The 72,089-nt window shown below is 43.5% G+C and overlaps 2 protein-coding genes across 2 annotated transcripts; one reads left to right on the top strand and one right to left on the bottom strand.

Moving 5' to 3' along the window:
• The first annotated feature begins 11,687 nt into the window (after nucleotides 1-11,687).
• On the top strand, nucleotides 11,688-58,351 carry LOC147605974 (secretory carrier-associated membrane protein 1-like). The gene is made up of 13 exons (XM_086792331.1): nucleotides 11,688-11,888; nucleotides 12,466-12,522; nucleotides 39,175-39,240; nucleotides 39,388-39,450; nucleotides 44,183-44,216; nucleotides 44,345-44,467; nucleotides 56,673-56,741; nucleotides 56,959-57,052; nucleotides 57,133-57,178; nucleotides 57,297-57,364; nucleotides 57,618-57,666; nucleotides 57,806-57,871; nucleotides 57,949-58,351. The coding sequence occupies exons 1-13, from the start codon at nucleotides 11,838-11,840 to the stop codon at nucleotides 58,033-58,035; spliced, it is 873 nt and encodes a 290-aa protein (XP_086648457.1). The 5' UTR covers nucleotides 11,688-11,837; the 3' UTR covers nucleotides 58,036-58,351.
• On the bottom strand, nucleotides 25,610-28,448 carry LOC147605975 (uncharacterized). The gene is made up of 4 exons (XM_086792545.1): nucleotides 27,281-28,448; nucleotides 26,771-27,210; nucleotides 26,525-26,686; nucleotides 25,610-26,390 (listed from the first exon to the last, which is right to left on the bottom strand). The coding sequence occupies exons 1-4, from the start codon at nucleotides 28,446-28,448 to the stop codon at nucleotides 25,968-25,970; spliced, it is 2,193 nt and encodes a 730-aa protein (XP_086648671.1). The 3' UTR covers nucleotides 25,610-25,967.
• Nucleotides 58,352-72,089: the final 13,738 nt, after the last annotated feature.

Consider the following 72,089-nt stretch of genomic DNA (forward strand, 5'->3'; position numbering starts at 1 on the left):
AGGTGGATTTTGGAGTGGATTTAGTGACCTAGACCTCTGGTCTTAAGGCAAAGTCCAAATGAACAAATCTTAGTGTGATCATCAATCCTTTCCATGGATTTGCAAACTTGTTAATTGAACTTTTCCAAGTAAGGCAAAGTCCAAATGAACAAATCTTTGTGTGATTATCAATTGTTTCCATGGATTTGCAAACTTCTTGATCAAACTTTTCTAAGTATTGAATGTGCCAACTCCATTTTTATCAAATTTAATCATTAGCTTTTAAGATGTGGATTGGCTTGGTCCTACTCTTTCCAAGGTTCTAGGTGCCATATGCTTGGCAAACCTTCTAGCCATCTTGTCTACATATGCGCTTGCCAATGGAATGTAAGGAAATGGGTTTGGAGTTTTAAGCCTCATGGGTTTGGAGTTTTAAGCCCAATGATGGTGTTGTAAAGACTGAGACTCAACCCATTTGTTGTTGACGAGCATTCCTAACTCAATTTTAATGCCAAAATTTTTAAAAAGTGTGGCGTCTAGTGATGCTTGTATAGTTTCGACTAGGTTGAACCTCGATGATGGTCTTTATCCTGTACGTAAATGTGGGGCCTTGTGGGACCATGGTGCCTCTCTTGTTGCCAGGCATTCATCTAAATCTATGCTCATTTGTTCATTTCTTCCCAAGATTCCTAGCTTGAGGTAGACTTAATGGAAGATTGCCTTCTTAGGTGGGAAGCACTCTATTGAGTATCATCGGTGTTGTCTTCAATTAATGCTACCAAAGGCTAGATGGGTTTGAAGATGCATGGTCTGATCGACCAGATTTTCTATTTCCAACAATTCTCCTAGACCAAAGTTGTAATTTACATCAATGGTATTTCTCAAGTGAATAGGCTTTTTGCACTCCTTGGGTGGTTTTATTGGTAACCAGATAACTAGATTAGAGGGTTATGACGATAGATTTAAGATTAGACCACTCACATGGGTTTAAATTGAATGAGTAAAGTGTTACTGTGCCTGAGTTATGAATTTGTGCATAAAAATGTTATTTCTCTCATTTTTTGGATGAAATTTGATCATTCGAGTTTGGTAGGCTCGCACAATTTTGAGTTACTAGAAAGCTCATGTGATTTGGGTGGGCTAGGCTCACGTGAGGTTGTTGAGCTAGGCTCACACAGTTTTGGGAAGATGTAGACGCACACGAGTCTGACTTACTTGATTCGACTTTCCAGACTCACGCGATTTTGGGACTCATGAAAGTTTGACTTACTTGTATAGTTTTAAAGATGTAGACTCACATGAGTCTTACTTGACTCGACTTACTTGGTAGACTCACATGAGTCTATGTTAGGATCTTTATGACACTTGGAGAAGAATTCTAGTTCTCAAACACAAAAGTTAGAGCAAACTATAGACTAGGAACAAATTAAAATCATTAACCTTACATAATAAAATAAACAAGAGAGCATGAAAATAAGAAAGAGATCACCGTTCGACACAGGATTGGGTTGAATCTCCCCTAGATGAGTGTGGCCCGTCGTATTACTCATCCATATTTACATGTATTAAAGCTTTCTTTTCAAAAAGATAACTCCAAAAAATAAAGCATAAGTACTTTTGAGTCTTTGAGCATCAAAGCTCTTGCAAAAATATAGCAACCCTATAAAGTCTTGGGCCTACTAAAGGTATGTACAAAGGTTTGAGGCCTTAGCCTTATAAAAATATTAATGCCAAAAAATGAAACCATAATAGGTACTCACAGGTCTTCCCAAATATCTCATTGTGGTCCAACGAATGTTCCAGACGCGATTAGCAAATAATCTGCTACTCAATCATCGCCTTCATCCAAAATAATATTATTCAACGTACAAATCCAATTAAATACATTAATCTTGATTATATCATACCAACACACATAACTAATTAAACACATTAATCCTTGAAAATGATATAAATAAAAGGCGCATCCAAAATAAAATATCCCTGAGATAAAATAATAGGCGTACCCATAGAGGTTATTACTAAAACAGTTTGACTTACTTGACTCGCGTGATTTTTGTTCCTTGACTCATACAAGTTTGACCTACTTGGCTTATATGAGTTTGGTGAGGTAGGCTCAAGTTGTTTAGTTATCATGTGGCAAGTCGAGCGTTGTTCCTCCAACAAGGTTGGTGTACAATTATTAGATCAAGGATTAGACCTTTAGTGCTCATAATTAGAAAGGACGAGAATTTTCCTAAAATGTAGGTGAGGCCTTATAAGTTTTCATGGCAGTGTATGATATTAGATCCAAATACCACGATGTTAACCTAAGCTCATGTCGAGTTTTTGACCAAGTTCATGTCGAGTTTTTGACCAAGCTCACGTCACATCTATGTAGACTCATGACATGTCTATGTGTAGACATGTCTATGTAGACTCATGACATGTCTATGTGTAGAGGCTCATGTCACATTTGTGTAAGCTCACATCACATTTAAATTTTACAGGACTGTGGGATCACATGAGCAACCACAATTTTAGGCTTGGTTTTTCTTATTTTCCCCTTAGTCTAAGAATCTGGCAGTTGACTTTGTTGTGTTATCCTCTGGAGAGCATGGGCTTCTACCCACTTGGTGCCATAATTTGTGGCTACTACCAGGATATATTTGTGCCCGGTGAAGTGAGCTGGGGGGTTTAAACGGGACTATAAAGTCGAGGCCCCATTTCTGGAATGGTTCTAGAGGTAGGATTGGGTTGTGTGGCATCATGTCTCTATCGGTTGGCTGGCTGAGACGTGGGCATACGTCACACTGCTTGGCCCACCATTCGTAGGCATCACCGAGTACAATCGGCCCCACTAGACTTGCTTTGAGAATTTTCCTCTCGGTTACTTCTTCGGCAAAGTGTCCTCCACTAATTCCTTGATGAGATTCCTTGAGGACAACTTCCTATTCATGTGGCAGAATGCACCGCTGGAGGATTTGATTTATCCCCCTTTTTGTATAATTGTCCGGCTATGACTTGGAAGTGCTGGTTGTGGACCGCTTCCGCTAGTCTCTGGGAAGATTCTCCTCCAGCAGACCTGTGGCAACAAATGGTAGCATCTGATCATACCAAGGATTTGGGAGTTGGGATAACTACTGTAGTTGTGAACAGTTCTGGTAGGTCATCTGCTAGTCCGCTTGAGGCTTCTCCGAACTCTAGTCGGGATAGATAATCCGCTATTATATGATTTGCGCCCCTGGTGTGTCCACTATTGTAAACTCGAACTCTTGGAGTATTAGCATCCATCGTGCTAGTTTACCTGTTAAACTTTGCTTATCCACTAGATATAGTAAGGTGGAGTGATCCACATGAAAGGTGAACTTATTACCCAGTCCCAAAACTTGGTGACAGAGTAGATCATTCCAAGGGCTTCCCTGTGTGTGGTGGAGTAGTTTCTCTCAGCATCAAAGAGTCTTCGATTGGCATATTAGACTGGTTGGAACCATTTCTTCTCGGAACATTGCCAATGGCCACATTAGAGGCATCCACGAAGATGTGAAAGGGAAATTCCCAGTTCAATGCTTGCACAATAGGTGCTTTGGACAACATGAGTTTAAGATGCCGGAATGCGATGTCGCATTCGCTGGTCCATTGGAAATCTATCTACCGACAGCACTTTGATTTACGTCATCTATTGGTTCAAAGGAACGGCTACGTGAGCCAAATATCGGAGCATACGGCTGTGCCATCTAACCTGTCCCAAAAATCTTCTGAGTTCTTTCCCATTTGTTGGAATTGGAGCTTTCCAAATGACCTCTACCTTGGCTGGGTCGACAACAATTCCTTCCTTGGAGACAATGTGTCCCATAAGCATACTGCTTTGGACGGCAAATGCACACTTAGATGGATTCAGGCTTAATCTAGAGACTCTGCACTTGGCAAGGTACAACTGCAGGTGCATCAAATGTTTAGATGATTTCCCGAAAACACTGAAATCATCAATGAAGGTGGTCAAAAAATCAATAAAAATTTCCTAGACCATGCGCTCAAATGTTGCGGGAGTATTCTTGAGCCCAAAGGTCATGATGTTAGATGCAAAGGCTCCCCATTATGTGATGAAAGCAGTTTTTTATTGATCTTCCGGAGCCATTTTGACTTGATTATATCCACTAAACCCATCCAGGAAGGAGTACATCTCATGACCAGCTAGAACATCAAGCAAGGAATCTGTGAACGCTAAAGGAAAAGGATCTGAGATGGTTGCGGCATATTCAATTTCCAGTAATCCACCTAGACCCACAACTTCTGATTTTTCTTTGGGACAATCACTTTTGGGGACAACCAGGTTGCCTGATTAATCGAATAGATGAATCTAACTTAAAGTAGCTCGTCCAGTTCTTCTTTCACCCTTTTGGCATAGTTGGGACTCATCCAGTACCTCTGTTACCAGATAGGGATGGCATCCTCCTTTAGATTGATCAGGTGTTGGTAGAACCTTGGACCAATCCCTTTCATGTCAATGTAGCTCCATGCAAACACATCCTTGAAGGATGTGAGCAACATCTGGACTTCCTCCCAGAACTCAACATCCAGTCTGGCACTGACCTGGACCTGCCATCATCGACCAAAGCCTCATGAAAATCTTCAGCTTCTTCTGGGCTCTGCCCTGTGCTTTTTAGATCAAACCGATCCTTGGTGACTTCATCCTTGTGCGAAGGGCCTGGGCGGTATCTGTCCATTATCTGGACTACATCAACCTCGAACAAGCTGACCAGGTTTGCATTTTGCCAGAGATACTCATCCTCCTCATCGAGGTCTAATCCTTCCAGCATGTTGACTCCCTCAGCTGCTTTCGGTCGAGACGATTTCTCCACCTTCTGCCTACTGGCGACCACAAAGATCCTTAATTTCTTCTTTCCACACCGGATAGGGATCATATCCGCATCCCAATCCTGCTTTATTCGCACCTACCGGAGCCAAGGTTTGGGTAAGCACCTTTGATATCTTCCATCTGGAGTGCTATTTGGAAGTTAAATTTGGATACTTCCTGTGTGAGCTTGCGGATGAATTCGAGTGGCTACACTCACCCCGTTGATCTACCATCTTGATAGCGAACAGTGCACGTTCCCTTTTGCTCAATATGCGAGCATGCGACATGTTACATCTGATAGGATGTTGACTAAGGAACCGCCATCCAATAGAACTTATACTATATCCACTTCGGCCAACTTGACCTGGATCATTGGGATGGCTTCATTATAAACCGAGGCATCCCTTGGTGGGGTATCCTTTAACCGCGCTTCTTTGGCCTGCTACTTTTTCACCCAATCAGACACTTTGGCCTGGATTTTACGTTGTTCCTGCCAGGTGACCTCGTGCTGCTTCCCCTTCTTATCTGAGGTCGGTTTGGTCGCTGCCTCTAGAGGCTTGGGTTACTTGGATCTTGTCACCGCCATGGCTGATGATTCGGCTTGCTGTGTTGTCGGCCAGGTTATTGCTTGCTCATCTAGAGCTTGGATTTCTACAACATTTACGGCTGGTGGGCCGGATACTGAGGCCTAGGTGCCCCGACTTTTGCCCTATGCTTTCTCCATATGTCACAATCCGACTTCCGGTGGCCTTCTTGCCCATGGCAATAAAAGAATGTGAAGGTAGTCCTTGGGGCACCGGCACCTTCTCGAAGAGGGAAATTTCCACGTGGGAGGAACTGAGGTCTATGGTACGGATCTAACGGAGCCATTGGTTGTTTGGGAAGGTTGGATGGTGGCCACCATGGGAGATGCGATCACCGATTGTGGAGGGGCTCTCCTACGTTGTAGCGAGCAAGCTTCAGTTATATGTGTTGCCATTCTGCAAATGGCACACCAGAGTTCATTTAAGCCGCATTCGTTGTTGTTGGCTCTGTTTCCATGATTGCGACACCTTGCACATCAAGTGTTTGATCGGACGGTAGAAGTGGACTTCACGCCTTCCATGGTCATCTGAGCCATGACTGTAGCCATTTCCTTGGATGTATTTCATGCCTTCTTGCTCTTTGATCGTGCTTGCGATCTTCCTCCTCCTCCTCTGAGTCCTCACTTGCTGTGGAATAATCGAAATCATCCTCCTCATTTGAAGATACAGATGAGTACTTTTTGGACTTCCTTTTACTCTTAGACTTGCCTTTGCCTTCTTTGACATAGCCTACCAGTACACACTCGGCTCTGAGGGCTGAGTCAATGAGCTGCTCTAGAGTAATTATAGTTAGGTTTGCACCAGCGGAGTGCTTGAGTTATTTGCTGAGACCCTTCATGAAGTTTCTTCCATTGGTCGATTGGTTGCATCTAGCCAACAGAGAAGCTTCTGGAATTTGGCAGCATAATCTTTGACAGTGAGGTTCTTTTGGTTCATCCTGCATAGCCTATCCAACACATGCACGGAGGTCTTATCTTCCCTGCAGCATTGAAGGAAGGCATCACATATGGTATCATAAGTAGGAAAATGGTTGTACTCATACTGAGCAACCCAAAGAGCAGCACCCTTGTGAAGTGTTGGGACAAACGCGGTCTTTTTGAGGTGTTGGTCCACTGGGTTGAGTACATTCACATGCCATATGTTGCCAAACAGCAGGATGTGAGTATCCGCATCCAGAACTTTGGGTACTTCGCGGCGGTGACTGCTGGTTGCTACATGATGTTGGAGTTGAGGGGGCATGACTATGGGGGTGGTGGTGTGGTGGAGGGCGTATAAACAGTGGTGGGGGTGAGGTAGTGGGGGTGAGGTAGTAGGGGTGACGGGCTCTTCTTCTAATTGAGAGTCTGGTTGTTCTAGTTCAGAAACGATGAGGTGCTCTTCAGGGCTAGCAAACCGAAAATATCGAGCTTGGTTTCATGCCAAGTAGCGTCGTTCACGTGCTGTCATGAAAAATGGGTTTGAAAACAAAGAGAGGAGATTCAAACAAAGAGAGGTGAGGTGCTCTTTAGGGCTAGCAAACCGAAAATACCGAGCTTGGTTGCATGCCAAGTAGCGTCGTTCACGTGCTGTCATGAAAAATGGGTTTGAAAGCACCGTCGGCGGTGCTGGCATGTAGGGTGGCTGCCCGATGGCTCTTGCCCACGGCACATGTTGGCTAACGACCAACAGTAGAGTATAACTTATAATTGCACAAATTAAAATAATAAACCTTAATAAAAATAAATAAATAAACAAAGATAGATGGAGAATATAGTAGAGATCACCATCGACACAAGATTAGGTTGAATCTCCCCTGGATGAGTGTAGTCCTTGTACCACTCACCTATATTTATATGTATTGGAAAAATCTTGCTTTTCAAAAAGATAAGCCCTTGTACAACTCACCTATATTTATATGTATTAAAAAAAGCTCGCTTTTCAAAAGATAACTTCCAAAGACAAAGCACAAGCTCTTTTGAGTTTTTGAGTGTAAAATCTCTACAAAAATATAGCAAGCTATAATTATAAAAGTCTTGGACCTACCAAAAGTTTAAAGGACTATTTGATATGTACAAAGGTATGAGGCCTTAGCCTTACAAAAATATTAATGCCTAAATATGAAACCATAAAAGGTTTCACATGTCTTCTAAAATATCTCATAGTGGTCCACCAACACATGTTCCACCCATAATTAACACATAATCCACCACTTAATCATCACCTACATCTAAAATAATATTAGTTAATGCACACAATTAGTTAAACACATTAATCCTGACCATATCATACCAGCGCACACTGTTGATTAAACACATTAATCTTGGTAAATGATATAAATAAAAGGCACATCCAAAATAAAATAATGGGCATTCCCATAGATGTTATGACTAACACATTAAATCCCTAGGATCAAATAAAGGAAGTAGTACATGACCAAAGAGTTTGAAGGATTGTGTTGACATCAAAGTATTCTAGGCAATATACCATATTTTACACTCCGTGACACAATGGGATACAAGACAATAAAATCAATAAGCATGGTAGGGAAATGCTAAATGAAGCAAGTCAAATCACGACTAGGTAGAAGCAATTAATACATCGATTCATCTCAGGAATTCACAAAAGGTCCTACAAAAGGCCTTATCAACCTCACTCTAAAAGAAGCATGTATAAATAGAAAACTTAATGTGTCTTTTTTTTTTTGGTTATATGAGGAGGACATTAGATGCTAAAAATAAAAAAAGAAGCATATTCATTGCTCGAGGCGAATGTTACAAATTGTATAATCTAGATTAAAGGTTTGGTTCTAGAGATGATGTATTTTTTAGTAGAATGGGTGGTATAAACTAGCCTCAACTTTGTATCATGAAAACCCAGATGCAAGTCAAGATGAAGGTATAGTAAATTACAATCAAGAAGAGTCACCAAGAAAGACTACAATGACCTCTCAAAGCCTCACTTTTTGTGCTTCATCTCAAAGTTAAGCCATGGCACATACAAGAGCACATATAGGAGATGAAATTAGTTTAACCCCACCAACACTTAGAAGCAATACAAGGGTAGAATTCACTCTTCAAAGGTTCACTTATGGAAGCCCATTATGGAGTCTCAAACATACGAAGAAGCATGTAGTAGTTAAAAAGAATGGATGAAGAATGTAGAGCCCTTGTGAGTAACATTACTTGGGAACTTGCTGATTTTCCCCAAGATTAAAAAGTTATTGGATGTAAATGGGAATGGTCACCTCTCTTGAAGCAATACATTCATCCATGGCATTGTAGATGATGTCACATGAAACCCCTACCTCTAAGAAGGATCTATTAAAGAAGTGATGTGCCTTGAGTCTTATAATGCCCTCTATATGTAGTACATGTAGGTTGATGGGAACTTGGTTAAGTTCATAAATCTTGATGTGGCTTTCTCTTGTCCATGCATTGAGAGAGAGAGAGAGAGAGAGAGAGAGAGAGTCTCCTCTCCATCACTTCTCCATGTTCAAAGTATAGTGATGCAAGTCTTTGATCTACACAAGACTATCTACACTGCTTTCATTGTCTTAAATAAAATCCATAAAGAGATTTTAATCTCTAATTTCTAAGCAAAGTCTTTGTTAATGGTTTATAAGCAAAGTCTTTGTTTTATTTATGTTAATGGTTTATCTTTGATTGTTTATTTTAATGGACTAAATGCCTTAATGCATTATAGCACACACAATGAAGTGTAGTAAACACCAACATTCAAACAAATAGTGGATTAAATAATTTCAACCATATTAAAAATCACACTTATAAGGCAAGCCACCAAAAGGCTAAGCTACATCCCTCCATAGGTAAAATACAACACAGTTTCATAAACACAACAACAATACCTCTTTACTTTTAAGCTTATTGAAAATACAATACCTCCACTTATTCTTCTTTTTTTTATAAACTTCTTAAAAATCATTTTTCGCTTATGTTTTTTTACCATAGCTTTTTTAATATATCTTTACTTGATTTTATAATGATATTATGAATTTCATCTACACTTGTTAATATATTTATGTAACAAGAAATTTAAAAATGATCAAAGGATATTACACAATGTGGCAATGTGGGGGGCTCCCAAAATGGCACCACGTGCATGGTGATTTGATGTTATAATACGGTGTAACTAATGAAAATCCAAGAAGATTATGTCATGTGGCATGGTGGGACTATGGCATTATGTGCCATGGTGGGGTCTATTGTGTGATGCTCTTAGCTTCAATACATGAATATACATTTTAAGGGTTGTCTTATTTCCTTTATATCTTGCGGGGGGTTAAGCTTTCACCTACTCCAACATGAGAAATTCATAAATAACTTTCACCTACTCCAACATGAGAAATAACTATAAAGGATTCAATGCGCTTGTTGTTTAGCTACATTTACCCATAAAGATGTTAGGCTTATGATGGTCAAGTGTAGCACACCATTTTATTTTATTTTTGAAAAAGAACCATTGAATCTTTGGGCATGTTTGGTTACTTCTAGGTGTTTCTTAAACTTTTTGGAAAAAATTATATTGGCAAATACTATGATATAGCCCATTGCACCACTTCCATGGTGTGCAAGCTTGTGGACCCTATCAAGAGTTGGGTATAATACATATGTAGCTTACCTTATACTACGCTACCTAAGTCAACTACATGACCACCTTCTTGATGGCTTATGAGTTATGACATCGACATCTTTAATGGCCCACTTATTTGATTGCTATGATGGGGATGCTTTACTTTGTGTGGAACCTATTTCAATAAATAACTCACCATGTTTGATGGCTTATGAGTTATGACATCGACATCTTTAATGGCCCACTTATTTTATTGCTATGATGGGGATGCTTTAATTTGTGTGGAACCTATTTCAATAAATAACTCACCATGTTTGATCATGAATTGCATTTATTTTCATCATTTATGTGTAAATTTATGTATCCTCTTCCTTCTTTATTAATTTTATCGAACAACTATACTAAGCCCACATTTGCATTGATGCTTAAACCATGATATTTTGGTTGGATTGTGACAAATGAGTGGTGATGATTGTATTTTTTTTGCTTGGCTAGTCAAGTTACCTACTCATAGCTTCTTATTCACCTTAGTAGTTATGTCTAGTAAAGTGAATGAGATTAACTCTCTTTTGACTCAATATGTTTGATTCTTTGGGATTTACTTAAGTGGTATTACTCTTAGTCTATATTCTTGACATCCTATTCAATAGGTTGCCTAGACTAGGGGAGTTTTGTTTAGAACACCTCATGTACACATATGCACGCATAAATGTGTCATGCGCATGCACGCACGCATGCACGCGCGCGCGCGCACACACACACACACACAACATTGGGATTGCAAGAAATAATTACCATGCATATAAATATACAAATCCAAACTATAAACAAGATACTTGATTAAAAAATAAAAACGAAAGAACAAGACAAAAGCATTGAGTACAGTCCCCCCCCCAACATGAGTGGTCCCGTTTCCCTCATAATGGGTATTTAAATATTGTATTTCTAAATTCGACCTTTGGAGCAAATAATAGCTTAAACATCCAAAGTTGGTCTTTGCTCTTATAAAAATAGCCTTAGTGCCTTATGCAGTATCTTTACAATAAATAGATTGATTTTCTACACATCTAAGATGTACTAACCATGGAATTTAAATTACCATTACAAAATCTAGTGCATATACTTCCCATTCACAGCTACATTGGCTAATTTTGCATTCCTCCCTGCCCATTTACTATCACAAAATTCAAGCTTGTTTTTCTTGCAGCCAATAGCTCATCATCTAGTGCATATACTTCCCATGAGATAAGTAGCTCATATTAGCTACATTGGCTAATTTTGCATTCCTCCATGATGCGATTAGTAGCTAATAGCTACATTGGCTAATTTTGCATTCCTCCATATGCGATCGAGCTGTAAACTTTGTATACTCAGCTTAACATACAGTATGTACAAATTAATAGTCTTTAACGAAGGTGGTGTATTATTTTAGAATTTCAACTATTGGAAGTTTTAAGAAACGTACCCAAAGTGCCTCCTGGGCTATAGCTTAGCAGTAGCGCGTGTGCCTCCTTACCTCTTAAGAATCTACTCCAAGTGTTGAGCACCCTTTCTCTCGATACAAAAACTGGACCAAGGCTCTAGAGCTCAACATTAGAATTGAGATGGTGTAAGAGAGATGTTAAAATTAATTAAAAAGATTTTCATGAGCTCTTAAAGCTTTTAAGGGTGAAAGATCCCATGTTGGGACGTACCCACAAACCATAGATAATAATTAACTGGTCTCATATCTAAAGGAAATGTACGAGGAGTAGTGGAAAGGAAGTTTGAAGTGGAGCTTGTTCAATCCAGCGCTTTTTGCTAAGGCAACAACACAGAGAGAGCTGAAACCCTAATTTTGGCACAGATTTGAGCTCTGCCGCGAAGCCATGGCTTACGACGCCAACCCTTTCGATGAAGAAGAAGTGAATCCCTTCGCGGTACGCTAATCGACCCTCGATTGCATTCTTAAGTCAGAAGCCATGCGTTTTGGCAAGTGATTCACCTTGTTTCTCTGCGGCTCCATGAGGGCAAGTTTTTTGGGTCGGGTCTTGGCATGCGATTCACCATGTTTTTTGAGTTTCACCTTAGCTCGTGTTCTGGCATGTGAATCAGCCTGCATTTTGAGGTTTCATGGCAGTCAGGTCAGAAGGCATGTGATTAGGTTTCATGAGGGTAAGTGTTTAGGTCTGATCGTATGTGTTTTGGCATGCGATCCACCACTTTGATCTGAGCTCGTGTTCTGATGTGAATCAGAAGGAATTTGTTTTGACATCTTTCTGCAGTCCCCTGAGGGTGGGTTTAGGCCCGAAGGCATTTGTTTTGGCACGTGTTTTAGCATGTTTTTCTGTGGTTTCACAAGGGTAAATTTTTGGGTCTGAAGGAAAGTGTTTTGGTATGTGATTAACTATGTTTTGTAGTTTCTTGAGGGTCCAGGAAGACTACTGTTGGTGCTTGTCTTGCCATGTAGCGAAGTCTTTGTTAATGGTTGTTCTCTTCCTGTTCTGTATTTGCCAGGATTCTGGACATATGTCAGGACAACCACGTTATGCTGGTGGAGCTTTCTTCAATCCGGTTGTTATCAGTGTGCAATTCTCCCAAAATTTTATGATTAATTTGCAAATCTTGCTTTTAAAAAAATTTGTCTCGTAAATGTTTTTAATTACTTTTTTAAACACTTGCCTGATGTTTATCAACTGCCAATTCTTAAAAGTAGAGGCTTGCAATTTTCTATATTTTTGAAAGCAAAGCGAATACTCTGCATGCCCTCCTTGGGGTGAGGAGCCTGCTGGTTTGGAGTGTGATCTGGGTGCAACATGATTATGTGAAATGTTTGAAGAACAACACCCCAAATTTTCTTTCCGGATTTTGGTCTGAAAAATGTGCTGTCTAAGCCTTGTTTCACTTATGCCAATGTCAGATTATTTGGCAGAAGCGATAATAAAAGCTGCTGTATGGATCCCTAAAAGGGGGAATGATTCTTAGAGCTGGCCCACTTTGGGCCCTTTTACATGCTCATCCCTGTCCGGGCCTTGGACGACTGGTTGGGGCTGCTTTAGGGCTGTTCAAAGCTCTCCAAACAGGCCCAAACTTGCACATTGCCGTCCTATGCCCAAACTTTTCCCAGTCTGTGCCTCTCATAGGCCATTGTTTCTGTCTAGTGCCTTTATCACCTACACTACCGTAGTGCATCCCTCCGGGCCAGTTCACTCAATGGTCCTGTCTCTTTATACAATTAGGCATACAATGGCTTATAACTCTCTTGTATACTGCCTCAGTACAATGACACATGCATTGGAGACCTAATGTGACATAAATTGTGCCATTGGCTGGGAGCTAGTGTGCATGTAACATAGGTTTTTGTTTTGAAGTAGAACGGTTTTTTCCGAAGGTATGCCTTCTAGATCTTTCTCTAGCCATTCCATCAAGGTCAGTTTAGTCCCACTGCGAGGTTTTCTTGCCTAAGCAGTGAACAACTCTTTGTTTTTGGGAGGCTGGGAGCTGTTACCAGGTTTGGACTGAATTCCCAGCATTACTGGTTATGATGCAGATTCATATGGATTTGGTTGAGTTTTGGTGAGACACTGTGGGACTTGTGCCTTTGTCTAACCCAACGTTCAGTATATGGGTAGGTTTCGGTGAGACGTTGTGGGACTTGCGCGTATGTCTAGCTAACCCAACATTCAGGACTTGGTTGGATTTTGGTGAGACACCATGGGATGCCTTTAAGGGAGTCGGCCAGCTCTCAAGAGGCCCACGATTCCATCATTTTTTCTTTCCCCACCTTGAAGAGCTGTATGACTAGAGAACCAAAGTGCTGCTCTGCTGAATATCAAAAATGCAGAGCGCCCAAGAGCATCGCCAACAGTGCGGAAGAGGACGGACAGAAGAGGCCTACCCTGGCCGAAGGGTCTCCCCACCCCCAAATCCTGGTTATCCACTATAAGTGGGGGATGAGGTGTCAGAATGCGCAGCGAAAGACTAACGCATGTAGGAGACGTATCACCATTGAGCACCACGAACACCCCCAACGGGCACTACAGCATCCCTCCACCGGGCTCCCATCTCCTGGTGAGCTGCCTCCCAAAACACCGGCCAGAGGAGATGATTATGACAAGGTGCCACTCTAGCCTATATATGGCTCTTCAACTTCCCATGCTTCCACTTATGGGATAATCTGAGGCACCTTCTAGCCATAGATCACACGCTCGAAATTGCCAACATTCCAACATGAGGGAGACCATGGGGCGGAATGCAGGGCCATGAAGACCAGAACCCACCATGTGGGATATTGGCTGCCATGTGGTAGTGTAGGAGAGGAAGGCGATGAAATCCAATGCCAACACCCCCCCAGAATGAGACGCCCGAACGAAGCCGAGCAGGCTTTGATACCATATGAGAAACGTGGAGAGCTGCCGAGGAGCACCATCAACAGTGTAGAAGAGGATAGATGGAAGAGGCCTAGCCTGGCCGAAGGGTCTCACCACCCCCAAATCCCAGTTATCCACTATAAGTGGGGGATGAGGGAGACCACGGGGCGGAATGCCCCTTATAGAAGGGCCGTGAAGACCGGAACCCACCATGTGGGATATTGGCTGCCACGTGGTAGCCAAGGAGAGGAAGGCGACGAAATCCAATGCCAGCACTGAATGGCCATCTCTACGCTGTCACCAATTGGCCGACCATTTGGTCCATCTCCAGTTTTTGTCTTGTTCACTTGAGGCCAGGCCGGTGTCTCATGTGAAGAGGCCAGTATTTTTTGCTTGTATGACCTGGACTGTGTTCTATCCATGGGATTGTCACGCCATGGAAGAGCCAGTATTTATGCCGTGTCTTACCTATGGGACTGTCACTCCATAGGGAGACTCGTGCCTGGAATTGTGTCTTATCTATGGGACTGTCACTCCATAGGAAGACCAGGATTTATGTTTTACGTCGTGTCATTTTTGTGCCCGACAGATATTTTGTACTTTGTTCCATTAACGGGAGATATGTCCATGATACTATTTGCACATGCACTCATGTTTTGCACATTTGAAACTGTTTTCGCATGACTTGTATTTTTGTGTTTGCCTGTTTGACGTGTCACTCACTGAGCGGGGACCTGCCAGTGAGTCGTGAAGTTTGCTCTGTCTTCTGACGAGTTTTGTTGCATGTGAACAGGTGGTAAGTGTATTGCACATGTTCGTTTAATAGTTTATTTTCTAACCTTTCATTTTATAAGCTTGTATGTTCACATTCACTTAAAAGTGGGCACCCCCTTTGGGCACCCACTTAGGGGCCAAGGTGGGGAGCCACATGTGTGTGTGTGGGGGTGGGTGCATGGTCACCTACCCACACCACCATGAAGCTGGCCGCCCACATGTAAACGTGGGGAGCCAGCCAATTCTAATCGTTTACTCCACTCCAACCTTACAAGAAAGGAGCCACCACCTCTATCGTAGAGAGAAAGAAAGCGACAATCATCTGGTCCGCTTCAGGTTGTGCGCTTGTTCACCGACAGGCTGCCCCCTCTTGCAAGCGGGTGCTCCTCTCACAGTAGGCGACTGTGGCTTATGTACGTGGCTGTGTTCTGCATACTGGCGCCTCCTCCACTTCAGAACTGCTGCGCCTCCTCCTCTCATCAGGTTGCGCTTCTGCAACCCCTCTGCTGGCGGCTGTACCCTCTATTGGCGGTTGTACCCTCTACTGGTGGCTGCACTGGTTATCCTGTGGGCTGCCCACGTGTCAAATCCCCACGGATCCCCTCGTGATTGATCTTGGTTCGAAACTCGAATCCTGCAAACAAACGAACAAAACAAACAAGCAAGGGGGGTGCAGGCCTGACTCACCTCCCAACCATGACAGTCGTGGGCAAGCCCACAGTCTTGGCTGTCCCCACCGAGCCATGAGCTGAGCTAACTAGGTTGACGTACCGACCAATCTCCTCCTCGCGACGTCCCATACCGCCACGAAGCTCGCGGGCCACGAGACTGCTGCCGGCCTCGGCTGCGTAAAGCAGGTGCACATCTGCACTAGATCCAGGCTCCAAGACCATAGAGCTCTCACAAACTCGCGAGACTCTCTATAATACAATAACTAACCTTGGCCACCCTTTTATAGGCTCTTGGCCGGTCATCGGGCGTCCACACTTGGGTACCCGCCCGTCCATACTTGGGTGCCCGCCCGTTAGTATTTCCCTAACTCAGCTCATCAATCAGCCTGCCTAGTTCCAAGCTTCCCCAAGCCTCGAAACTAGTCTTGCATGCGTATAGCACACGGTAGATACACACTGTGCACATGACATACTCCCCTTCCTCTAAGAGCTCACTCCTGAGCTCACTAAAAAGTCAGGGTAATCTCTTTGAAGAGTAGTCAATGTCTCCCATGTAGCGTCCTCCTCAACACGATCCTTCCACTTGATCTTGTATTCCGTGATAAGCGTATTATGCAATCTTCGTTCACAAAATCCAAGAATCTTTTCAGGTTCGTGCAGAACAAATGTCATGTCCTCGACATCTATAATTTCTTGAGGAGTAACTAACTGATCTGCTCCACCCAATACTTCCTTAAGTCTACTGACATGAAATACAGGATGAACTTTCACATGAGAAGGCAAATCCAATTCATATGCAACTGAACCAATTCGTCGTGTAATACGAAATGGTCCACAGTATCTAGGGGATAATTTCGGAGATCTACCTGTCCGTAAAGTCTCAAAATCTTTCGGAACTCGCAAATACTCCATCGTTCCTTCAGAGAACTCTCTAGGTGAACGATGTCTATTAGAATAAAATCTGTCTCGGTCTTGAGCACTTCTAATAGATTCCTTTGCAACTTGCAACATTTCCTGCATATCTTGCAAAAAATTACGTGCTGCATCATGCTGAAGTCCTGAGAATCCTACTGTAACAGGTGATCTTGGTTGAAAACCATACATAAGCATGAAAGGACTAAAACCTGTACTACTCGTATGCTTAGTACTGTTATATGCAAATTCTAACATAGGAAGATAATCCTCCCATGAACTCTGTCTTTTGGATACATATGCTCGAAGCATATCCTCCAAAATCTGATTCACTCTTTCAGTCTGGCCATCAGATTGAGGATGATCAGAGGAACTCAAATTGAAAGTTGTTTCGAACTTCTCAAAACAAGTTTCCAAAAATCACTCGTAAACTTAGAGTCCCTATCACTGACTATGTCCTGCGGTAACCCGTACAGTCTAAATAATTGCTCAATAAACTGCCGAGCTAATTGCGTAGCTGTAATAGTCTTCCGGGTCGGTAAAAATCTAGCCATTTTTGTCAAGCGATCTACCACAACCCAAATAGAATCATGGCCTTCATGTGTTCTTGGTAACCCGGTAATAAAATCCATAGAAATACTTTCCCATTTATTACCTGGGATTTGCAAAGGATGCAACAACCCAGCCTGTCTAATGCGTTCAGCTTTATTTGCCTGACAAATCTGACATTTGAGAACATAATCTTCTACATACCCTTTTATCTTTGGCCAATAAAAAGTGTGTTTTACTAATGATAGTGTCCTGTGTACCCCAGGGTGTCCAGCAGAAGGGGCGTCGTGACACTCCTTAAGAATCTTGGACCTAATGTCCGGGATCTGTGGTACACAAATTTTGTCATTACGGAATAGCAAACCATTCCGAATCATCCACTGGCCTCCTGCAGCCTGAATAGTAGACTGCTCAGTCATCGAGTCTTGGTCAATCAATGAGCTCCCGTCTTGGATCTTCTGCCAAAATGGACCAAAATAACTATTAGTCCTGCAAAGCCCTCTCAATGACTGAAATAAGTCAGCAGAAATCTCGGTGAACGACAAAGAATTCACCTCTCTAATCCGACTAAGCGCATCTGCAATACTATTCATGGACCCTTCCCGATAACGGATCTCAAAATCAAAATCTTGCATTAACTCTGCCCAACGAGCTTTCCTGCCTCTCAAATCATCCGCATCACACACATACTTGATTGACTGATGATCAGTCAATACCACAAACTTGGAGCCATATAAATAATGGCTCCAAACCTTGAGAGCATGAATCACAGCATAAAGCTCCTTCTTAAGGGTTGGCCAACGAGATTGAGTGTCGTCTAGCTTTTTACTTTCAAAAGCAACCGGTGACCATCCTGAAATAAAGCAGCCCCGATAGCATAGTCAATGGCATCAGTTTCAAGAATATAAGGCCGACTAGGATTAGGTAATACTAAGATAGGTGCTTCCTTGACTTTTATCTTTCAAAAGTCTGAAGGCCATATCCAAATCGTTATTCCAAGTGATAGGCTGATTTGACTTACGTCCACGACCTTTCAATAAGTCGGTCATCGGTAGTGTGAGCTGAGAGTACTCCCGTACAGATTTTCGAAGAAAAACAACAAAACCGAGAAAAGAACGAAGTTGTTTCACTGTTCGTGGTATAGGCCAGTCCAAAATCTTCTGAACTCGGTCATAGTCAATGCTCAATCCATCTCTAGTGATCTTGTGTCCCAAGTAAATGATGTTGGTCATAAAGAACTCACATTTACTTAACTTAGCATATAGTCGATTCTGTCTTAAAATAGATAAGACAATTGTGAGTTGCCTGACATGATCCTCGAGAGTACGACTATATATCAAAATATCATCCAGGAACACCACCACAAATTTTCCCAAATGTTCACGAAAAAGATCGTTTATCATTTGCTGGAAAGTGGTTGGAAACTCGTAATAGCCATACCTAGTCCAAAAGGCGGTTCTTTCGACATGCCTTTCATGAATACGTATCTAGTGATAGCCAGTACGTAAATCTGTCTTGGTGAAATATTTCGCTCCTGCTAACCGGTCAATCAGGTCATCTGATCTAGGGAGAGGATAACGGTTCTTAATGGTCAGCTTGTTCAATCTCTTGTAATCTATACACATTCTCCAAGTATTGTCCTTCTTTCTCCTAAGCAACACAGGTGCACCCCAAGGTGATTTACTTGGACGGATCTGACCCATCATCAAATAATCTTCGAGTTGTTTAGCCAACTCATCTTCCTCAGCTTGGCTCATCCTGTAAGGTGGAATACTGACAGGATGAGCACCAGGGATCAAGTCAATACGATGATCTACTACCCGTTCAGGTGGTAAACCCGATGGCAGTTCCTTAGGAAATACATCTTGAAACGAATCAAGTATCTTCTGTAATTCTTTGCTTTCAAATACACTTAATTCATTCACATCCATGGAAGGGATGAGAAAAGAAGAAAGTGGAATCAATACACAATGGAAAGCGGTATACAAAGAAGAATCCATTATATTTCCAAAATCAATTGTATTTACAAGAGGTCCCTGAGAGGGATGGGTACAATCACCTAAAATACTATACTTGGTGTCCCTATGCTGAAAAGAAAAAATATGACTAGACCAATCTATCTGGACGTCAAGAGTCTTAAACCACTCAATTCTTAATAACAAGTCTACATTTTCCAGATGCATAACATAGCATTCCAGAGTATCTTTGTAGTCCTGAATCTGGATTGGAAGCATCTCCACCTTGTGATCCCAAACTTGCTTTCCCGCAGGTAGGCGTACCTCATAAGTATGGTCGCTGAGTGTCGTATCAAGACTCAATTTCTGCACAAGTTTGTAGTTAACAAAGTTATGCGAACTGCCAGGGTCTAAAAGAATGTGAATCTTATGGCCATTCACTTTTCCATAAACTCGGAGAAGATCATGTAAGCCAAATACTTTAGAATTGAACAGACAATCAGAACAAGTGCTAGGGCGAGAAAGTACAGTAATTGATGTACTTGTTAGAGACAACTGGTTAGATGCCTTTGGCTTGGGTCCTGCGTTTGTCTTGGTACCCTTTTGCTTCGGGCACTCGTTACGCATGTGTCCTTTTTCTTCGCAGATAAAACAACGTCCTTCCTTCTTGAGCTTTAAAGCCCTAAGGAGTCGTTTCTTCTTCGCTGGTGTCGAACTTGAATTCTTCGAAGGTTGGTCCGAAGACTTTTCTTCTGACGTGTTAGCCATAGGTGCGGAGAACTTTCTTTTATGCTTGTTCCCCTGCTCGGTAACGGGTTTCGACTTGGAAGAGACCATCGTATCATCATAGATACAAGCTGAATGAATGGCCTCGTCCAATGTTTTACATTTGTTATTTTTAACCTGTAATCGGTACGAGTCTGGTAAACCAGCTACGAAAAACCCCAAAAGAGTAGTGGGATCCATCTTTGTAGCTTTCATCTGCAAGTCACGAAACTTCTGGAGGTAGACCTCATAAGTGAGGTGCTGCGGGTCATAGTCAAAGCTGAAAACCGAGCAACAACATCGTAATCATCCTCTTTCTTGAGGAATTCTTTCTTGAAAACGTCTTCAAATTGTGCCCAAGTCGTTGGCTTAGGGTTGAGTTCCTTCCACCAAAGCAAAGCTTTGCCGGACAGGAAACCTGCTACTAATTGGATCTTCTTTCCGTCATCATATGGATGAAACTGAAAGTGAACTTGCCACTTATGTAGCCAAGTGTCCACGATCTCCTTGGTGCATTGCTTTTGCTCGCCCCCGAACGGTTCCGGAGTAATATTGGGGCCTAAAGCTGAAGCCAAGGTATCCATACCCGAGAAAGTAGAGAGGGTAGTGGTCAATAGAGCGATGGAGTTCTGCAAAGCTTGCATCTGGGCTGCGATTTGTGCCTGACGTTCCGTCGAAGAAGCTTCGAGAGCTACTTTGAACTCTTGGAAATCTGATTTTGACACAAAATCGTCAAAAAGATCGGCATCGGTACCTTCCGTAGCTGGCAAGCCTTCGCGTTCCACAAGGGGCTCCAACTCTGATTCTTGGGTCGACATCGTGAAGAGGGGACGTGGAGAGAAAATTCGATCTTTGCACAACAAAAGTGCGAGCGAACTTGAGAGCTTGAGAGCTTGAAAACTTGAGAACTGGAGAGATGTGTGGCAAGAAGCCCACTTGAGGGCAAAGGTTTCCCAAAAGCCAAAAAATCTCCAAAAGCTAGGCTTAGCTTTTGCTTTGCTTTTGTGTTTTTTTTTCTTGACTAATATATATATATATATATATATATATATATATATATATATATATATATATATTCTATTGTCTTAAAAAAAATAAAACATCTTGGAAACCTTAGAGGAGGACGCTTTTAAAACTTAAAAATTTTAAACTTAAAAAAAAATGAAAGCTTAAAAAAAAACGTGCTTTCCTTGTTTTTTTTAATTTTTTCCTCCTCCTGGAATAGCCCGCCGGTGTGCTGCTGCTGACGTCTGTGCTTTCTTGCGCCAACATGCGCCTGCGCGCCTGTATGGACTGGGCATCGTGGCATAAGCGCCGGCCTGGCCTGGCCTAGGCGCTGGCCTGCCTGTTGTGGGCGTGGGCCTGCCTGGCGTGAGCGTTGGCCTGCCTGGCGTGAGCGTTGGCCTGCCTGGCGTAAGCCTAGGCGCCTGGCTGCCCGGCTACGAATCCTACACGGCCTTAAGCGCCTGGCTGCCCGGCTACGAATCCTACACGGCCTTAGGCGCCTGCCGACAGGGCCTCTTGCGGCCAGTACGCACACCCGCCAGCAACGTGTCAACCAACACTTCGCTCGCTCTCTCTCTCATGCGCCAAAAAGCATCGTACTTTTTCTGTTTCTCTCCCTGCAGTTCATGCGACTGCACCAACAACTCTCTCTCTTCTTTGCAAAGCAACGACCCTTACTACACTACCATCTCCCATCAACATGGGTGTCTTTGATGAAGAAAAACACATACTAAATCTGAAAACTGCAGTATGCACAGAAAAAACAGCAAGCTTTTTAACACATACCGTTCTTTGACCTCTTCTTCTCTACCTACCGACTTGCTCGTTCACGAGGTATGCTCTGATACCACTGTCAAATCCCCACGGATCCCCTTGTGATTGATCTTGGTTCGAAACTCGAATCCTGCAAACAAACGAACAAACAAACAAGCAAGGGGGGTGCAGGCCTGCCTCACCTCCCAACCATGACAGCCGTGGGCAAGCCCACAGTCTTGGCTGTCCCCACCGAGCCACGAGCTGAGCTAACTAGGTTGACGTACCGACCAATCTCCTCCTCGCGACGTCCCATACCGCCACGAAGCTGCCCTCGCGGGCCATGAGACTGCTGCCGGCCTCGGCTGCGTAAAGCAGGTGCACGTCTGCACTAGATCCAGGCTCCAAGACCATAGAGCTCTCACAAACTCGCGAGACTCTCTATAATACAATAACTAACCTTGGCCACCCTTTTATAGGCTCTTGGCCGGTCATCAGGCGTCCACACTTGGGTGCCTGCCCGTCCATACTTGGGTGCCCGCCCGTTAGTATTTCCCTAACTCAGCTCATCAATCAGCTTGCCTAGTTCCAAGCTTCCCCAAGCCTCGAAACTAGTCTTGCATGCGTATAGCACACGGTAGATACACACTGTGCACATGACACCACTACACAGCAGGCAGCTGCGTAGGCTGCAGCCAGGTGTTACACCTCTCAACAAGGCAGCTGCTTCAACTCTGTCCAGCAGGCTGCGCCTGTCTACTGCAGGCGCCTCCATCTCCCCTCAACAAGGCTGCTGTGTGTGCATCCACAGTCAGGCAGCCATACAGGCTGCGCTGCCTACCACAGCATCACATTTCTTGGCTCAAGCAGTATGCTCATGGAGATTCGCCTGTTCCAGACTTATCTTCATATGTACCAGAAATTGAAGATGACCATATTATCCTTGTTCCAGAAGTAATTCTTAACGTACGACAGAAGGAAACAAGAAGAAAGTGATTACAGAATTTCTTGTGAAGTGGATGGATTTGGATGAGTCTGACTCCACTTGGCAAACAGATGAAGAAATGCAGCAGTACCCTAATCTTCTTCAGGAGTTCTTTGACAAACGGATGTCTATCATTTGACACATGGGTTTTATTTTAAATGGGAGGGAATATCACGATTGTGACGTATGTGTGTATCAGATTCTCTCTTCATTGCTGATTCCTGTTGGAGATGCAAAGAGTAACCAGCCAAGGGAACTCCTGTCCTCGACTGGTTGCGACTCTTCGCCAAAGGATGTACCTCTTCATCCAATAGCCACATCCCTTCGACGAATGGTTGTATCCCTTGACGTCTCCAGCAGCTGTGCTCCTACACCTAGGCGGCCGACGGCTGTACTCTGCATATAGGCAGCTACTTCTCCATCTCCTGCGGGCTGCTTATCCTCTCCATAGGCGGCTATGCCTCCTCCTCCTCCACAGCAGGCAGCTGTGTCCTGCACAGCACATGGTGGAACTCCTTTGTAGGTGGTTGCGCCTCCTTTCCAAAGGCGGCATCTCCCTTCTTCAAGGGGGCTACACCTTCAACACAGGCAGCTCCTCCTCCTTCTCTTTGACAGGCTGCTGTGTCTTGGTGTCCTCCACTCGTAGCTGCACACAGACAGACACATCCGGGTATTGGTCTTCCATCTGCAAGCTACAAGTAAGTGAATTCAGATTTAAGTTAAGAACTTTGTGATAAATCTGATAAGGAATTCTCTCTATGGCAACACCCGTTTGGTGCCGGGTAGTCCAAGCTCTTGGAGAACCACGGTCCAAAGGTGCTGAGACCGGGAGAGCCAGGCGTTAGTACGGGAGCGCCTGTTTGTGCGTGGTCGTGGAACACCAGTGGGGCGCTCTCCGCGGAGTCCAGTGAAGGCACAGGACCGTAGAGACTGACCACTCAAGTGGTCGCTCTGCTTCGAACATCTACTTCGAGCCTTTTGTTTCGTACTGTATTCATTTGTACATGGACATCATCTGGTTCTTGGTATTTGTTAAATACTCCCAATAATATATCATATATTGAGAGGGGGGGGTCGGCCTGTTCCGGCCCTAGTGCTTGTGTCCATCTATTTCATTACATTTCATTTCAAATTCCAGTTGTTATTAAGTTGTCCATTTCAAATTGTGATATTAAGTTGTGCTATTACGCGTGTGGGTGTCCAACGGAGTCTATTCCCACGCCCTCCTGCAGGTGTCTGGATCCTGTGTGTATAGTTGCCAGACGTTTCATGAAACATGTTTCATAAACGTTTCATTCATTTTCCAGAAGTTTCAAAAACGTTTCATACAAAAAGGGGGGTACAGGCCTCAAAATTTATATACAGGTTTATAATATGTTTAAAATATGTTGCCTTCCATGCAAAACAATATTAAACATGCATCATTTACACATTAAAACATGTTTACAAGCGCTAAAACTAAAGAATCTAGGTGACCCAGTTACAGTGGGCACCCAGCTGAGTCACTGACCAATTGGCATAAATAAACTGGCAACATCAAGAATCAAGATCTGGATTTCATCATCAATAATGGCACTCAAAGTGATCACAAAAAGTTTGAATCTTGAGCTGATACAAAAAAAGTAAACTGAAGTCTGCAGTACACAAAGTAAAGCATGCTGAAGCTTGATAGATGCAATCATGCATGAATGATGACAAATAGTAAACTATAGGAGCTTGATAGCCCCAAAGACTAGAGTCCTTGATATGGCAAGGCAGGAGCTGATTTGTGCAAGGCAGGAGCTCCTTCAATCAGTTTCCCAGTCGTTTGTAGACGTTTTTTTTCGAAAAACGTGCTCTTTGGATAGAAAACGTTGAAAAACGTAGGTTTTCCCAGGCAGCATGAAAGAAACGCGTTTCATTCCAATGAAACGTTTCATTTCATTCAGATGGAATGAAACGCGTTGTCAAATCCCGAGATCTCTCCGAGAAGGAAACCTGCAAAACAGCCATGAAAAGCAAGACAAAGCAACAAACCCAAACCCTAGAAGGCAAAGTGGAAGAAACATATCTAGGTGCAGGCATACTCGCCACCCAACCATGACAGCCGTGAGCAAGGCTCACAAACTTGGCTGTCCCCACCGAGCCACGAGCTAGAGCGTCATGCTCTCATGAGTGCCCTACCATTGTCTTCATCCGTTGTACTCTGCCACCCGGGGTGGTCCCCCAAGGACGACGGCCTCCTGCGCGATGGTGCTCTTGCTCCATGCGCTCTGCACTCCTGTGCTCCATCCGTCGGTGTGTGCCCAAATGGTACCCCTCCCCCCAATAAATAGGGAAGGAACACCCAAAAAGCACACACTATCAATAGCGGACCAAAAAGCACATGTCCGCCCACAACATATCATACTCTAGCTCGTCAATCTGCCTGCCCCTAGCGTGCACATGACATACTCCCCTTCCTCAAAAGAGCTCTCTTGAGCTCAAGGAGAAGTTGTCACTCGCAACACTAGAGAAACACCCTCTATTGGTCGAAACCAATAGTCTCAAGGACAATCCGACTAAGAGATCGACCTGCCAAGTAACATGACATGAGCGTCAATTCCTAGTCACAAAAGCCGAATCCGGAGCAAATGGATCATCTGGGTAACTCGAAGTTGACAATGCTACTAGTACCAAAGGTAAGCAACCACTGTCCTAAAGAGTTATCCCGAAACCAGAAGTATCTTCCATTTGACTACCATGCTTTCATCTTGATGTCCTCTAGAAATCTAGTCTAGAAAAACCACAAAACTGGGAAAACCCAGAACCTACTACTGAAGCCTGAACCAAGTGGAACACAACAGTAGTCTTTTCCCAAATAAGAGAAGAACCGATCTTCTAGAAAAGATCATAAATCTGTCCTTCGTCACCTTGGAAGTCTAACTTCCCAACAAGGTAGGTCCATACGTACGGTACGTACGGTACGGTACGAGTACGGTACGCGGTACAGTACGGTCTTCGAGCAAAAGTACGTAAAGTACGTCAATATAATATATATATAAATTAGATCCACTAGTACATATCATTGAATGTCATTCATGAAACATAAACTTTGAATGGTTTAAACTTTAAACATTGAACATTGAAAGAGTAGAGATTCAAGAAGGATACAAATGAACATAAGGTAAAATCATGATTACGGAAACTCTGAGCATGCGCAAAGCGCTACAAGTAAAGAAACCGATACAAAGGACACGAGGGAAAAAACCTCTCCTAAAGAGAGTAAAAAGTGCCCCGGTCAACCTAGGTCCTGCAAAGGCTACTCATCATCATCAACACCTGATGATGAAGCTGAATCAGATGGGACGTCTCCATCGGTAAGGACATTCCCATCAGAATCATACTCAGGCTCTACATAGGGTACTCTCTCATGATCATCTAGCATCTCCTCTGTAGCTACTGTCGATGTCTCCGCATGTGATGTGGTAGATGTGCGTCGTCCTCGTCCTCGTCCTCGACGAGTCCCGCGCCTAGCGCCTCGTCTACCTCGCCCGCTCGACTGCACAACATGCGCATCACCACTGGGCTCAATGTCGTACGCCCTGGAAGAAGCCCGAGTCACCCTGCGGTCTATACTCTCTAGCTCTCTGTGCAACATGCGAATTATCTCCTCCTGCTCGTTTCTCAATGCGGTCTGCGCCTCTTCTGCGGTAGCAACGTGCTCCAGAGATAGAGGATCAACCTGTCAACAACAATAAACATGTTCAATGCGAATTGTCTGTGACCATGGCATGCGCACCATGCTGGCAGCTGCATGCATCATAATATTGTTACTTGTATATACTAATGTCTAGACTCTATGACACAATCAGTCACCTGCATAGGATGCTCAAGTTTCTTAAGATTTTGAACCAATCGAAGATTGGCTCGGCAATAAACCAAGCGTTCCAACTGGCTGGTCTTGAGTTTATTGCGGATCTTTGTATGAATAAGAGAGTAGGCACTCCAATTACGCTCACACGCACTAGCTGAACAATCCTACAAGTAATAAAAGTTTTAAAGTAATCAAAACCTATTTATTATCACACATCGTTTTCCATTTAGGGAGTTATTGTCACTCACTTGAGAGAGGACGCGCAATGCCACTTGTTGGAGTTGGAATGATTGATAACCATAAATCAACCACCAGTTAATCGGGGCCTTTGCCTCGTCTTCCTTGTTGCATGAGGTTCTGCTAAAAGCGGCACCCAAGCTATGCATGTAGGATACCATGGAGTTGTTTACCTCTGACTGCTGCTCCTGAGGATAGGTTGCCTCCAAGTACATGTCGCGCATGGTAAGAAGCTCTGGATTGCTTATGGTCTCATCCTTTCGATAAAGAGGATGAAGGAGTGCAGCCATGCCATGAATTGGGCGAGACATGTACTCCCAAGGCGTCTCTATAATTTGATTCAGTTCTCTAATTCTAGAGAGGAAAAAAGAGTCAAGACCAAAGTTATAATAAGAGCAATTTAAAATGATTGGTGCGATAAACATGTGACGTGCACTTGATAATGGCTTACCTGTCTTGAGACACCACTGTGGACTGGCTAATCTCTAGCCGCATCCTCCTAAACATGTGGTAGAGGAGACCCATGGTAGATCCCTCCATGTCTGTCATGCGCAAGAGAAAGAAGAGCGGCTTCAGCAACTTGACAATCTTTGCTGTCTCCTCCCAAAAATTCTCGTCCAAGATCTTACGTTGGACATACTTTGTAGGCTCTGAATTGCAATGTCGTGGATCTTTCCAAGCTGGATCAACCACAGTGGCTTGTAGAGGATCATGGAGCCTCTGCAAACGCTCCAAGACCATGTATGCATAAGCGAATCGAGTCTTGGAAGGCCGTACCATATCAAGCCTGGGGTTTTTGCTGCGAAAGAGCGCCAATGCTTTGTGTTTTTTTCTGAAAAAGGTGGTGATGCGATTGGCATCCGCCAACACTGGCTGCACCCAAGTAAGCTTCCCCACATCCTCCATTAATAAATCCAAGCAATGTGCAGCACATGGAGTCCACACAATGCTTGGGAACTCACCTTCTACCAACTCTCCCATCCTCCTACAGTTGGAGGCATTGTCAGTGACCACCTGTACAACATTTTCTGGACCCACCTCTATGATGGCTTGCCTAATGTGCTGATATATAAATTCAGCTGTAACACTCTCACCTGCCTTACCAGCATCCACCGCACGCAAGAAATAGGTGCCAAAACATGATGATACAAGAATGTTTATCATGTGGCGCCTTCGGATGTCGGCCCATCCATCAGACAAGATGGTGCATCCGAACTTTCTCCAGCTGTCCTGTATTGGTTGCAGCGCCACATCTATCCTGGCTTTCTCCTCATCTAGCATGCGTGTCCTCATTTGTTTGTATTCGACCCCGTGCCAATCCTCGCACGAACCCACAGCGGCTATTGCTTGAACCATCTTCTTCCATTGGTCCGTGCAAAGCACATTGAAGGAGATATTGCATTGTATAAGTGTGCGTGCAATCTCTATCTCGGCAACCCTTTGCCGCTCCTTTACCCATGTGGTGCTAAAGATGCGAGATGGGAGAGTGGTCTGCTGTTTAGAAGAACTATCACAATGCATGTCGGAACCTGCACCTTCCTCCATAATGCTCTCCTCTACTCTTGCCCTCTTTCTACTAGACTGCCCCATTGCAATCGAGGCACTAGAGGATCCTGTAGCAGCCGTTGGATTAACAAATGCAGCTCGAGGAGGAAGAGGATCCAACAAACTCTCGTCTTCAGCTGCCATGGCTGCACCCTATGAAGCCTTCAAATTTTGCTCGGCTATCACCTTATTTGCTATGTCGCGTGGCACAGATTTGCAAGCTGAAATGCCATTGCCACCGAGACCCGATACATGAGAGATGAGGCGAGTAACTGAACTTTTGAAGTCACCTCCACAATACCGGCATCTCCATTGGTTGCTCTTCTCATCATCTTGGAGTGTGTGAAGCTTCCAATAGGCATGTCGTTTCTTGCCCATGGCACACACAGAGAGAGAGAGAGAGAGAGAGAGAGAGAGGTGTGCACTGTGTTATTTTGGAATTTGGATGTGTATGTGTACACGCTTGTCACTGTGTGTGTGTGTGTGTGTGGGGGGGGTGGGGGGGTTTTACAATGAGGCTATGAGCTCTTCAATGTCATGTGAATGTCAAATAAAAAGGTTGAATTTTCATGTTGACAGTGTATAATGTAGAGGTATATGGAGAGAGAGAGAGAGAGAGAGAGAGAGAGAGAGAGAGAGAGAGAGAGCTTATTCAACCTTCAGTCGTGTGTGTGTGTGTGTGACATGTTTGTGTGTGTGTGTGTGTGTGTGTGAGAGAGAGAGAGAGAGAGAGAGAGAGAGAGAGAGAGAGAGAGATTGCTTGCAGCCTTGCTGAGTGTGTGTGTGTGCGCTCAATAGTCTGCGCGCTGCTGGCTGCATCTGCGCGTTGTTTTTTTTTTTCATTTTTTTCCCGTTTTTTTTTCTTTCTCCCGTTTATTTTTTCGTTTTTTAATTGGGCCCGTTTTTTGCAGCCCACCGAACTCGTTTTTTTTTTGTTTTTTTCTACTTTAAGTTTGGCCCTTTATTTGGGCCATGCCTTATAAATAATAAAGGCTAATGAGCCCAGCCCAGCCCCAAAAAAATGACCACCAACGCTCAGCATTAAAGAGACGACGCCGACCTGCAGATTGAAAAAAAAACTGCAGCCATCTTACACGTGGAAAAAAAAATTAGCACACGCCCTTAATGTTCCGTACGTACGTCTAGAACGCCTCACATCCAAGTGTACGCGTACCTGACCCAACCTTGCTTCCCAAACAAACCTCGGAAAGTCTATGAGTACCTTGCACATGAAAGAAACAACTGTTCCAACAGACTTGGTTATGACTCAAGCTAGCATCTATCATAACTATCTGTATCAAAAGTAAAGTATCTATCCCTCAAAAATGTTGAGATAGCCTTGTGTTTGTAGGCGCAGAGTCCGAATGAAGTCTTGACGATCTAGTGTAGCCCTGTAACATGCGATGGATCATGGCATCCCATACCACCATGATACACTTCATACCCGTGCTACAATTACTACAAAACACCAGTTTGTGGATCTGTCGCGATCTATCAGAAACAATAAATGCCAATGGCTGACCATGTGCCACAAACTGAAACAAGTTCTCGAAAGGAAGAACTCCAGACGAGACTAGTGATCATAACTCAGTCTAGGGATTAGACAACATCTGTGTACACAAGGAGAACAACCTTGACTAGCGTCCCAGTCATAGCATCTGTCTAAACCCAGAAAATCTTGGAAACCAAAACTTGCTTCCAAAAACTTATGCACATAGCGCAAGTTCTTGAATAACCATGATTCAATCGTCTTGGTATAAGAATAGGCGGGTATACTTGGAATAGTGTGAATATTTGTACACTCTTGCTATGGACATAAAGCTAGAGGACCATCAAAACCTTAAGGACTGTAAGGTTGAAAAGGTACGTATTGGGTATTGTCGCATAACCGTCTTGTCATGCAATTTGACAATGAATCCCAACATGTAAACTTAATCTAGATGCCCTCTATTAAATATCCGTGTAGCCACAGTGGCAATGTGTGGTCAACTATTCCTCAATCTTATATATGTAGATAAGTCTTGCCTATCAAATCCCAACAATGAAAACAATGGTCATTCCCATATCTGTAGGGTATTAGGTCTGTGTCTTGCATGGTACAAGTCCATGACGAACTTGTGTGTGTGTGTGTCCATAAAGTTCTTCGAGTAAAAACTCCAATGTGTACCCAACAACAAACATGTGTACTTGCATAACATGGTACAACATTGTGCTTTTATTGTTAAACTATATCTTGCATGTTCCTTGCATGTGAAAAAACAAACACATACCTCATAACACGCTGGTCCAAAATTGAGATAGAACGAAGCACGTGCATCCGAACCTCGCAAGTACACCACAAAGTCTCGTACACAACCTAGACATCTTGGAGAGAAAAGAATCTAAAGAAAGATCATAGAAAAACATGTCGCCATCACTTGCTGCTGTAGGGCAGCCCACTGACGATTGTACGCCTCTCTCCAGACAACCTACATGTGGTAGACCTCGGGTAACACGGATGGCTGTGGCATGTGCGGCTTTGCTAGACTGCCCTGCATCTGCATGAGTGCATGCACACATCATGCATGGTTGCATGGGAAACAGCCCCAAAAACTTGGGCTTCCTCACCCCAAAGGGGTGCCCATCAGCAAGGTACAGTCCCCATGTGGGCTGCCACAAGCCCCATCGAGCCCCGACAATCCTTGCAACCGTTGACAGCCTTGGTCGACTCCAACAGCCCTTCACAAGTGCCATCGACAGTCCTTCCCACGTCCATAGCACAGGCGACCAGGTAAGGGACCCCCACGTGCGCCATTGGCTTCGGGAAGGTAGGTGTTTTTTTTTTGGGCATTAAAAAAAAACTACCTGTTTCTTTAAAAAAAAAAAACAGCGTGCTAATCTTGGCTCTTTTTTTTTAAAATAGCAAACATCGATTTAAAAAAAATAAAATAAAAACAAACCTTAAAAAAAAAACAATGCTTTCTTTTTCCATGCTTCCCCCTTTTTTTTTTGTTTTCTTGGCGGTGCTTAACCTGGCAGCCAGCTTTTTTCTGGCTGCTGCTTTTCTTGTGCTGCTGCTGCTTACCTCGCTTTCCTGTGGCTGCCTGGTGGCCTGCAATGCCTTACCCTTGGACAGAAGACTGCCCGCCAGATCTGGGGGCTGCCCGATAAGTCTCGGCTGCTGCCCGTGACCTGCTGCCCGTTGCTCGTGCCGCCTGGCTGGCCAGCCTGCTGCCCGGCTCCGTTTGCCTGGCCTGTCCTGTGTGCCTTGGGCTGGCCGCCCACAGGCCTGAACATGGCCACCTTGTGGGCTGGCCTTTGGTCGCCTTGCAGCCCAGCCACACAGCCGTGGGCTGGCTGCTGGCCACACAAGACTGGCTGGCCACATCTAGGCCAGCCACCAAGCCCCACAGTTGGGCAAGTTTACACGAGCAAAAGCAACGCAGCAGAAAAACGAAGACAGCCCAAATCACACGAATCCTGAGGCGCTCTACATGCAGCCATCACGGGCATACAAACATGGCGCTTTTTCTCACAGCAATCATGGTATAAAAACCATGTGCATCCATGGTGTTTTTTCTTGCACACCCACCAGCTTTCTCTCTCTCTCTCTCTCTCTCTCTCTCTCTCTCTCTTCATCTTGCAATAACCTACACATGTACGCTGCAGGAAACATAGAAAGAACTCACCCGAAGGTGTCCCGCTCGCATCTTCCTCCCGGAGAGGCTCTGATACCACTGTCAAATCCCGAGATCTCTTCGAGAAGGAAACTTGCAAAACAGCCATGGAAAGTGAAGACAATGGAGGGTTAGGGTTAGGGTTTACACAGGTTCAAGCAAGCGTGGAAACCAAGAGAAGAGTGAACACGACTTTAGTATGCCTCAAATATCAAAAAGTGAAGTACATTTGCCACATGATAGTGACCCTAAAGGATAAGTGTTCACATGTCCGGCAGTAAATGTGCCGGGTGGACCAAAACACTTATAAACTGCATATAAGTGAAACTGAACTAAACTGGGGGAAAAAACCTCCACTAACTGAAGTAAAAAGTGCCCCAGTAACCTACTGATGATCACTAGCACTCCTCTGGGTGCATACACAGCATAAAACCCAACAAACCCCCCTAGAGTGATATGTGATCACTGTACATCATCCACCAAAAGGAAACAAATTCAAAGCATTGCGGAATGCTTCAAATTTCGGACGTGGTAATGCCTTGGTGAAGATGTCTGCCACATTCTGATCTGTAGGACAGTAGATCAGACTGATATCTCCTGCCTGGAGTCTCTCCCGAACAAAATGATAGTGAATCTCAATGTGTTTCGTGCGAGCATGAAACACAGGATTCCTGGCCACAGCAATGGCACTCTGACTATCAGTATAGATAGGTGTAGGCTCCTCCACTGAAATATCCATATCAGTCATGAGACGACGGAGCCAAACACACTCAACAGTAGTAGTGTAGGCTGCTCTGTACTCTGCCTCACAAGACGAAGTGGCCACTGTGGTCTGTTTCTTGCTTAGCCAAGAAATGCATGAAGAGCCAAGAAAGAAACAATTTCCACTAGTGGAATGTCTGGTATCAAAATCACCAGCCCAATCTGAATCACTGTAAGCGTGTAACTGCATGTCACCCCCCTCAGGATAAAGCAACCCAAGAGACAAGGTACCCTGCAAATAACGGAATACACGCTTCACAGCTTGCCAATGTGACAACCGTGGGCTGTGCATGAATCTGCTCAACTGAGAGACTGAATACTGAATATCTGGCCTTGTATCACACAAGTAAATGAGGCACCCAACAGCCTGAGCATATGTAGTGGCATCAAAGGAAACACTGTCATCTTGTAGTGACAGTTTCATCCCAGGCTCCATAGGAGTACTAATAGGTTTGCAATCCTGAAATTTTAACTTCTCCAGAAGTTTAGCAACATAGCGTGATTGCAACAACCCAATGACTGTATGCCCAAATAGTAATGTACAAGGCCCAAGTCAGACATGTCAAATGTCTGTTGCAGTATCTCCTTAAAAGCTGCAATTTTGTCATCATTTGATCCCATGAGCAAGAGATCATCCACATAAAGACTGATGACCAGCAGATCTGTCTCTTCTTTCTTTACATACAGAGTGGCCTCTGATGGACTGTTCACAAATCCCTGAGTGAGTAGAAAAGCATCTATTTTTGCATACCAAGCTCGTGGAGCTTGTTTCAAACCATACAAGGCCTTCGAGGTCCCCATGTAGGAATGCAGTCTTTATGTCCAACTGGTGAACAACCCAACCACGATGTGCAGCCAATGCAATGACACACCTAAGTGTCGACATACGGGATGTAGGAGCAAATGTCTCCTCATAATCAATGCCCTTCTTCTGTGCATAGCCCTTTGCAACTAGACGGGCTTTGTACCTGTCAATGGATCCATCTGCATGTCTTTTCAACTTATAGACAACCATTTAGTACCAATGGCTTTCTTGCCTTTGGGCAGATCAACCAAATCCCATGTTTGATTCTTTTTAATAGAATCAATCTCATCCTGCATGGCTTTGTTCCAATGCACATTATCTCGTGCATCCACAAATGAATCAGGCTCATCATCATCCTGTAAACTGGCTGCCATAACCAGATTCAAATCCATGATGTGTGCATGCTCATTGGTCCTTGTCTCCCTACGAGTACGACCAGCAAGAGGACCCTCTAAATGGCTGTCCTGTAATGTCCTCAAATACCATCTAGGTATATGTCTGACCTGTGGTGCCTGCTGTCCCATATTTGGTTCAGCTTCTGGCTCATTTGGCTGCTGAATTTCTGCACCACCTACATCATTTGCTGGCTGTCCAGTACCCTTATGAGTTGGATCACCAACTGTGGAATGAAACTCCATGGGTAGTAGACCTTCAAACACATCATTTTCAGCCTGATTTGCCTCATAACCAGCCATGGATATTTCTGATTTTTCATCAAAAATCACATCCCGACTGATGAATATCTTCCTGGATAGTGGGTCATATAACCTGTAGCCCTTGCTCTCACGGCTATACCCAACAAAAATGCATTTTGTGGCTTTATCATCCAGCTTCCTCCTCAACTCTTTGGGTATGTGTGCATATGCAAGACACCCAAAGATACGAAAATGCGATACAGAAGGCTTGCGGCCATGCCAAGCCTCAAAAGGAGTAATAGAAACCAATGCCTTTGTGGGACATCGATTCAAAATATGACAAGCACACATTACTACTTCCACCCAAAAGATATGTGGTAGTCTTTTTGCCTTTAGCATACATCTGGCCATCTCCATGAGTGACCGATTCTTCCTTTCTGCAACCCCATTCTGCTGTGGAGTGTAAGGAGTAGTATACTGATGTTTTATACCTCTACTCCCAAGAAAGGAATTCAGCACATGTGACATATATTCCCCCCCTCGGTCAGAACGGAGAGTCTTCACCTTGCATCCTGACTCTGTCTCAGCAAGTGCTACAAAGGCCAAAAATGCATCATATACCTGTGATTTCTGTGTCAAAGGATAGACCCAGCATATACGAGAGAAGTCATCAATAAATGTTGCAAAATAAAAGCAACCACCTAATGACTTCGTCTGCATGGGACCACAAAGATCACTGTGTATAAGTTGCAACTTTGCAGTTGCTCTTAGAGCCTGATCACGTGGGAAGGAAAACCTGTGCAATTTTCCCAAAATACATCCTTCACAAATGTGATCTGGAGGCTTCTCCATGAGAGGTAGATCTGTAAACATATTATGTCGCTGCATAAGCATAAGACTACCAAAATTTACATGCCCCATGCGCGCATGTCATAACTCCGCATCAACCATAGCTGGAGTAAGAGTGAATGCATGATAAGCAGACTGATCCACTGGCTGAAATGCATCCAACTGATAAAGTCCATGACATAGTGTACCAGTAAGCATCAAGGTCAAGGCATTAGCTTTGTCTCTGACCATGCATTTATCATCATCAAAGTGGACTTGCATTCCACAATGTGCTAAAGAAGAAATGGACAACAAATTCTTCTTTATCCCTGGTACATATAAGGCATCTGTAAGGCGGAGAATGGAGCCATCAATGGCTGTGAGCTGAATCTCCCCAATGCCACGAACTGGATATGAAGCATTGTTGGCACACTGAACAGTTTTGCCAACAGGGGCAGGGCCAACATGACTAAACAAATCCCTGCGAGATGTGATATGCTTTGAGGCACCACTATCAAAATACCAAGTACATGCATGCTCTGTCAAACTGAGTGCCTGTGAAGACCATGAGGCATCATAGCTGCATGTATAAAAACAGTAATCCCTGTCCTCAACAAAAGAAGCAGTCTCTGGAGGAGCTTTAGAAGCATCATTAACAGACATCCCAGCTTCCTTTGCCTTCTCTTTGGCAATCCTCTTCCTACATTCAGTGATGTAGTGACCTGGCTTCTTACAGTAATGACATTTGCCCTTCTTCTTGGGCTGTCCATCACTTTTCTTGGTATCCTGTGAAGAACCACCATCACCTGAATTTTGATTTGCACTCTTTGGCTGAGATTTTCCTTTCCCCTTTTGACCTGTAGTAAATGCTTGTTCAGCATTTGTGTTCATATTCATATTCTTCCTCATTTGCTCCTCTTGTAGTAAGAGAGCAACAAGTTCTTGATACTTGAGGGGTTCAACAGCATTCCTCATGCTGAGGTTCAAAGAGGTATGGAAAGCCAAGTAAGATCTTGGCAAAGAGTGTAAGATGGTGGACACAAGCTGTGTCTCAGGAATAATCTCATCCACATTGATGAGTTGCTCTCTCAAATCCTGCAGCTTGTTTAAGTGGCTAGACATATCATCTCCTTCATTCATCTTCTGATTTTCCAGCTCTCTTTTCAAAAATGAGATCCTAGCCTCATTACGAGCAGCATACATCTGCTCCAAAGTCACCCATGCATTCTGTGAAGAGCCAGCTGAACGAATATGAGGTATAATGGACCTCTGAACTGACAATGCAATGAGTGACAAGCTTGTGCATCCCTGGCATCCCATGTCTTTTGAGCATTTGTTCTCTGAACAGGCAATGGCTGTCCTGGAGCCTGTACCTGTTGTCCTCGTCCACGAGCACCCCCTTGGGGAGGAGTCTCTGGAGCCAATGGACTTGGACGTGGTTCATCACCACTAACAAAATCCCAAAGACCTTTTGCCACAAGCACATTTTTCAGCATAAAACTCCACAAGGAGTAGTTCGTGCCATCCAATTTGTCTTCCTTAGACAAATATGTGAATACATCACTTTGCTGTTGATTTGCCATTATGCTTTACGCACAATGTTGTACCTGTTTACCAAAAAACCCAATAGTAGAAACCCTGATAATAACTGTACTCCACTGAATACAGTTCACCCAAATCTGCCTGCACTCTCAATCCTCTGAATGTGCAGCTCAATGCACCAATGACTGAGTAGAGCAGCAAATGGCGTACACAATGCCAAAATGCCCCAAAAATGCCCAAATTTGCTGCACCCAAACTGTGCAAAAAACCTGTATATTTCCTTGCTAGAAAATCTGCCTGTTGTGCCTGTATATTTTTCACAGAGAAAATAAAAATGCCCAAAAACTGAATTTTAATGCTTACCACTGAATGACTGTGTAGGTTGTGGTATTTCTGCAGGTACTGATCTCCAAAGTGCAAGTACAAATGACTGTACTTCACAGGCTGATGTAGGTGGAAGTACTGTGCAGGTAGCGCTTACTGTACGGGCAGGTACAGTTCTGTGTTGGGCGAGCAGGTACACGTCAGGTACAGAATGCGCAGTGTTTGTACAGTCGCCAGGTGCAGTCGCCAGGTACACAGCACTTAAAGCTGCACGTTTCTCTGTGCAGGTGACGATTAGCGCTGACTGTACGGAAGCAAGTCGACTGAGTACTCAATGCGACCAGCGTTGACAAGAGCTGGTACTGATGCTGACAGCAGCGAACAAGTACGACAGGCTGCAGGTGGCGATTTGCTGGCGGAGCTTACTGTACGGGGCTGGTACACGTACGTAACTGTAGGCGACGCCTGTTGTAGTACCCGATTGAAGGCGACGTGCGACGCCTGTTGTAGTACCCGATTGAAGGCGACGTGCAGTACCCGACTGAAGGTGACGTGCAGTACCCGACTGAAGGCGACCAGGTGCAGAAGTTGTAGGCGGCGCTTGACTGGATGTACGGATGCTGTACGGGCAGCAGCAACAAGTGTACGGGCAGGGCAATGCAGAGCTTCATGCTCTGATACCAATTGAAGACAATGGAGGGTTAGGGTTAGGGTTTACACAAGTTCAAGCAAGCGTGGAAACCAAGAGAAGAGTGAACACGACTTTAGTATGCCTCAAATATCAAAAAGTGAAGTACATTTGCCACATGATAGTGACCCTAAAGGATAAGTGTATCACATGTCCGGCCATAAATGTGCCGGGTGGACCAAAACACTTATAAACTGCATATAAGTGAAACTGAACTAAACTGGGGGAAAAAACCTCCACTAACTGAAGTAAAAAGTGCCCCAGTAACCTACTGATGATCACTAGCACTGCATACACAGCATAAAACCCAACAAAAAGTAAGACAAAGCAACAAACCCAAACCCTGGAGGGCAGAGCGGAAGAAACATATCTAGGTGCAGGCATACTCGCTACCCAACCATGACAGCCGTGAGTAAGGCTCACAAACTTGGCCGTCCCCACCGAGCCACGAGCTAGAGCGTCATGCTCTCATGAGTGCCCTGCCATCGTCCTCATCCGGTGTACTCTATCACCTGGGGTTGTCCCCCCAGGACGATGGCCTCCTGCGCGATGGTGCTCCTACTCCATGCGCTCTGCACTCCTGTGCTCCATCCGTCGGTGTGTGCCCCTCCCCCCAATAAATAGGGAAGGAACACCCAAAAAGCACACTATCAATAGGGGACCAAAAAGCACATGTCCACCCACAACATATCATACTCTAGCTTGTCAATCTGCCCTCCCTTAGCGTGCACATGACACACGTTTCATTGCAACTATGCCTGTGTGCCACTGCTTGAAATGTACGGAGGCTGCCCAACCAGTTTGAAGCTACCTGAGTATTATATGACCTGATTTGAAGCTGTTTGGGAATTCCTCTTGGCTGGTCGACCTGTTTTCTTGTTGCCCTTGGCTTGCTGTATTACTACTTGGAGGTTCTCTGCAAGTTCCGTTCCTTGCAGAAAGAGTGTAGTGCTTCAAAGTTTCTTGGCAATCCTTCTGCTCTGTGTGTCTGTAGCGCTACATCATCTGCATAGAACAGAGACTACTGTCTCTAGCTAAAGTGGAGTTTTTACCACCAAGTCTATCAATGAAATGTTCTAACTCATACCAAAAAGGGTGGAAGATGATGAGAGCCTGGCTTTACCCCAATCATGCTCCACATGCCTGTGAAAGTCCCAGCTCTGTGCGTACACGACCAGTGACCTGCCCATATAGTGTGATTTTGGCCCAAATGACCTCATCTTGCAACCCCTAATTGTCTCAATTGACCAATCAATCTGGCTTGTGTGCACCGTGTCGAGAAAGTTCACAAAGCAACAATATAATTTTTCTTCTCCATGCTTAGCTTCCTCAAATATGGCCCAAATTGTGAAGACGTTGAACCCCAAAACCATCCATTTGGTTTCGTATTGAAAGTATTTTTATTGGATGCTTAGTAAAGGTTTTTGGTGTTTTTATATAATGTTATTGATGATGTGTATATGCCTTTGCATGCTGAGTTGTCTTTTATGTATGCTAAATTGTGTGTTAAGGGTTTTTGGTGTTTTTATGTAGTGTTATTGATGATGTGTATATGCCTTTGAGCTTGTCTTTTATGTATGCCTCAATTGTGTGTCTCTGAACCTCATATCATTTTGATGGTGCACATCAGCATGCAGGCAGTGTATCTCAATCGGACCGTGATGTAACAGTCAATATACCTCTTGGAAATGGGAAGGTAGTTTTGATTTTTTTTTTTCACGTTATGTACATGTGTGCAGCTAGCGCCAGATATGTGCATTTCTGTATTTGGTATGTTACCTTGAAATTGTTGTTAGGTTATTATTTTATTAACTTAATGTTGTGGGTTTTCTCTATTTTCCAGGATTTAAACAGAAAAGAGAGAGAACTTGAAGCTAAGGAGGCTGAACTTAGACGAAGAGAGCAGGTGTGTACTTCAACTATGACCAAGCTTTGTATGGTTTCCATAAGGAGGGCAAAAATTACAAGAATTTAATCACCTGTATTTTTGTCAGATTGTAACTGTGCTTCCTACTCTCACACACATGCAACCGCTGTATACACCCTTCAGTATCACACGATAGGTTCCTGAATATGGGTATCAAACCCTCCAGGCAGGCATGACCTAAGGTGACATGCCACCTGAGGTCATGAAACCCGATCACTCTCTCTCTCTCTTTGTAAAATGCAGCTACTGAGGTCCTCGGTTTTTTGGGGTGGGGGGATCAGCTCGATCTGTGTTGTGGTCCAATAGAAAAGGTCATGAGGGTGCCTCCATCTCATGGACTGCAACTGAGATATCATGCGTAGTAAAAACCCGTAGCCACTTAGGGGGCTGGGTTGGTGTAAGCCACTCCGGAGGAATGGAAGAGTTGATAATTCTGTCTACCTTAGATCCGCGAGGCTCCTCTCCTAGTCCTCGGGTGGAAGCCGTTAGAAGGTTACCCACTCGCCAAGAGATTGTGCCGGTCTGTTACGTATCTAATGCGAATCCTCGAGGTTAGTGGCCTAATCCGACAGGGTTAGGGGAGCCTTGGGATTAGGGAAAGCAAGCTGGTACATGCCGCTAAGGCTCATGGTTAATAATACCAAGTATATTGACCGGATAGTTGTTTATAGCAGCAGAAGCCGCTATATAAGTGAGACTTGGGTTATTACTATTCACTAAGAGTTATTGAACGGGGCTTTCCATCTCAATATAGCTTCAACTTTATCAAGATCCATACGAATCCCTTCCTTGGACATCCCTTCCTTGGACAGTCTGTGATGGACTAGGATTACTGTCGAGAACATGATTGGATTCGACGGATCACAGACGGCCATGCCGAAGGCCGTAGTAGGCAGGCGTTGGTGGTATGCGAGTGCTGATTGGCATGGTTCGTGGGTTTGGATCCTTAGCCCGGCTCGGGGGTGATTTCGGATGGAATCTACGGTTGGGTGGTGAGCTAGCTTGCACCCCTTCTACTTGGTACTAATCTGGTTGTTTGTGTTTGAGGATATCCTAGTGAATCTTACCGTTGGCATCAGAGCAATCCTAAACGCGGACGTAGGAATAGAAGATTGCCTGTCGTTCTATTGCTTTTCAAGTTTGCGTTGGACTCAAGTATTTCTCTTAGTCACCATATCTATGTTTGATCTACAAGAAAGAAGTAGGTCTATTTCCATGGTTGCTTGCATGATGGAACCTTGTGGATTCTAGGTGAGCGCGAGCGCGAGCGTGCACGTGAGAGAGGGAGAGAGAGAGAGAAATGAAATGTTAATAACGTCTTCAAAAGGCCATAATGACCTATGAGACCAAAAAGTTACATCATGGTGGATCTGATACAATGTCTGGATAAAAAACCAGAAAATGAAAAATAAAGATGATACTACTGGCCAGAGTCACATGGGGACGGGGGACGGGGACGGGGGACGGGGACGGGGACGGGGAAGTGCCGTCCCGGGGACGGGGTCGGGAACGGCAAAAAAAAAACCTCTTTTTTAAAAGCAATTTAGGAGTTGTATGCATGACATACATATAGAGAGACACTTTGAACAAAATTTTACACCGAATAGACAAAAAAACAAGAGTCATTTTGAGCAAAATGCGCTAATAAAACATCGATGGCACACTGATTATGTGATTGATAGTCTGATAGATACAAAGAGATAAGTACATGCCTCATGGGCAGTGAGGGTTACAAAAAAGAGTGGGTACAAAATAGAGATACTAGATCGATCATAGATGATAGATCACAATAGATCATGCAATTCCATGCCCTTGAGGCTTGAACCACCGCCCACTCCACGACTAGTGTAGTGGACCTCATCCCACCATGACCATGTGTGCACCGCCGGCCTCCTTCGTGAAGAGCCCGCAACGGAAGATGTGGCGGCGGCGCCTTCACCTTGAGATGCCATGAATGATGATAGTGTGAGAGAGAGGGAAGAAGGGTGCAATAGAGAGTTGCAAGTTGCCGCTTGACTCTTGAGGCTTGCAAGTCTCAAGAGGGATGGATCATGGAACTTGGAGAGAGAGAGAGAGAGAGAGAGAGAGAGAGAGAGAGAGAGAGAGAGAGAGATGGCTTGGAAGTTGGCACAATGTAGATAGTATAGAGAGAGAGAGAGGGCTAACTTGCCACTTGGGCCTTGAGGCTTGGACAATGGAACTTGGAACTTTGGAAGCTTGAGGCTTGAGCAATGAGGCTTGAGCAATGAGGCTTGAAGCTTCAAACTTGAGCGTGGAGAAAAGTCCTAAAGTGTGCCTTCTTTTATAGCTGGAAATTTGCCCGTTTCTGGCCGTTTTTGGCCGTTTTCTGACCGTTTATGACCCCTGTCTGCGTCCCCTGTCTGCGTCCCCTACCCGTCCCGCGTTTCGGGAACGCGTCCCCGGGACGACTGTATGCGTCCCCATTCTGCACGGCGTCCCCTGCGCGTCCCCCCCCGTCCCCGGCCGTCCCCGTCCCCGCGTCCCGCGTCCCGCGTCCCTAAGGGCCGTCCCCGCGTCCCCGTGTGACTCTGCTACTGGCACCTAGAAAATGAAACTGGAACTGGAAGGTAAACAGAAACCCTTATAGGGTGTGAATATAGTGAGGGGGGGTACGCTATGGAGGTGAGTGGAGTACAATGAGGGGATACAATATCATGTGGGACGGGGGGGGTACACTATGGAGGTGCCTCCATCTCATAATATGTGCCGCATCGGACGCTTGCGGATCTCCTCAATATCCTCTGTGGTCAGCACCCTGACTGGGTGCCCCGCATGTCTCGCAAGAATAATCCGAATCCGCCGCTGCAACCTCCGTCTATGTTGGGATGCTCTCCTCCGTAGTCGTGGGCATCTGGACCACCCAAGCTCAATCGCACGAGCAATCAGTGTACCGCTGGTGTGGGCGGTATCCATGTCCTGCTGCTGCTGTGGTCCATCTGGCGCAGTGATGGTTGGACTAAAGAAGTCTGTAATGTGCCTCTGAGTCTGGCTCTCTGTTGGCCTAAGCAGGCTATCTCTATATCTCCGCAGCTCAAGCAAGAACAATCCCAAATACCTCTGGTCCTGGTACCCCATGACTCTGGAAAGTGGTCCAAAACCCTCTCTGAATAAACAATGGAAACGACCACGTATCTCATAGTATGCAGTACAATGGCATATATAATGCAGCTCTGTCTCTGGCTCCCCATGGCATACTCGACATATTCTGGCCTTAGCTGGTATACCTCTATATCGGCCAATCTCAATCTCAAGCTAGTGTGAGGTGGTGCGAATCTGACCAATAGCACATCGTACTGCATGAGACAAGTGTACATCCATGTAACTGGGTCTGATCACAAAACCATCTGCTGTGAGCTGAAGAAAATCGTTCTCGAATGCCACCCAGTCGTAGTCGCAATCTAGTTGGTAGTCTTGTTTGATTGCGGGAGTACAAAGAATGTTGTTGCTGAGCATGTTGCCTAGCATGCCGCTTAGATTTGACTCCCATAGCCTCACTTGCCTCAAGTGCAAAAAAACACAAAGGTGAGAGAAAAAGAAAGACCTTACAATTCATTAAATGCTTCCAAATTCTTCAAGGTCCCACCTTACGTTGAAAAATCTTAATTTGAACCGCCTTGGATTGTGTACTGCAATTAGGGTTTGAATCTTGAGGGAAGATGTTGAGAATGGAGTGTTTTCATTGACTTTGCGAATATAGCTTATACTTATTGAAATAATTGATTCTTAAAAAAAATGCTTTTGTTGGTTAGGTTTAGTTGTTTTGTTGAGTTGCTGCTAGTGCTTTGAAAGTTTGAAACACCAGAATTGCTAGGGTTCATATTTTTTCTTGAGTTGCCGCTTTATTTAACTGTTTGGAAGTTCCTGGACAGATAGGGTTTGCTGTTTTCACTGAGTTGCTGCTGTTTTTTGTTTTTTTAAAGCTTCTCGACCTCTAGGGTTTGTTGTTTTTGCAGAGGTTGTCCTATTGTTGTTGTTTTAAAACCGCTGTGCAGCTAGGGTTAGCTGTTCGAAGTTGTATGGACTGATTTGCTCACAATAAAAGGGGTTCCCTCTCAGCAAAGAGATGACAACCTTCTCTAGCAGCTTAGAGGTTTCACAGGCACAAGGTTGGGGTGGCTCTAATTCCACTTTTCAGAGAAAGAGAGGAGAGAAAGTTCAGTAGCAGCTACAAAGACAAGATACAAAGTGAGACCCCAAAGATGAATTCCTAGACCCAACTGTAAGTTGGGTTCACAGCAGAAGTAAAAGGATTTACACTAAAGCTAATAGTCTAAGCTAGTATGGGAGCCCAAAGTATAAATGATCCCATGAGTGAGTTTTATAACCAACGAGGATTTATCCAACAATCCCTACTTGGTTGTACACAAACTTGTCCCTTTATAGGTCAGGGCTCATTATGTTCTCTAGCTCTCGGAAACTCCAGTGGGGTTATGTGTCTCTTGGCCTTCCATTTTTTTTTTCTCAAGAGAGCAGCAAGCAAGGGTTTCCAGTGACCAGCACATGTTTTGAGAGCTGTGGCTTGAATTGTAAAAGTAGCTATCAATTATTATCTTTTATTGCAGCGAAACTTTAGTGAGAAAGGTCAACATCTAATTTTTAAGCATGCAGGATAGGATGAGATTGTGAGTGTAAAAGTAGCTCTCAATCATTTGAAGAATCATTGAAAAACAATTTTTCTTGTCTCTTTCAGGAGCTGAAGAGGAGAGAGGATGCAGCTGTTAAAGGTAAGGCATGCATTTGGAAAAGCTTGAGAGTCATTCAAATGTTCTGCTTGAACAGTTTGTCACTATCATCATATTGATTAGAATTTTACTTGTTTTCGGTTCAACTAAAACTAAAACTAAACGTGCAGCTGGAATTGTCATTGAGGAAAGAAATTGGCCACCCTTTTTTCCTATTATTCATCATGATATAGCAAGGGAAATTCCTGTTCATCTTCAGCGTATACAGTACTTTGCATTTGCCAGCTGGTTAGGTAAGTTGTTATCCACTTTCCTTTTCTTTGAGATTATTTATGGTATGATGAATTTAATGGTTTAATCCATTAAAAGGAAGGAATATTCCTGGTACGATGTGAAAAAGTCAAGGCCAGCCGCCAGCTTCATACAGGCTAAAAGTAAGGTGCACATGCACTTTCTAAAAAGGCACATCTATTAATGGCTTCTAATGCAGTCGCTTGTAAAACTATGTACACCTTTTTTCTAACTAGAGTTGACAAATCAGCGCGTATTGGAGTGGTAGAGCTTGTGGTTTCCAAGGCCATGTCTTGGGTTCGAATCCCACTCTCCCTCACCCACTGCTCTACTAATAAATAATAGATTGTAAAAAGAGACATTGGATTATATTAGAAGAGAAAGCAATTATAGAACTGAAGTACGATATGAAACTGAGTACCACTGTGTTGTGAAAATATATTCAAATTTTGAAGTGAGGAAATACTTGTTTTTCCTGGAGTTTTGTTTTTGTTTTTTTTTGGAAGAGAGAGAGAGAGAGTTGTATTAACGTCTTCAAAAGGCCAAAATGACCTATGAGACCAAAATGTTACATCATGTCCATGGAATACATAATCAGGTACTGAAAGTAAAACTAAAAGAAAATATACGTGAAAAAACAAAGAGCCTCAAGCTCTAGCATCAGCCAAGGATATCTCGCATAGGGCGTTGCAACATGGTACCTAGTGTAGTGAGGCTGACAGGGCGGGAGAAAGTCCTACGGTGGTGGGAAATGATGGCTTTGATCCTCTTGAGGTGACGTGAGTGTGGGCAGCGGCAACTATGTCGGGGGTGTTGGGCTCTGCGTAGCTCGTTGGCTCTGTCTAATGTCACTTCTCTCGGTTGGGCTCTTGCACCAACCTGGAGGTTGGGGGGAGTGGGTGGATTTGCTCTAAGGGCTTTGGTATGGAAGAAGTCAGTGAGAGTTCTCTGTGTTGGTCCTCGGGTGGGTGTTGCTGATCTGGGTCATAGTAGGGATTCCTGGTGTGTGCGGAGCTCCAAAAGAAAGAGCCGTAGGCATCTCTGGTCTAGAAAGTGCATGATCCTAGAGAGTGGTCCAAATCCCTCTCGGAAGAGGCAGTGGAACCTCCCCCTGATGTCATAGTATACTGGGCATCTGCATATATAATGAGCCTTTGTATGGCAAAGCTGACATGTCTTGTCCTCTGGTGTTGCTGCTCTCGGTCCATATCTGGCTGTCTCCACTCTCAACTGGTGGGATGAGGTGCAGATCTTGCCAATTGCACACTGCACCCCGAATGAGAGATCTGTATCCATGTATGTATCTATCTAGTGGGAGCTCCCATAATCTGTGCTAGTATGTTTTGGAAAAGAGCCTCTATCATGACCCTATCTCTGCTCGCAAAATCTCATGTGGCACTGAAGGCTTACTCCTGATCATGTGTGAGATCATCATCACTAGTGGTCTCTCCATCGGCTTCCACCCATCATATACCTCTCCTATTAGAGTCCCGTCCCAAAAACAACTGATATAGCTGTTGCTCAAGTGTGGCTAGATAGGCACACTTCTTCCTCCGCGTGAGGCACCGGAAGGTCACTCGTGCACGCTGGTGAGTGGTGGAGCTTAGAGCAATCTCTTGTTGTAGAGAGCATGGGTCTTTTGTCATTCCTCATCATACCAATTGTTCTGTGGAACAGTCCCATCTGGTGGTTGGGGAGTGGCTCTGGTGTGTGGAAATGCGGCTGGGGCGGATGTGTGAAGGGAGGCTGCAAGCTGTGTAGTAAGCTCATTAAGTGGGATGTGTGGGTCAAGGTCGGAGATGATGCAGAAGATGTGATTAGAGTAGACCGAGGAGGTCTCCCTGGTGAAGTGGTATTTCGGGTGGTGATGACGTGGTAAGGTAGGTGGATGAATGGTGTACTGGCATGTGAGGGAGAAGGCTAAGTAGGCATGATCACTTGCCACACAAATGGGGTGGGGTGAGATGGTGAAGTTTGAAATGAGTGGTATCAAGGAGAGAGATCCCATCAAGTAGTCCATTGTATTGGCTCCATGTTTGAAGGGGTAGCAGGTGAAGGAGCTGGAACCCGGCCACCGAGCTAGGCCATTGTAAATGACTAGTCCATGAGCCCCACCAAGGGCGAGAAAGTACTCCATGTAGTCTGTGCAGGTCACTATGTCTCGCACAGACTGCAGGAGAGGGGTGCCTGTGCACTGGTAGTATGGGCATTGAAGTCTCTAGCAAGGAGGATATCCCCTAGTTTTGAGAATCTCATAATATCATCGTATAGTGGGAGGTATGGGGAACTCCCCACTGGTGGCATATTTGGATGTAGATGGTGCAAAGTAGCACACCGCAAGTTGGATGTCACAGGCTCTTTGTGTATTGATCCTCACCCATATGAACCGTGCATCCTCATCCCATCTGATCATTTGTATCACATGCTGTAGCTCCTCCCTGTAGAGTATGGCCACTCCTCCCGAGCCTCTAGTGACTCCTATTGTACGGGACTGTGGATGGTGGACAAACTCCCATCTATAGAGAGCCTCATAAAAGTTGTGGGGGCATTGGTTAACCCAAAAGACATGACCAAATACTTCGTAATGTCCATACTTCGTGCGGAAGCAGTCTTGTGCTCATCACCTTCACGAATACGGATTTGACGATATTTGGACTTTAAATCAATCTTCAAAAATACTTTGGCATACATTAAGCAACCGATAAAATAATTTATCAATATGAGGAAGAGGGTATTTATTCTTGATAGTGAGTTTGTTGAGGGCATGATAATCAATGCAAAGTCGCATTGACTCATCTTTCTTTTTCAGGAGCAAAACTAGTGCACCAAAGGGGCTCTTACCAACGAACATAGTTTTGCCTGGTTCGCGCACTGCTCCCTAAGTTCGATACGGATGGTTTGGTACGGTTTGAAACGGACGGTGCGCTAGCGGTTCGATACGGATCTCAGGCGAACATTTTTTTAATGCCCATTTTTTTTTGGCCATTTTTTGACCGTTTTGTTTGCCGTTTTTGACCGTTTGGAGAGCCGTTTGTTGGGCATTTTTTGGGGCTGTTCATTGCTTAGCTTTTGCTTGCTTGCCTTGGTCCTTTGGTTGCCAACTTGCCTTTGCTTGAGCCTTGAGCCTATCCCTATTATCTATATAATAGGCCCTCCCCCAACCCTATCCTCACAAGTGCTCATTGCTCAAGTCTATTCTCTCCCTTGAGTCCCCTCTAGGCTCTCTCTCTCTTCCTCAAGGCTCAAGCCTCTCCCTCTTCCTCAACTTTCAAGCCTCTCCCTCTTGAGTCTTCCTCAAGCCTCCCCCTCTCCCTCCCTCTCCCTCCCTCTCCCTCTTCCTCAAGCCTCTCCCTCCCTCTCTCTTTTCTTCTCCTGAGATCCTTCTCTCTTCTCTCACCATGAGAGAAAAGCAAGCCTTTACTTAGCATGCCATTACCCATGAGAAGAACGAGGGGAAGTTAGGGGCATGGAAGTGGACTTGCAAGTATTGTGGCAAGGCCTACACTGGTAGTGCCACTAGGCTTCTTGCACATCTCTCCAAGATGGGGGGGCAAATTGCACCTTGCAAGATGATCCCTCAAGACATTTCCGATGGCATTGTGAACAAGTACTTATTGCTTGGCAAAGCAAGTGATAGTTGAAGAGTCCCCCCCGTTGTTTCCGCCGCTCAAGACAAAGTCATCCCGCCGGTAAGGGATACATTCTCCTCATCCTTCTCCGTATCCTTCTTCCCCTTTACCAACTCCAATCCCTCATCAAAGAGACCAAGTGAGTTTGAGGTTGTTCTACACAAGAGACAAGCCACACTTGGAGGCTCCATTGGAGCAAATGTGGCCTCTCTCTCTTGGGTCTGAGCAGAGCAACAAGACGCAAATGTGGAGATTGCACGCATGGTCATTGAGTGCAATCTCACATTTCGTGTCCTTAAAACTCCTCAATGGCAAAGGATGGTGAGGGCGATTGCCGAAGTAGGACCCTACCATGGTCCTTGGCATGGTATCACCCACAATGACATGCGCACGAAGGTACTTGATGAAGAAAAGGAGAGAATCAACAAGTTCCTCAAGCCCGTCCGAGCGGGATGGGTGAAGTATGGGTGTTTCATCCTCTCCGACGGATGGACCGATAGAAAGAAGAGGGGCATCCTGCACTTCTTGCGGGCTGTGGATGTCGGAAAGGCGGGGAAGAAAACCTTGGGCGATTTCATCTATCGCCACATTCGACAAGCCATAATCGAGGTGAGATACAATTTTAATTTTTGAGTTTAAAGCTTGAAAGTTTAGCCTATGCCTTTCTCAACTTTCAAGTCTTATTTATTTTCCTTTTTCATGCATCCATCATCCTTGTAGGTTGGCCCCGAAAATGTGGTTCAAGTGGTTATGGACAATGCGTTCAATTGCCTCAAGATGGGCCGCTTGCTTGAGGAGGAGTTTAAGTCCATAGTATGGACTCCTTGTGCCTCTCACTGCCTTGACTTGCTTATGGAGGACATAGGCAAGTTAGAGTGGGTGAAGACTGTGGTGACACAAGCCACTCAAATTGTTACTTTTTTCAGTCAAAAAGTCAAGGCCCTTGCTATCTTCCGCTGTCACTATTTGGGCATTCTCTGCGCTTCAGGCCTATGGACGAGTTCTGTAGGATGGACTGGCATCTTATGGTTGGGGACTTATGTCTACACCGAGAGCCAGTAGGCTGGATATATGGGTTGGGATTGTGTATCTGCGCCCAAATCCAGAGTGTGGTACCACGGACTACAAGCTAAATGAATAGGGAGACTGTTCAATGCATCCTTGCATAACATGTTTGCAAGTTAAAAATCCTGTCTTTGCATGAACTATTTGATTGCATGCAAGATTTGTTTGTGTAGTTCACATGTAGGGGACGCCCTCTTGTGAACCGTGCGAGTGAAACTGTATTCTGACCTCGTTTGTGGACTGTAGACAGGTGGTAAGTACACCACTTTACTCTTTTATGAGTTAAAGCAATGTATTCTTTGTTTTGCAGGTCCACACTTTAATAAGTGTGTCCGCCCAAGTTATAAGTGAGATTGGGCGTCCACACTTCATTAAAGCTCGGGCGGACAAACTATAAGTAAGAATAGACTAGAATTCCCTTCCGGTCGGCTAGGCGAGTGTCCAGGCACCCTTCCCACTAAATTTGTGTGGAAAAGGGATGGTTATGGACTGGGTGGCAGTATGAGGACCTGCCACCATGCTATTACTCATTTTGAAAATTACCTCTCTCTACACTCTCTCTCTAGAAATAGGCGCCCCCCTTCAAGAGAGCCTATTTTTGTTATTCTCTCTAACTTTTTGCTTGGTGAGAGTGCTGATTTTCATTCCCTCTTGCTCCCAGCTCCAATGGAAAGCTTGAAGATTCTTCCTTTCACAGTTAAGCCTCCAGTTGCTCACCTTTTCACTCTATCTCTCTCTTCTAAATGAATATGGAGTCTCCTAACCATTCTACCGCCCCCAAATTCTGCTGAAACCCTAATTTTCAGAAACCCTAATTCTGCAGAAACCCTAATTTCAGAAACCCTAATTTTGGAGGAAACCATACCAAGCTGTGCCCCTTACTCATTGGCATCAGAGCCTAGGATCTTCCTCCTTTCTGTGTGGAAGACGGTCCTAATCTAGCTTACACTAGCTGTTAGCATTCTTAAGCATTATGGCGAGCCAAACAGGTACTTCACGGGATGTAAATCCAAGGAAGAGTACATATGTGAAGCCAAGAGGAGACAATGTGCATGATGATACTCAAATGCATGAACAATACACTGCTGAAAATGTTTTTCTTGGGTCACATGATGGTATTGCACATGCCAGACAGCCATCTTATGTTAGAAGGGAAGGAAATGCAACTCATGTATATATGGGACAGCCATTCCGAGGTAAGGAGAAGGCTATACAGAGTGATGCACATGATGCTATGCAGGCTGAAATTGCAGACCTCAAAAGGCAATTATGTATGATGCAAAAACAACTCAAGGATATGCATGAAGACTCACAGTCAAGGCATGTATCTCGTGTGTCAAAGCATTCTCCTTTTGTGAATGATGCATTGGAAAATGTTGCCATGGAATTGGGGGTTCAACCAAGAGATATGGCTGTCTCTTACCTCATGGGACAAGGTGATGTAGTTACTCGAAAGGAAGGAGGGCTTAGGTTTAAAAAGCCTCCTCTTATGAATCAACATGCAGCTGAAACATCAAAGCTTAAATCTATTGTGCGACAGGAAAGAGAAGAGGCGTCTGCTACCTCTCATCATGCCTCTACCGCACATGTTTCTCCTCCCCACAGGTCATCTATTAAAGCTCATGAAAGTCTTCTCAAGGAACCGACTCATAAATCAGCCCCTCCTCATGATGGAATTGAGCGATATGTTCCTACTAATGAAGCAAATAAGCAACCAATCGAGAGAGATGAAGAGGAAACGCATCAACATAAGAAGAAGAAGACTAAAGAGTTTACTGCAGGTGACAAAACAGTTAAGTTTGAGTATTTTCATGGAGAATATGATTCTACCAAAGCTCTATCTTTTATCTCCCAATTTGAAATTGCTTTTCATGAGGGAGAATTTTCAGAATCATCAAAACTCAGACATGTGGGCATGTACATGAAAGGCACTGCTGCTCATTGGTGGTTGGCCGAGAAGCTTTCCGGCAACACCATTTCTACATGGGCTGAATTCAAACAAAAGTTTTATGATCAATTTTTGCCTCCAAATTTTACTCAGGATATATGCAGGAAGTGGGACAGGTTGGAGCAAAAAGAAGGGCAATCCATTACCTCTTACGTCTCCAAATTTTGGGAGGTATTAATGGAAGTGTTACCCTTCATGACCGTTACTGAAGAAGAAAAGAAGAGGAAATTTGAGTCAGGATTGCAACCCATCTTCCAAAGAGGACTACAAATCTATCCAAACCAAACTCTTCGTCAACTCATAAACTCGGTCTTGGCTTCCGAAGAGCTTAATGTCAAATGGGTGCAATCTAGAATTGACCAAAGCTTGGGCAAGGGTAAGGAGAAAGCTGGTTTTAATGTGCAAAAGGGTGGACAGCCCTTTAGAAGAGATTTCAAAGCCATGCACAAAGCTGAAAATTCAGATTTGAAGGATGTAAAGCCCCCTCAAAGAGCTGAAAATGCAAAAGAAAAGAAACCGTGGCAGAAAAAGGGTGTTTTTGGCTTGACTCCTCAACAAAGGGTACAATACATTCGTGAAGGCAAATGCTTTAGATGTGGTAGTAAAGATCACATCTCTCCACAATGCCCTAACAAGAATAAGAAGCCAGAAGAGCCTAAAGTGCATGTCAACATGGTATATGATGTACAGGGCAACACGGGACATGCAAACATGCATAGAATGGTATGCCCAAATCAATTGTGGGAGACAGGGATCCCCGAACAACAAGCCTCTTTTGGAGAGCTCTTTTTGATAACATGGGCACAAAGCTGAATTTTTCTTCAGCTTATCATCCTCAAACGGATGGACAAAGTGAAGCTGCAAATTCAGCTGTGTTGGATTTGCTTAAATGCTATGTGACAGATCAGAAATCTTCTTGGGAAAAGTATCTACCGCTTGTAGAATTTGCATACAATAATACGGTACATGCTTCTACAGGCAAGGCCCCATTTGAGATCATTTATGGCAAAGTGGTATTGCCACCTATCTTACGCACAAAAGATGAGATATTTGCTGCTGATGACTTTGTCAGGGACCTTGATATTGCCTTTTCACAAGTTCGGACAGCCATTGCACGCTCTCAAGCAAAGCATAAGAAAGCTGCCGACAAGCATAGAAGGCAATTGGACATTAAAGAGAATGACTTGGTATTGCTAAAATTTGAGAAAGCTAGACTCAGGAAGAGGTCTGGCAAGGAGAGAGCATGCCCAAAACTCTCTACCAGGTATTATGGACCCTTCAAGGTGATCAAGAAGATCAATGATGTGGCTTTTCGACTTGCTTTACCGGATCATTGGAAGATTCATAATGCATTCCATGTGAGCCTCTTGCGCAAATATGTGGGACCGGAACCTTTGGAACCGGTTATGGAAGATCCACCAGAGGTGGAAGAGCTGGAAGAGGTATTGCAGCCAGAGCAAATTGTGTTTCATAAGGAGCGAAAGTTTGCAGGTGGCAAACTCCAGAGGCGCTACCTTGTGAAATTCAAGAACTATTCTCCTATGGATGCAAAATGGATGGATGAAACATACTTCCAGGAGTATCCGCAGCTCCTCCAAGCATATTTGGAAGCATTTCAGTTGCGGTCAACTGTTTAGAAGCAGGGGAGGATGTCACTATTTGGGCATTCTCTGCGCTTCAGGCCTATGGACGAGTTCTGTAGGATGGACTGGCATCTTATGGTTGGGGACTTATGTCTACACCGAGAGCCAGTAGGCTGGATATATGGGTTGGGATTGTGTATCTGCGCCCAAATCCAGAGTGTGGTACCACGGACTACAAGCTAAATGAATAGGGAGACTGTTCAATGCATCCTTGCATAACATGTTTGCAAGTTAAAAATCCTGTCTTTGCATGAACTATTTGATTGCATGCAAGATTTGTTTGTGTAGTTCACATGTAGGGGACGCCCTCTTGTGAACCGTGCGAGTGAAACTGTATTCTGACCTCGTTTGTGGACTGTAGACAGGTGGTAAGTACACCACTTTACTCTTTTATGAGTTAAAGCAATGTATTCTTTGTTTTGCAGGTCCACACTTTAATAAGTGTGTCCGCCCAAGTTATAAGTGAGATTGGGCGTCCACACTTCATTAAAGCTCGGGCGGACAAACTATAAGTAAGAATAGACTAGAATTCCCTTCCGGTCGGCTAGGCGAGTGTCCAGGCACCCTTCCCACTAAATTTGTGTGGAAAAGGGATGGTTATGGACTGGGTGGCAGTATGAGGACCTGCCACCATGCTATTACTCATTTTGAAAATTACCTCTCTCTACACTCTCTCTCTAGAAATAGGCGCCCCTCTTCAAGAGAGCCTATTTTTGTTATTCTCTCTAACTTTTTGCTTGGTGAGAGTGCTGATTTTCATTCCCTCTTGCTCCCAGCTCCAATGGAAAGCTTGAAGATTCTTCCTTTCACAGTTAAGCCTCCAGTTGCTCACCTTTTCACTCTATCTCTCTCTTCTAAATGAATATGGAGTCTCCTAACCATTCTACCGCCCCCAAATTCTGCTGAAACCCTAATTTTCAGAAACCCTAATTCTGCAGAAACCCTAATTTCAGAAACCCTAATTTTGGAGGAAACCATACCAAGCTGTGCCCCTTACTCATAGGCATCTAAAGAGCCCAAAATGCCCAATTTTGGACTCATATAACCTGCTTAAAACCCTAAAAATCAGAAACCCTAATTTCAGCCGGAAGTGGAAAACGGTCACATTCAAGCTGTAGTTCGTCCGCACGGAGGTGGAGCTCGACATTGATCGTCCAATACTTGGTAAGAGCATTTTGCAAGCAATTTTCAATTTGAGATTCGAATGCTTTGTCAATATGGTCTCCTATGTCTCGGTCCTGGCACACACATGTGTATGTGTATGGATGCCAGTGGAGCATAGCTGCGTTTGACAAGCTTCAAGGAATCAAGGAACGAAGCTACTCTCAAGTGAAGCTATGGATTCCATCGTCTACGACAAATTTGTTTGCAATGCTGTTTTCATGATCATGGATGCACTTGAACAGTTTGGCATGTGAATGCCCGTGAGGCTTGTAACAGTTTTCCTTGATAATAAAATCTATTACAAGGGGGGTCGGCCCTTTCCGGCCCTAGTGCAGTGTGCAAAAATAAAATTCAGCTTCTTACTCTATTGTGTTGCGCCATTTAAAATTGTTTAATTATGTTAATAGCTTAAGTGTTTGCCAAGATTGTGCTCAACCCCGACCGGGGGAATCTCATCCGCCATCACAGTGACTTGGAGATGAAGAAGCCATCCAAGATGCGCTTTATCTACATGTGGCTTCTTCTAGAGCGCCTTTATGATGTCATGCCTAAGCTCCAAGTAACAATGGTTTTACCGGAGTGGCAGGAATGGATACAAGGTGAGATACCTTCGCGTGTTGATGAGGCAAGAGCCATTCAATGGCTATGCTTGAGAGAGGAGTTTTGGCACTAGGGCCGCGCCTTAGTCATTGCGGTAACTCCGTTGTATAGGGTTTTACGCATGACAGACATGGAGGGGGCTTTACTACTATGGGGCTCCTCACTCACTTTATGAGAGAGACCATTGCCGAGATTATCCGCACCACAGTCCTCGATGAGCTTGATCCAGAGTATATGCTAACAAGGTAATTAAGATTCAAGAATAAGTAATAAACTAAAATAGAATGTTGAATGTAAATACTTTTAAAAACTATGGACGAGTCTCGCGTACTCGTCGTGGCTGCCAAGCTAGAGGTGGAGTACAGATTTTGCCTATTCTTACTTTTGGCTCCTGAGGTTTTGATCACCGAGTTGCTACCTATGTTAGACGTGGCTCCATGAGTCGGAGCTCTACCCCCGCAGCGGTTAGAGTTGAGGATGCTTCCATTGCGGAGTCTTCTTTGGCAGTTCATGGTGATATTAGGGAGCCCGAATATGATGATGAGGGCAACGTTCTTAGCGATGGGGATTTTGGTGGGAGCTCTGAGGTGTCCTCATCTAGTGAGGATATTGAAGAGCCTAGCGATAGCTCGAAGTCCTGACATAGATGGTGACATAGACTTTTAGCCTTTATAGTCCTCTATGGGCTTTTTGCATTTTTGTACTCACATTTTTTTACTTCTTTATATATATTCATGACTCTTTGACATGTCACATGTACATTTGTCTACTTTCATTTTCTATGCAACTTGCAAGTTGCAACATTCTAAATTTTTATGTTGATAAGTTGTAAGTTGTAAATTGTAGCTTCTCTAAGTTTTGCATCTATATTTATATTTTTAAGTATTCTTTAATGGACCGTACCTCCACCGTACTTTTATTTTCAAAATTTAGCGGTGTGTTCCAAGACCGTATTTGAACGTACCGGATTGAATTGAACTTTTCGTACGTGACAACTATGGCAACGAATATGGCCTTTGTCCAAGAGCTCCATTAACTGGCGTTGAATTTCTATAAAAGAGACTCCATATGGAGCATGAGTCGGTGGCGAATTGCTAGGAAGTAGATCAATCTTTAAAAAGATGAATAAACAAACTTTGTTTTCTCTGTGACGAATAAGTATTTTGGAAGTTGACTCAAACATAGCCATATGACGCACGCACAAGATCCACTCCAGTTGGTGTTTGTAAGTGGGAGTTTGCTCATCTTTTACTAATTTGCTTATAGTAGGAGGTCAGGCTGGCAACTATTTGGTTAAGTTAGTGGTCCATTTCATGTACAAAAAGCTCCCCCTTCTTCTTGAAGTCTCCTTTCTGCTGCCATCTATGGGGGGATTCACAAATGATTGCCATCCTCTGCTTTGCAGGGTCATGTGAAGTCAAAGCCTGGCAGTGGACAACGAAAGCACGGGCTGACCCCTCATGTCTAGTCATGGACCCTAAACCACGCCCTGGATAAGGTGTCTCTTCATGTCTAGACATGGACCCTAAACCATGGCCTGGACAAGGTGGGCAGGTGCAGTGCAGGTGTTCACAAATATAAGTGTTGCGAGATTTGAACTTTAGACCTCATCCAATTGAAACACTTGCCTTAACCACTAGGTCCACCACATGTTGATAAATTACTACGTAAAGCTTAACATTATATTTTGTGTCCCTTTCCTCGTGGAGGAGGCTAATATCACCTCTGGAAATGTTGGGCCAGTTCATCACTTGTCTGTGGGACGGTTTTGAAGTGCAGGTGCAGTGCAGGTGTTCACAAATATAAGTGTTGCGAGATTTGAACTTTAGACCTCATCCAATTGAAACACTTGCCTTAACCACTAGGTCCACCACATGTTGATAAATTACTACGTAAAGCTTAACATTATATTTTGTGTCCCTTTCCTCGTGGAGGAGGCTAATATCACCTCTGGAAATGTTGGGCCAGTTCATCACTTGTCTGTGGGACGGTTTTGAAGTGCCCCTATCTTTGTTGACCCATACTCCTTGGCCCTTGTAGGGAGTGGATTGCTTGTTATGGTTTAAATAACTGCTGTGCAACTATCCTCTTCTGTGCAATAATGGTTCTGCTCTTTCTCGTTTTGTTACTTCTAGATGTAACTCTTAAGTTTGTGCAGGAATTGTGACGTGCTTAATATGGAACGTGGTTGCTGTTACTGCTGCTTGGGTGGTGGTGAAACATAATGGTAAAAACCCACCATTGTACAATGATATACTTTGGCATTTGATAATGCTATCTTTTCTATAATGGTATAACTGTTAAATGAAACCATAAGGTCAAGGTTTACTGTAAGTGCAGTGAGTCCAAAGGCACTCCTGGGCACCCAGACACAGCTCTACGGGATGGTATGTCGGTACCTTGATTGTGAAAGCTAGTGGAAACTGACTTTCATGTTGTTGTAGGGGTAAAAATATGGCTTCTTGCAGTCATCTATGCAGTTTCAGGCATTCCTGGCTCCTATGTCTTGTGGTATAAGCCACTTTATCGAGCAATGAGGTAGAGAAAAAAAAAGAGAGAGAGTCCGTTTTATCGTTTTCCAAGGATATAGGTTTAATTGGTCTCTTCTGTCTTTTTAGGAATGAGAGTGCCTTGAAGTTTGGATGGTTTTTCTTGTTCTACGCGGTACGTTTACATACTGGTCTCTCTTGCATTGGTGGAACAGTGTGATTTCTCAAAGTTTACTTGGATGAATACCTCTAATTGGAACTAAGAAATGATTTGTCTTTTGTAACTTTGGCAGCTCCATTTGTGCTTCACAGTCTTTGCAGCAATAGCACCTCCTGTTGTCTTCAAAGGGGATTCTCTAGCGTAAGTTGCTAATGGCTCACCCCCTTACAAGCAACCCACCCCTTCCAGTATGAAAGCCTACCGTGTTTGCTTCATTCACTCTTCTCAAATGTGTTTGCTTCATTCACTCTTCTCAAATGTGGACTTCCCTCCAGTAAAAAAACGTACTATATGTGCTGTACTTATCTTCTTGAAACTAGGTCTACTTGTGTACATAATTTGATCCTGGCTTCTAACTGGAAGAGAGTCTCAATTTTTGTCTTGTTAATCCCAGGGGTATCCTACCTGCAGTTGATTTGTTTTCGGCTTCTGCTATTGTTGGGGTAAGTTCATAAAGACACGAGCTAGTCTAACAATCAAACGCTCTTCTGATGGTGGGCAGTGGCTCGGTCTTTAAAGACTGAGACTTGCAGTTGTGTTGTGAATTAACATTTTCCTTCTGGTGTAATGCATGGACTGCAGATATTCTACATCGTTGGCTTTGCTTGTTTCTGCTTAGAGGCCCTGCTCAGCATGTGGGTCCTACAGGTATTGGTTTGAATTGTGTGTATTGGAGCAGTGATGCATCTGCAATAGATTGATTTTTGTAATTGTTTGTTTTGCAGCAAGTATACATGTACTTCCGGGGGTCTGGAAAAGCTGCTCAAATGAAAAGAGAAGCTGTAAATGGGGCTGCCAGTGCTGCTTTGTAGATAAGTCATGTTGGAGGAGTGAAGATCTGCCTTGCTTGATGACACATCAAGCAGTTCCATTTCAATGGCCTCCTTGTGTTATAATGGAGTGGGTTTTATTGTTTATCGTTGTCAAATTTAAAACAGAGGCTTGTGTTGTGTGAGCAGGTTATACCTTATGTAAGCAAAATCAAGCTGTAAGAATGAGTTAGTGAATCTATTTAATTTAAGGGAAGTGTTAGGGTTCATCAACTGGTTTGTCAGAGAGCACACTAGAAGGAGAAGCTTATTATAAATTACCAACAGTATGATGCTGAATATGAAATTCCTTTTTGTCAGGTCTAGCATGCATGGCTGTATTCATGAAAGTGGAAGTGCCAGATTGAAATTGTGCAAGGGGATGGAAATGGGCAATTGTTCAAATGGAAGGTTCATGCATGGCCCATGGTAACGTAGCTTATGGCATGCAATTGATGGAGATCTTAAACCGGGACCTTGGATGTTCACCCTGCTCAGACATGGCTGTTGCTTGGGATCTTGGGCACATGCTTCCAAGGGTAGAGCATACATTTCTAATATGGGTGCTGACTTGTTTCATGTTTTCTTTGCATAGATTTCACCCCATATTGTTTGTGCATACGGCTGGAAAGTAGGTTCTTTTATATGTGCCTTTGAAGATATAAATTTTTATTTTAGAAGAGAAAATTTTAACACCCTTTTTAAAAGGCAAATACACTGAAGGAAAACATACCTCATGTATTTGAAAACAGTCTAAAGAAATTTTGTGAATAATTGCATTACTTCAAGTAATTCTTTACATTACTAAATGGCCCAAGTCAAACGATTGCATTGCTAAACAGTTCAAGACTGCAAGTCGAAAACAGTCCAAGCAAGCCATCAAAGACTTCTTGAACTAATTTTTTAAAGATGGTTTTACTCCCTATTTTCACCTATAAAAGGATCCCCGTAGGCTCATTTTTAAGGATTCAATTTCTTTGGCCTTCCCAATACTATGGTGAAGGCGCTTTTCTAACGTCTTCCTTGACCATTACTACTACTTTTTCCTACTTTAACTTGCCTCGCTAGACTAACATGTGTACATTTTGTTGTCCGCCCACAAGTTGGTCCATGCATGGATGTTGACTTGCTATGGTCTACCTGTATAACATCTGAGGTAGCCTATTTATGATGTCAATTTCTTGACCTTGGGCTGTACTGATCAGTATGTGGGACACACAGTATCCCTAAGGCTGCAATTGTTCGACTATATGGTTTATCTGTATGGATGTCGCACACAAGGAGTACATCTTGTCACCCTACATTTTGGACGCCTGGACCAATTTGCATCTGACCTTGAGCTAACGTGATGCTTAAGCTTTTCAACACTACAACTCTCGATCTTCTCTCTTGACGAAACATGCAATCAAGCACCTTTTGATGAAGTACTTGTGTTTAGCCTCGTGTGTGCGAAGGTTGTTGAGGGCTTTTCAAATGCCAAGGTCTTAGTGGAACTTTACCTTTGTGTATTAAAGGTTGCTTCTCATGTCGTTCTCGTGCTCGTCACTTGAAGGTGGCTCCATCCATCGTAGGTGGTACATTCGGAGAACCCATGGCCAATATGACCATGGAAAGCTACAACGGTGTTGATATTTAGAATCACAAGAGCATAATAGAGAAGAAGGAAGAGAACGTAAGGATCTAAAGCTTTCCAAATCTTACGTAATGGCATGTCCTAATGCACTCAGCAATGGTAGCAAGGTAGAGAGAGCGGACTGAACACTCACTCTTATTGCATGAATGTGAAGAATGAGAATAGTACATGAGGACTTCATAGGCCTTATTTTGATTAGGTTGTCCAAATGTAAGTAGTCCAATCGTGCCTATCAGAAAAAAATTGGACTAAAAAAGGGTCTTCTAATAACATGAATGTTGCATCCCTTGGAATGTACCTTTTAGTGGAGAATTTGTTGGGAATGATAGATTTAGAAGCTACTTTTCAAAGGTTTTCCAATGGATTGTCATATGAGGGTTTTGACATAAGATACAGTCCCTTTTTTCCTTGGAAAGTGGCGACGTGGCTTTTCTTAGAGCATCCTTTTTTAGTCCAAATTTTTCTTAATGCCACTGGTAGTTTGAACTCTTTTGTATAAGCTTTGTCTTATTTATGATTTTCATGTGGCAACTTTGTGTTCAAGATATGTAGACATTTTTTAGATGCTTACAGCATGGCATAGACACTTTTACAGGATAACCATGATAGGATGAAGATGTTTGATGAGATCAAGTCAAACAAACATTATGAATATATGTTTGTTTTTTGCAGATTCATCTGGGTTGAGTATTCTATGTTAGTGAAAGTGGTCACGATTGGCTAGAAAGTATAGTTCATGGGGAGTGGATGATGATGTCATAGGTGGTGCTACAATAGGAGTGGATGATGATGTCATAGGTAGTGCTACAATAGGAGAAGTTGCAACAGAGTTGATTTCCTCAAAGGCAAGAACGTAGGCTGGTGCACTCCGGTAGTTTGAGTGAGCTAACACATGTAGTCTAAGCTTAGTCACTATCAATAAATCTAAGTACAACTTAATTGAGCTAACCTAGCGTTGAGGAGGCTATGTTGGTTGCAGGGGTCGTCGAATCTCTACAGGTAGGTCTTCCTCAAAGACAAGATCGTAGGTTGGTGCACGCGGGTAGTTTGAGTGAGCTAACCTAGGTAGTCTAAGTTTAGTCACTTTCAATAAATTTAATTACAACGTAATTGAGCTAAACCAACTAGTTTGAGTTTAGTCACTATCAATGAGCATTCAATAGGACATGCACACGGAGGATGCTATGCTGGCTGCTATAGGGGTTGTCAATCTCTACAGGTAGAGGTCTTCTTCAAAGGCAAGATTGTAGGTTGGTGTTGGTGTTGGTGCACTTAGGATATCTCTTTGGAAGAGATGGAGTATGGATGTAAGTGGTGAAGGAAAGAGTTAATGGGAGAATGGGTTAGCGATCACTCATAGTTTGATTTATTGATGATAGATCACTCACAGTTTGATTATGTGGATAAGCAATAATTGAAAAAATGCTTAATGCCTCTTGAACATTCACTTTGTTGTGAAGATTTTTTATTTGTTTCGTTTCCCTTTGTTTTTTGTTTTTTTCTTTATTCCCTCTTTGTGTTTTGTTATGTCTTTTGCATTGTCCAAGAGGTAGATTTTAATTTTTGGAGCAATCGATTACCAAGACTCTTGGTAGGTTAGAAAATGTGGAGTTAAAAGCAAGGGAGAAAAAGAAGATTAGTAGAGTAAGTAGCAAAAGAAACATAGACATAACCATCAAAGCAAGAATGAAAGTTCTCGCTCCTTATGTAGTTTTTGTTTGTAAGTTGCTGCACTTTTTGATTGGAAGTGGTGTTGATGTTGCATGTTATAGACCATAAAATATCCATTAAAGAACTCAACCTTGAAATCAACGTAAAAAGAGTTCTTGCAAGCCATTCTGGTGTTGGATCAAGTGCTTATCCTAGTCTTATTCAAATCCGACCCTTGAATACAAAACTTTGTCTCATGTATCGATGTTAGGGAGTGGTATTGGACCACAAGTAGAATTGACCTCCCTTATTGCGCTAGACACTAGCTCAAAAGTAGACCAAGAGTCCATCTCATGGAAGAGACTAGATCAATACTGTGGGGTATAAACCCTGTACAACTTCCACTACTGGGAATGGAGCCTAGTGAGTGTCTATAATATTCATGGGTGAATCATCAAAAGAAGGACTAAGGGAGCAAGAAGCTCATCCAATTGGAGAAAGAAGAGCCATCAACGAAACTGCAAATGGAACCTATGTGCTACATTGCTATGGGTATGATGAAATTGCGAAGGCACCCATCTATATTAACACATCTACATTGAAAATAATGGGGTGCTCTTAGAGCCATGGTCATTTTGAGCTATGCCAACACACACAATCAGGCTTTGTATCCTTGGAGCAACCACGTGAAGCATCATTTGGGTTGCTAATGTGTGGATACATGGGACCATCCTATGCACATGTACCTTCTAGAATGGAGCCCAGACAGACTACCATGAAGGCTCTTGAGCCAGTTTTTGAACCAAGGAAAATTGGGTTCAAAACTCATGTAACCCCAGAATTAAGATGAAACATTGATGTTGTTATGGCATAGATGAGACCTACGAGGGGATTGAGAGAGAAATCCGAATATAGTCATCCTAGGATAAGACCCTCTCTCATAGCCAGATTAATTTCAAAGTTTGATGGAATGGGAGATCCTTATAGCTATCTAGCTGCCTTCAAACAAGTCTGGACTTTGTAGAAAAAGCATGACTGATACACTCAAACCGAGATAGAATAACGCTTTGCTTTGGTTTTAGCTATTAAAAGATTCTGAGAGAGAGACCATGGAAGATTCTTTAAGACGTACTAAGCATAGCTCAGTAACCCATCTGTACCAATTGAAGTAGCGTGAACACGAGATCGTGAGATTATATCAACCACTCAAAAACTTGAATGTGTCACATTGATCACTTGATCTCAGGGATTGCTCTCTCAAGCCAACAACTCAAAATAATTCGAGCAATACGTCATCGCTTGCGAGCAACAAAGTTGGGAATTGTGAGTGTGTCATGTCCGACATCACCCTTTGAGATGACAAAAAAGAAATACCATTGAATGTGTTGACAAGGGCCCAAGCCAAACAATTGCAAGAGTAGGCTGTCCTATCCACAACTTCGTTTGCATGAGAAACCCCAAAAAGCAAAAAAGGGAGAAGAAAGTGTAGGGCTCATAACAAAGGGGAGGTAGAGGCAATGCCAAATGAGCCTACATCTGAAACATTCAAGTTAAGAGCTTTCCAAAGTTCTGAGGTGGTAAAGGGAAGGAAGGAGAATGACACCAAGGAGGTTACTTAGAGTTTGAGAATGTTCCAAATTCCTCTACCCAAATTACCTTAGAACAAGAGCTAGGAATGGAAAAACTCGACGAGCCAATCCTCATGGACAGAACATAAGAACTTAGGGAGAAAGCCTAGAGAGCATCACAAGCCCATAGGGATGAGAGATGTAGACAAATCGAAAATCCTATGGATGATCCCACAGTTCACTGAGATTGAAGATGTTTTGGAACCTCTGATTCAGATCACTTTAGATGAAGAATGAGGGACAAAAAGTAGTGATGGATCACTCCTAAATGGGTAGAAAGGATAAACTCCTGGAATTGGCTAAGAAGGAAGTGGAAGGGAGATACAAACCAAAATCCAAGCATGAGGAACCCCCTTCCAAAAAGGGAATACCCTAACTCGAGAGAAGAGATCTTGAGGTTAAATAAAGTTCATGATTTGATACTGTGAGCCCACCTAGAAACAAAGGGACCAACATGACCTAGCGTGATGTTTTTGCCCGCAACATAGCATTGAACGAGATTTAGAACCACAAGGAGAAAACCTATAATGAGCCTATAGATCCAGAAAACGTAGGTAACCTAAGACTGCTACTACATGACCATGTCCTGAGAGAATGAGAGATACATGAAGGTAGGTTTCTCTCAAAATATCCATGATAAGAGAGAACACAAAGAGAGCTGAGTTGGAGTTTTGCATGGGTAGCACAATAGTCTAAAGCAAATTCTTTAAGAGCCATGCCTTCTTATTTTATATCAAAGGAGTCGTCTATGACCATAGCCAACATACCTTTAACAAGGCCAAAATTTAAGGAAGAAATGGAAGCCTTAAGAGAAATCCTCTCTACCCTTGTGACTATTTCAATGGCTGAGTACTTGAAAGGAAAACTAGAGGCCTGGAATGAAATCCACCAATGGGTGAAGAAGCAACCTAAGCTATTAGTAGGAGAAACAAGTGAGACTAATCAGGAAGCCGAGAAAAACATACAAAGATGTACCTGTAATAAGTGTAGCATAGCTACTAAAACAACGTGGCAAAGATGGGGAAGCACTCCTTAAAAACTTCTAAGATTATCCTTAAATTAGCCGATAGCAATTACGAAACACGTATGGGAATCTTGAAGGAAGTGAAAGTAATATTGTGTGGCCTATTCTCTATGATTTCTTTTTGGTTTTTACAACTAGCACTGATCAATGTGAGCCATGACTTTATAGAGGCCATGGTACTTGATGCCTAGGATCTTGTCAATGGGAGGGTCTCGAATGATCATAGAGAACTTCATAAATTCCACCTTAGTGCCCAATTTCCAAATCTCGTTTACAGAAAGGAGATGAAATCCTAAATTTGGCACATATAACACTCTCAAGGTGTACTTCCCTCCATTGCCGTTTGGAATGAGGGGGATTGTCCCTTCATCTCAAGACTGGAGACAATAGAGTTATCTCTAATAGCAACTCTACTACAACATTGCTGCAATTCATCAAGCCAATCCTTGCAATAAGTCATGTGCTGTGTGGCACCAATGTCCAAAATCCATCGAGGAGAGTGGGAACAAGAAGGAAGAGCTTGCTCAACCCCACTAGAGGGGGAGTCTTGGACGACTCAAGATCAATCACGGTGATGAGATTTGATTCCTCCATAACTTTGGTGGATGAGTTTGCCCCTTTGTCCTTGGACTTCCCTTCCAAGCCGCATGATGCGACTCTAGCATTGTTGCCATAAGTGCGCAATCATCACAAACCTTCTGATTTCTAGAAGAATTAGAAGTTGACGACTCCTTTGGCTTTGCAAGGAGGTGCCCCACCTTTGCCCTTGTTAGGCTGCCCCTCTATCTGTCCAATGAAAGCAAGCATGATTACCTTTCTTTAAAGAAGAATCCCTGAATCTACTCTCTTGATCAAGGACCATAGGCTCCAGCTCCTCCCAAGTAATGGTTTTCGTCCGTCCTAAGGTAAGAAGCGAAGAACAGAAACTCTCATATTTTGGGGGCAACTGAGCAAGTAGCCGCATGGCCGTATCCTCAATGGAAATCTCCTTCTGGCACTTGAAAATCTTCGATCGCAATGACTCGAGTTTGTTGATGTGATTCCACATGGAAGTAGAATTAGTGGGTGAAAAGTTCAACATTTGAAGCTCCAGGGAAACTCTCTGCATGGGTGTCTTCTGGTTATAGATGTCGAAGAGTCTCTTCCAAGCAACATGTGCATGGGTATCCCATTTGATGTGAGTGATGTGACTGAGTGTTGAGAATGAATGACCGAGCACGAGCATTAAGTCGATCCCATATAATAACTTTATGCGTAAGGGCATCATCCTCTACGGTGTCCGGGTCAAGTGATGAACTCCAGAAGATCATAAGTCTCCAAGAATGCTTCCACCATGACTTTTGGATGTTGTAGTTTTTTCCATCCAACTTGGCATCTGAAGGAAAAGCCAGAAGCATGGATATCTGAACCACCCGGGGTTAGATGAGTGCCATGATGTACTTCCATTGAGAAACACAACCACCAAGATAGCCCAAGAGTTGCTCTCTGCATTTGTAGGGGGTGGGCAGGATAGGTAGAGAGTACAGAGGAGAAAGCAAATGTAGAAAATGCAGATCTTCCCCTTCAGAGAGAAGAAGACATAGGTTTTGAAACACAGCAGATAGCCATCGAGTTTGCATGAAAATGCTGAAATTCAGCACCAATCAATAATTCTGGGTCTAGAAGCCTTTGGGCTCTGATACCTAGACAAATGTCAAAAATGCCGAAGCTCCAAGAAAGAGATGAGAGAAAACAACAAAATGCTCATGCACTAATCCTCAAGAAAAGAGTGGATACAACTCGCCCGTATAGGCAAGGAGTGGACTCCGTAGGCAGAGGGATGAAGGTGCTCACTAAAGTGATCAAGAATGCTCAAAGAATGATGGAATGCGAGGAAGAGGGCAAGACATATATATACTCCAATATGAGCTGGCCGGCTGCTTCCCTAGTCCCTCACCCGATGTGAAAAATAGATAAAAGCTCCATAAAAGGGTAGGCAACCCACATCAAAGGCCCATAAAATAGGGAAAAAAATATGTGGAATGCCTGAGCATAGAAATGGCCCCCGTAAACACCAGAAAAGCCACCAACAAGAGATGATATATGCTAACAAAAACCACCCACCAATGGTGGAAGGCTTCCCATTGCCTATTCTTTTCACAATTAGGCAAACCCTCTTAGAGGCAAGTAGAGCAAATGGTGTGTCCATGTAGCTCAGAGGAATCAAAGAAATTATGTGCAGATTGATGAAGATTGACGTAGAGGCCGACGCCAAGAGCTTTGGGGAAAATAGCCATGTGCTTTTCTCCAGTCAAGATGATCTAATTCAAGCTAGGGTTGGGGATTCTTGAACATGATCTACAATCATGTGAAGTCATCATTTGATTTGGTGAAGTATGGTGAGAGATCCAGACCTGCTGTCCTCTTTTGGTACTTCATTAAATTTTTACCCATCCAAATTTAATGCTTCTATTCTAGTTAATAGAGGCCTAATATCACCCTCTCCTACTGCCATTTCATTTCCCAAATGTGCTTGGTTCAATTGTATGCATAACCCTTTCAATTTCTTGTTCAAAATCTACATTCACCTTTTTGGAGTTAACATGGGATTATTGTAATTAATCAATGATTAGTGACCAAGCTCAGCCAAATCTCATCTCTAATCTTTGGATGGGAGTAGAAACTACCCAAGCAAGTGTATAAGCTTGTGGTAAGATCCTCCTCATTGATCCATGGCTACCCAAATCTTAGTGGATAAATTTAGTAGTGAAGGATTTCATACATGGCAAACAAAAGTCTTGTATTTACTCATGCAAAAGGAGCTTTGGGGGGTAGTAAATGGAGATGATCTCAACGAAGGGGATGAGGCTAAGGTCAAAGGATGGATAAATAAAGATAGAAAAGCCATGGCCATCACTGGGTAAAGTCTTGGGGATAATATCATTCATCACATCAGCAAACAAAGAGCATGCCAAAGAAGCCTGGGATGAACTAAGAAAGTATTTGGAGCTAGGGCAAAAAAATCATTAAAAAAATCTAAAAATTTAGTTCTATGGGCTTGATATGGAGTTCAAAGATTCATTTTTGGAGCATGTAGGCAAGATGAAGAGTATTATAATGCAACTTGCAGGTATATCAAGGCACCCATGGATGAGAAAGATGCAATAGCGGTCTTAATCAAAAGCATGCCTTAAGAGTTTTATTTGGTGGTGGAAGGATGCATGTGGCAAGGTAGGCCACATGTGAATTGTTGGTCAAATGAGAAGCAACAGAGCAACTTGATGGTGGAGGCCACTCATGAGAGGATGCTCCACAAGATAACCTTTTCTAGGTGTGATGATGTACGTGATGATGTTTTTATGTCATGCCTTATGTTAATGTCTATGTTGATGTAATCACCTCTAGCCATTGATGATGTAGGCTAAGTGATACGTGTGTGTCTTGAGAAAAATGTCATGTCTATGTATGCCACATTACCTTCTTGGGAGGATGAGACCCATTTGGGCACCAAGGGGGGGTGTTGAGAAATGTTGTGCCGACTCATATTTATTGGGGAACATGTGTGTTTGTCAAACAATGAGTATGTATTTAGATGTGTGTAAACCTTAGATTAGGTTAGAATGAGTAGTCAATGTAAATGTGAAGAAGAGTGTAGAATGTGGTCAAAAAGGGGAATATTTGGTGATGTAAGCAATGATGTATGAGGGCAAGTGAATGGAAGCTAGCATGTGGCTACAAATTGATGTAAGCAATGATGTATGAGGGCAAGTGAATGGAAGCTAGCATGTGGCTACAAATTGATGTACCAAGCTCATTTTCAACAATGCAGTTGTGAGTTTGTGATTAGCCTTCATTCATATCTTGATTTTCTTCATTTAAGTTGATCTTGTGTTGATCTTGTGAGTTTGTGATTAGCCTTCATTCATATCTTGATTTTCTTCCTTTAAGTTGATCTTGTGTTGGTAGAAGCTAGGATCATTCCTTTCATATCTGAGTAATACCAAGCAAACACATCTTTGTATGACTTCAACAATTCTAGGAGTCTTCCTTTGAATTCTTGATTCAACTTGGCACTGATTCTTACTATCTTTGGCTCTTGGTAGTCCCCCAGGTTTACTTCTTCCAGTTCATCTTCTTGGATCGTGATGTTTCACTTTCGTGAGTTGGGATTCCTCTTGCTTGAGGGCCAGTATTGCTCGTTCTTCCTGTGCTCGGCCTACAACTCTACCACACTATCTTGTGTGTTCTCCCTCTCTTCCTGTGCACTTTCTTCATTTATCAGCACACTTTAGGATGAGCCACCAAGACTCCTAGATCGTGCCTTTTTACAAGATCACTAGGCCCTTATTCACTCAAGGGACGTGAGCTCGAAGCATTGGTAAGTACCCAACGATAGTTGTTGTTTATTGTTTCTCCCGATTGTGGTTGGTAGAGTTCCCTCTTGGGAGGTGTGGTAGCCCATAACATTTTTGGCATCCCACTGTCGAGGAAACACCATTGTTTCTTTCATCCTCTTAGAGCTCCAACTCGCATTATACAAGATTCACTATTGCCTTTGCATTTGGAAGGTGCATTGTGATAAAACTTGTAGATAAGGTTTGTGTGGTAGAGGAGGAATTACAGTAGTTGTGGAAAATCGTGTGTTGGAAGTGTAGGTGAGTACTTGGTAGTACCTAGAGAAAATCTACAATTAGTTTTGCTTTCAATTTTGATGTTTTTTGTTATCAATTTCTAAAATGTAAGCTAGCAGTTGGTGACACACATTGTATTGTTTTTTCTAAAAATCACGAAAGCTACAAAAACAAGAAGCCATTGGTTGTGCTCATGACTTGCATTGCATTCCTAATCCTTGGCACAACCTTTCTATATCATTTGGACAAGGAAATCGCCCTTTAACCATCATTGTGTTGACGCGGCTATAAACAAATAAAAGTGCAAGAAATAGTTCACGACGTGAACTGCAATCTTCTACTTCATGGATGACGTGAAACACTTTCCGCAATCAGCGTCGGGAATTTTCGAGATTACCTTACTAAAATTAGGGCATCTTATCTTGACACATCTGACACAATGAAATAAAAAAATCTTATCTCGTGAATTCAGTAGTAGCGAAGCACTTCACGACATGAACAACACTGTTTCACAGCGTGAAGCATAGTCTATTTCACGACGTAAACCATAACATGCTACTTCACAAGACGTGAACTGTTATCTGCCAATTCACGGATTAGTTGTTCACGAAATAACATTTCACAGACTCCTAGTTCATGGATAAAGGTTTGTCAGACCAGTGGTAAGAGAGTACCCTAACTGCACTATTGGAGACTATCTAACTCAGATTAAGGCAATTCTGAGCTGAGAATTTGAAGCATGAAACACAAGTTGTCATGGCGTGAAAAAAAGTTCACGATGTGAACTGCAGCGTCTGCTACTTCATGATGTGAAACATAGTTTGTTGTTTCATAGAGATCTGCTATTTCATAAGATCAAAAAAGACAGTTCGGCAGAAAACCAGGTGAAACGGTTGGAGTAGTGATTTAGTTTATTGAAACATATTCTCATGCACTTGAGGTCCGGGAAACTCATTAGAGATGGCCTTACCCCCGACGACAGTGCATCAAATCATTCAGGTTCTTCCTACCAAAAAAGTCTTGGCTCAAGTTGCTCAAGGAGCACTCAATTGAGTGTTGCAGCTAGGAGAAATGTGACCACTATAGAAAAAAGTAGTGAGGAATCCATGGATGAAGGCCTAAGATTTTCTGGCCTTCGATAGGAAGAAAAACCATCTTCTCGTGCGAGATCGAACGGAAATTTTGATATGGCCAGGGGATTTTTTGGTCTCCAGCATAGCACGGAAGATGAAGTGCAATCTGCAAGAATGGGCCCATCAATAAGCACGATTTACCAACCCAACCTTTTTGCCCCAGGAATGCTAACATAGTGAGGATTAGTGGGATGATCTCCAGGGTTAGGAGGGATAAGGAAAGTGCCACACCAGGACAGGTCAAGTCTTCTTCCCCACATCGGAGGAAATGGAAATAGACTTGAAGATGGTTGAGGCAGAGCGACAATTGCGGCTATTGAGCTTAAGAAAACAAGAGCTCGATATGCAAAGAATGAGGGCGGAAAAAAGGAAAGTGGAGAATTTGAATCCGTTTCGATCACATGGCAAAGAACCAGAAACATCTAGAAATTCCATTGATAGCATGTGGATGGGAATAATAGGAGGGATACCAACTCTAGAACCCATCAATGAGGAACCAATGGCTGGACGAAAGCCTTGAAACACAAGAAGAGGAGAACAATATACCCAAGGCACCTGCAAGAGGTGAGGATCGTCACTATACAAGAGAGGATATACAAGAAATGATAAATGATCCCACGTTCTTACAGAGCATAGAACTCCTAATCCAACAAAGGCGGGCTGAGGCCATTAATAATGAATCGAGTAATGAGGAATCACCAAGACCCAGCCACATGGACTCGAATTAAATAGAAGAACCTATCTAGGAAGAGGATGTGGTCTAGTAGGGGGGTAGCTCCTTGGAGGCTAATTGTAGATCCCAGCGCAGATCTAAATGCAATCACAAGGGCGAATCTGTTGAATATGGCCACGAAAATGGGCCGAGGTATGGTTAGGAAACTAGGCACTGCCCTGGAATGCAGACCATATTAGATGAAGCCACATATCATTTCAAAGCTTGTGCAAAAATTCTAGGGAGATGGGGACCTGATCCAACATATAGAGGTCTTTGAGTGTACCTGTGAAACTTGTGGACCAATAAGCGACCAATAAGCGATATAACCATGATACATGTTTTTTCTCTGACCCTAGAAGGGAAATCCCACTAATGGTATCAAACACTAAAGCCTAAGAATAAAGTCAATTTCACTCGGCTTAAAAATGTGTTCATACACCGAGCTTCCGCTCGAAGTGGTGATAGATGGAGTCCTATGACTTAACTCCACAATATCCAACAAGCAAAAGGAAAACGAGCCCATGTAGGATTATGTTTCTCGGCTCAAGCACTCGAATTCAAGATGCAAGTTGAGAGAAAGGATAACTAATGATCAGTTATTACCTTGGTTTCAAAGAGGAGTCCGAGATCATAAGATGCATGATTATCTAATGTTAGCCCGACCGACCACTCTAGATACGTGCTGTAATGTAGCCGTTGAATATAAGGACAATATGCTTGAGTTTTCACAGCCAGAAGATGCCAAGGCAGCTTCGATAGTGGCAACATCGTGAGTCTCTAGTCATTATGACACATGAACCAAGAGCAAGCAAGTTGGAAATATGATAGTGGAAGAACTCAGTAATGTCATCTTGAAGAAATTAAAGGTCGGGGATGGAAGAGAAGCATTAGGGAATGCTCATCTCTATCTCCGGAGAGAATTGAGTTGGTGCTCAATTTGTAGATAAAATCACACAAGCATTGAATGCCCTCACTTAAGACCAAGGCAATTACTCAATTCTGCTCACTCTCAGAGATTGGGGAACCATGACACTGCCATGTGTAGATATCCGAGGGTCCATCCCTTAGTACAATTGCCAGGACAAAACGAGAGTGCCACTAGCATGACCAGCACCACTTGTGCAAACCAATGTGACTGCAGGGCAACCAAATACATCCTACCTACCAAGAGGGATGTTCTGAATGCAAGACATGTCACGTTTGCGGCGACTACCTATTCTACCATCACACCCACCACAAGCCAAAATCAACCAGGTGTTGATTAAGGATCCCTTTGATGAGGGAGAAGTCATGTGCGTGGTGGAAGTCAATAATGACTACTACGAGGAGCCCACAAAGATCACACCAAAGTATTATGTCTTACAGAACTCACGCTAGTACGAGTGTTTCAAACCACAGTGTATAATGAAAAGGAAAATACATAAAATCAACTATGAGAAGGGGACCCATACAGTCTTTTCATTGTAAAGGACCTCATCGACTAGCGGAGTACCCTCTTAATAATGTGGCTAATGCTGGCCAAGCTCAGCCAATGGCAACACATACCAACGCCATGCCAACATTATCATGTGTTAAGTGTGGGGGGTTGATCATTTGATCAAAGATTTCCCATAGCGTGCAAGTGGTTCTGCTTCTACTTCTAACCATGCCACTATTAGGACTAT

The sequence above is a fragment of the Cibotium barometz genome, chromosome 58 (assembly GCF_041138505.1).
Source record: "Cibotium barometz isolate CiBa-2024 chromosome 58, ASM4113850v1, whole genome shotgun sequence".
NCBI lineage: Eukaryota > Viridiplantae > Streptophyta > Polypodiopsida > Cyatheales > Cibotiaceae > Cibotium > Cibotium barometz.

Coding starts and splice junctions, on each gene's coding strand:
- LOC147605975 (XM_086792545.1), bottom strand. CDS start 28,448: ATGGCAGCTGAAGACGAGAGTTTGTTGGATCCTCTTCCTCCTCGAGCT. Junction 26,687..26,770: donor CATTGCGCGTCCTCTCTCAA/GTGAGTGACAAT, acceptor TATTACTTGTAG/GATTGTTCAGCTAGTGCGTG. Junction 26,391..26,524: donor AACTTGAGCATCCTATGCAG/GTGACTGATTGT, acceptor TGTTGTTGACAG/GTTGATCCTCTATCTCTGGA.
- LOC147605974 (XM_086792331.1), top strand. CDS start 11,838: ATGGCTTACGACGCCAACCCTTTCGATGAAGAAGAAGTGAATCCCTTC. Junction 57,053..57,132: donor CCACTTTATCGAGCAATGAG/GTAGAGAAAAAA, acceptor CTGTCTTTTTAG/GAATGAGAGTGCCTTGAAGT. Junction 57,667..57,805: donor CGGCTTCTGCTATTGTTGGG/GTAAGTTCATAA, acceptor CATGGACTGCAG/ATATTCTACATCGTTGGCTT.